Genomic DNA, 72089 nt, shown 5'->3' with positions numbered 1-72089 from the left:
CCTTACCCTTCTCCCTTATTTGAATTTAATTTACCATGTTTTAAGCATTTATGGTTCTTTATCCCTGAAACTGACTTGTCTCTTTGTTTTCTTTTTCCTGTAACTGTCTTTCAATTATTTAAATGCTGTATTTATTTTCCTACATGAAAATACTTGACTACATGTTATTAATTGCTGCATAAATCATATTTTGCATTATATTCCACTTGTGCATATCAAATCCTATAGCAATGCTTTAATGAGTGGTTGCGCTCTTCCTATTTACTACCCTTAAATTCGGAAAGGCTTATTTACGGTAAAACCAATCGATCAGCGGTGCAGTCGACGGTTTCGTGCCTTCCCCTTCGAGTTGTCTGCTTGAGGGTACCAGTCTAAAACCCCATAGAAACCTTACTCTGGTTAAAATTGTGAATGCATCATGGTCAAACCTAGTCGGATCAGTTATGTTTTCCACATAATGATCATTTAAGATAAGCCTTATCTAAAGTCCATCGGGTTTTCCATAATCTCAATGGATGCAACCACATTCTGTGCATTAATTTGGAGAACTAAATGCCAATATGTTGATCATAAATGTATAAATAGTCGAGTCCAGTAGGGGTAAGGTCTAACCCTTTTGTTTTGCAGAAAATGAGGCACGAGATCCCCAGCTTCAGTATTGTTAGTACACCCTTACTCTTGCTAGACTGGTGGTGGAATCTTCTACCAGATGACCAAATAAATGAATGGAAAGAGAGGGCCGCAAAATCTAGCGAAAAGTTGGAATATCTGGAATACAGCCTATTGGAATTGGAAGGAAAAGTGAGGAAGAGATTCACCGACTGCCAAAACACTAAGGGAACGAAGGAGGACATTTAGCAAAGGCATTCTTACTGGTGAACCTACCCGAACTGGAGGATTTGATCAACGAGAACATTCAACCTGAGGAAGGTCCTTCTGAGACCAAATAGATTAGGTTTACTTGCTTTCCAAATGTAATAAGGCCAAGTATCAGTAGTGACTTATCTTATTATTATCTTAGTGTCGTTTTGGGATTCGACTATTTTTATGTTATGAAATGAAGCAGTTATTGGCATTAAAAGTTCTCCAAGTTTATTTGTTGCTAGGCCTACCTCGGGCACAACGAGGTTCCCAATATAGGACATGAGTTTACATTTCGCAATATGTGTTTAAATACTGCCAACGTTTCAGAATCCTCACTAACTTGTTACCTTTTTGTTTTTGCTTATTTTTATTATTATTCTCATCCCCTTAGGTTGGTTCACTCATACTGGCCTCTTCAGCATATCATACTAGATGCCCTCCACCTCCTCCTCCTCCAAGCAACACAAAAGGCAAAGGAAAGACAAAGATGGATGACTTAAGTGGAATCCAAAAGGAAAATATTGAGAATGTAGAGACTTCAGATGGTCGTATTACTCCGGCCCAAATGATCTGGTTTTGAGACTAAAACAAAAGATACTAGAACTGCAAGGAGAACTTGAGCAGGTCCGCAACTTGGCAAACCTATCACTCACCCTCAATGTCCCTAATATCCACCAACAAAACACAAAGAACCCAACACCTCCTCAGAATGCACAAAACCAACAACCACAAAATCCTACTGCACCAAATTAATATGCAACTTCACCCCAAAATATCAATCCGCTGCCAATACAAACTCCACCACAACATCATCATCAACCAATTCCGTACCCACCAACCACTACTTACCACACTCCCCAAAACACACAACCCATTCCCGATCCCCAAAACTCCACAAATGATCATCAATATTCCCAAGTCCTTGACACCCATCAAAGCAATCTCATATACGTGGAAACTATACCTTATTCTACCCAACCAATCTCCTGTGCACCGGAACCTTCCGATAAGGACCTGCTCATTAAGAACATGGTTGAAGAACTCAAGAAGCTAACGAGTCGAGTTCAAGGTGTTGAAGGTGACAGAGGGATAGAAGGTTTAAACTATGAAGATCTGTGCATACAGCCGAATGTCAAACTACCAGAGGGGTACAAACCTCCCAAGTTCTAATGTTCGATGGTACAGGTGATCCCAGGGTTCATCTAAGGACCTACTATGACAAGCTTGTCGGGTTCGGGAAATATGAAAAGATCTGGATGAATCTCTTTATGAGGAGCCTTACTGGGGACGCTTTGTCTTGGTATATAAGCCAGAATCCCAACAAATGGGCTAATTGCGTAAGCATGGCATCGGAGTTCATGGACTGGTTCAGGTTCAACATAGAGAATGCACCAGATATCTTCTATATTCAGAATCTTAAGAAGAAACCTACTGAGACTTTCCGTGAGTACGCTACTCATTGGAGGTCGGAAGCAGCCAAGGTCAGGCCCGCTTTAGACGAAGAACAGATGAATAAATTCTTCGTCAGGGCACAGGATCCACAATATTATGAGAGACTGGTGGTCATCAAAAATCACAAATTCTCTGATATCATCAAGCTCAGGGAAAGGATCGAGGAAGGAATCAAAAGCGGGATGGTAACGAATTTTGAGGCACTGTAGGTCACAAATAAGGCACTACAATCAGGTGACATATCGAAGAAGAGAGATGTTGGGGCAGTAATGGTGGCTCAGGGCCCAAAATCTCCACTTACATATCAAACACCTCCTCCCACAAACCAAACACCTCCACCCACATATCAAACACCCCCACCCATATACCAAGCATCACCGCCTACATATCATCCCTCTTCTCCCAATTATTCCCAGCCAGTCACTGTCCATCACACCTATAGTTCCCAACCATCCCACTTACAATCACCACCAGCTCGCCAAAATTATCCAAGACCAAGACCCAACTTCAACCGCAAGCCACCCAGACAATACACCGCCATTGCTGAGCCCATCGACCAACTGTATGAGAGGTTGAAAGCCTCAGGTTATGTTACTCTTGTTCCCGCTGTGGCACTAGAAAATTCATCCCAATGGGTCAATCTAAACAAAACTTGTGCATACCATTCCGGTATGAAAGGGCACCCCACTGCTGAGTGCCGAACATTGAAGGATAAGATCTAGATGCTCATTGACAACAAGGTCATACAAGCAAAGGAAGTTGCACCTAATGTTCACAACAATCCTCTCCCTGATCACAGAGGTGATGGTGTACATGTGATAGAGACAAATGAAGAATGGGACCCCGAGGGGTCGATCGGGCTCATTCGAAAAGGCGATGACTTTAAGGTTGCAGTCACACTTACTCCTATAGTGGTTCAGACTCAGGCACCAATTGGTGTTGAGGTAATTACCTCAGTTCCATTCGAGGTGAAAGTGGCTCCACCCGTAGCCACCTCCGCTCCATTTGAAGTAGAAGTGGTCACACCTTTTACTGTGACAGTATCAACTATACCCCCATTCAACTCAAAATCAATATCTTGGGATTATGTTGCCGAGGCTCGGTGGAAAGGGAAAGCCAAGGAAGAGGAATCTAATGCTACACAAAGGATGACTAGAACCGGAAGAGTCTCTACACCTGAACACTTGGGAGGTTCGAGTAAGGAGGCCACTACTAGGCAGCCTATCATTGAAGCTGGGCCAGATGACTTGCGGAGGAAAGTGCAAGCAAAGGAATACTCTGTTGTTGACCATCTGAACAAAGTCCCTGTTCAGATATCTATTCTGACACTATTGCAGAATTCAGAGGCACACAAGAACGCCTTGATGAAAGTGCTGAGCGAGGCTTATGTACCCAATAACATCATGTTGATACCCAATTTTCCCCTGTATTTTTTATATGCAAAATGCCTTTCAAATAGCATGTATATGCATATATAGGTATACCATTTTTTTAAAAGATTTTTAAATCAATTTACTGCCATATTTTATCAAAAAAACCCAATAATTATTCCCAAAATTATCGTTTTGGTAATTCATTTATTGGACTCTCATACTTATACTAAAATATTGCTAGTATGATTTTTTCACATTTGTACAAATTTATTTAGTATTTTTAAAGCCAAATTGCATATAATTGCAATATTAGCCTATTTTAAGATTTAATTACGTTTATAATTACAAAATTAAGTCCAGTATTTTTAATTTAATATTTATATATTATTAATTAATTTAGTACCTTTAGATTGTTTCCAGAAATCATTTTACTATTTTTTATAAAATAAATAAGGGAAAAGTGGCTATTTAAATACTAGCCCTACTTATTTCAATTTTAGCCTAAATTCTACCCCAATTGAACCCCAGCCCAATTCCTAAAATTACCCGCCCTTGACCCAAATAAATCCAACCCGTCCGGCTCCCCGTTTAATCCAGGCCGTTGATCAAAATGATCAACTGCCACATTCTCACCTTTCTTTTTTTAATTCACCAACCCCACTAACCGTAAGTCATTTTCACCTACCCGCCGCCTCTGAAACCCTCCCCTCCCTCAAACTCTCTCGAGTCTTCTTAGAACCCTAGCCGCCTCTTACTGCTTCCACCCTGAAAGCCACCGGAATCTATGGCTTCCAGGGCTGGGGGAGTCTTATACCTACCTCTTGTTGCTTTTACACACCTGATATCTGAAAATTCAAGGCCTGACCTTGAAGGTTTGTACCCAGACCTCTGTCGATTCGAGGTTCCACGGCCATCTTCGGCCTTGCTCCGGCGTACCATGGTTGTTTGAGCCTGATCCTGACCTCTTCGACTCAGATCGGTGACTTTTCAAAGTCTTTCTCATTTCTGGGGTTCTTCTGAAACCCTAACCCTTCGAGGTTTTTTCGATTCCCTTAGATCTATTCCAGATCCATGTTTTCCTTAAGGTCTTAAACGTTTTCCTGACTTTTCTTTCAAAAACTACTTTCAAAATCTTTCTTTTCCGATATAGGGTTTTTTGAAAGTATTTAAGTGTTTTCTAACTTTCTTTTTCCTTTTATGTGTATTTGCTTCTACTGGGTTCTTGTATTTTCTTCTATCATGTTGTTACGTGCTTCTTCTACTGTATTTTCCTATACTATGTTTGTATGTTTTTCTACTGTATGATTTCTCTACTGTGTTCTGATATGTTTCTCCTACTATATTTTCTTACTAAGTTCTTAAGTTTCCTTATTAAGTTCCTTTTACTGAGCTCTGTTTAATGTTTCTTCTAAAATTTCTTAGCATGCTTCTTCTACTGTTCTTATCGGTCTTCTCTATTATGTTTCGTATTAGCTTCTTCTACTCTATTTTTCTTTGAATTCTGCTACTATGTTCTGCGTGTTACTTGCTATCATTATTTTCTCATGAGTTTCTGCTGCTGAAAGAAACATGTAAGAGGTTTCATAGAACTGAAACCTCTAAGCCTGTTTCGATTACTTGTCTTCTCATCTCTGTACTTGATTCAAGGTGGAAACCCTAAAATTCGGGTGTTCTGCCAAGTTTGATTATGTGATTTAATTGAACTAGGAATTTTATTTTAGAACCCCTAACTCTTTCAGACCAACTTCAGGTCTCTGAACCGAGTTTGGACATCCGTGTTTGCATATGATTCTGACCTTTGGCTAAACTCTTCTAAAACTCTTTCTTCACTGGATCTTTCTATTGATTTTTACAATGGCACAACATTTTCTTTCAACTCAACATGTTTGTGTGCTCTTTATATGTGATGAATCTTCCTCTAAAAAGGCTTTCAACTCGTGATTGATTCAAATTACTTCTAAATAGGTCTGATTGATTCCCTTTCCATTGTTTGTTGATTTCCCTTAAGTTAAAAACCTTTCCCATCTTTTTGACTCAGTTCATTCATACAAGATCCCTGACCTTTGATTTACTGGTTGTTAATTGATTTTCTTGCCTTGTTTGTGCAACCGCGTATTTCAGAAATTCTATCCTTAAATAACTTTTATGTATTTACCCTTAATTGCATGTTGTGCACAAAGTGCTTATTCATTTTCTTTCCTTAAATTGTTTTTACCCATTTGAATCTGAATCCCTTAATTAAGGGAAGTCTTGTGTAATTCATTGACAATCAGTTCCTTGACTATTTTCTTACCTTATTTCTTCATGATTTTCACTATGAAAGGCACGACCGTTTTTCACAAAGAGGACATCAGAATCCTTATGAACTCATACTCTCTCACAATAACTTTCTCTTTTTGTCTGTATTGTGGCCTGTTTACATGACATACTACTTTTCTTTGTTTGTTTCCTTTGAAACTGGTATGTCCTAGTTTAAGCTTCTGCACCACAACAATGTGTTTATTTACAGTCTTTGTATCCATGTCTACTTTACTACTTTCTGTAGAGTTTAACATTTAAATTAGTATGCTTGTGTATTACTGCCTGTTTTTGCTATGAATCATTGCTCCCTATTTCCCTTTATGTGCTTTGAGTTACAGTTTAAAACATGGAAATATATAAGTTATTGTCTATGGATTGAACTTGATCCCTTAGAGGATCTTAACCTCTAAACAATGTGTTCTAACAGGCTTATGGGTGTGCCACCATTTCCCATTGCTGGGTATGCCCACTAACCTGTCCTTGCCTCCTTACCACCTCCCCATTCCCTATACCCCTATTTGTATTAATGTAAACTGTTTCCCTTCCCTTTTCCCCTTTTCAGAATTCTGCACTTGCACCCTCTCTTAGTCTCTAAGTTCTGCCCCCCTCTTGTGAGCCTTGCCTTGGGACCTTGAGTTCCCTCTAAACTTGGACACTTGAGGGCTGACCCTTCTACACTGCACTATGTCTTCATCTATAATACATTTGGGGTGTGAGCACTGCCCGAAATCTGTATGAGGCTCTTAGGGAACTCTGACACATCCAAATGGGAGAAAGGCTTTGAAATAAGATCTCTTGGAGTTGGTTTACTTCATACTTCAGACAGGAAGTCTGAATCAGGCTCTCCTTGATTGTACTTTTTTCTAATTGTATTTTTTCTTTACTTTACTCTTTTTGGGTTGTAATAACTTTGTAATGAAATTCTCGGGGATGGCTAGTGAAAAGGGAGGGGTAACTATGTATGCAAAAAGGGGTAGATAACCTGCCTATAGGAGTTTATGAATTCCTGCTTTCTCATATAAACACCATGTCTATAGGAATCTTGCATTCTCATATAGATACCATGTCTCTAAGAATTTATGCATTCTCATGTATAGATACCATGTCTATAGGAATCTTGCATTCCCATATAGATACCATGCCTATAAGTTATTTCTGAATTTTTGCATATCATATAGATATCCTGCCTATAGGTATTTCTGAATTTCTGCATATCATATAGATATTCTGCCTATAGGTTCTTTCTGAATCTTGCATATGCATTCCTCATTAGGCAAACATGTTTATAGGTCTTAAATAATCAACCGCAATTAGATATCATGTTCATAGGCTTTAAACGAAATTCAGCATCTAGATGTCATGCCTATAGGATTTTATAAAAGTGTCCAAAATCGACAACACATAGAAAGCATGCCTATAGGAGCTTTAATCGAATCTGAACCGCTTCACTCGCTTATAAGTCTAAAACCAGTAACAATGACGCATGCGCTTTTGCTAAAACTCGCCTTTATTTAATAACAGACGATTTTTCTCAAATCAGTATGTATTCATGTTTACTTCATTGTTTCTGGAATCAGTAGATATCATGCCTATAGGGTCTTCGTCTAACACTTAGGCAAGTCATAGGGTGAAAGTTTATAAACTGAATCAGATTTTATATGTTACAACAAGCAGGCAGGCCGGATTCGGGCTTCTTATCTGAAATATGTAATAAATCAGTTTGCCTCGATCTTTTAAGTTTAATCAGACCCCAAACAGTATGTGTAAGTCATGCTAACTACTTGCTTTTCTCTGCTTAAAGGAGGTCTGTTTGAGCCTTTTCATTTGTTTATATGCTTCCCCATACTTGCCATATATGTTTAGTTTGTCGCCTTAGTATTTTTACCTTTTGAAACAACAAGTAAGCTCAATATCCCTCCACTTTAGGATTAGTAGTCTCAAATGCCTCCGAGACTGATAGGATTGGGGCGGGTAATAGCATGCAATAAGTAAACAAGACCATTCTGTACTTTAATACCTCAATGGGGTGGGAAAGGGTAGATATGGATATGATGACCACGCAGTAAAATCTCGTGTAGCCCCTCATTGAGGAGTGATTACCGGATGTTGTGTGGGGTGATCCATATTATTTACAAACCTAGGGCCCCTTTTCCTTTATTTATTTGTTTCGTTGTTTATTCTCAAATTTCAAACTATTTTCTTAAAAAAATCAACTTTTCTTTTAGTTCTTTTAACTTCACCTATTTTGTATCCATTACGTGAAAATCCCCTCTTGTTTGAAGTTCTTATTTGCCTACGTGTTATTTGTACCTAAAGTCACAACAATGGTTTGGCCGGGAACAACATTAGTGGATCTTGAGGGGTGCCTAACACCTTCCCTTTGGGATAATTTCAAGCCCTTACCCAATCTCTGGTTGCTCAAATCAAACCTTTCTTAGTGTCCTAATGCACTTAAATCATTAGGTGGCGACTCTTCAATTCAAACTCAATTCCCGAAAGGGAACGAGTTGTCCTCCCAAATGTCATAAACTCGATTTCGCGAGAAAAAGGGGGCACGACAGCATGGCGACTCTGCTGGGGATTTCTTATAGGCTTTTACCATTTCAGGCTATTATTGTGACTTTACGCTTCTCTATATGTCTTTATTTGCTTAATGCCTTTAAGTATTTAATTCCCTCTCCTATTACAAAACTAACACGTCTTTTGTTTCTTTCCTTTATTTCTTTTACTTCTTTCCTTTATTATTGCTTTAAATTATGAAGAATTGTTGTAATTACTTCATAACGTGCAAATACATGACAACTTGTTTTAATTATTGCATAAGTATGTTTTCAACATCATATTCCACTCGTGCCAAACAAATACCATAGCAACGCTTATAATGAGTGGTTGCGCTCTTCTGATATTATCACCCTTTAAATCCGGCAAAGACATATTTGCGGTAAAACCAGTCGATCAACGGTGTATTCGACGGTTTTGTGCCTTTCCCTCTTGAGTTGTCCGCTCAAGGGTACCAGTCTAAAACTCCCATAGAAACCTCACTCTGTTTAATTGTGCATGCATCATGGTCAAACCTAGACGAGTCAGTTATGTGGTCCGCATAATGACTCTTTAAGATAGCCTTGTCCAAAGTCCACTGGGTTTTTCCAAAACCCAAACGGACACTACCACGTTTTGTGCATTTATTTGGAGAACTAAATATTTTTATGCCAATTATTGATATTTAATAGTCGAGTCTTGGGGGTAGGGTCTTAACCCTTTTGTTTTGCAGAAAATGAAGAACGAGGTCCCCAACTTTGGTATGGTTAGAATACCCTCACTCTTGCTAGACTTGTGGGGGAGTCTTCCATCAAATGACCAAATCAATGAGTGGAAAGAGAGGGCCGCCAAAGCTAGCGAAAAGTTGGAATATCTGGAATACAGTCTACTGGAATTGGAAGGAAAAGCGAGGAAAAGAGTCACTGACTGCCAGAACGTTGAGGGAAACGAAAGAGAACACCTGGCAAAGGCATGTTTACTGGTGAACCTACGCGAACTGGAGGATCTGATCAACGAGAGCATTCAACCTGAGGAAGATCCTTCTGGGACCAAGTAGATAGGAGTTCATCTTTTTCACTTTATAAATGTAATAAGGCCAATGGCCATTAGTGACTTTTATTTCTTGCTTATTTATTGTCGATTTGGGATTCATCTATTTTTATCAATAAAATGAGGCATTTAGCATTTTAAGTTCTCCAAATCAACTTGTTGCTAGGCCTACCTCGGGCACAAAGAGGTCCCCAAATTAGGACATGATTTACATTATTGGACTATGTGTTTAAATATCGCAACATATTTTCCTTATAATCCTCACTAACTTGTTACCTTTTGTTTTATTTTTCATTTTTATTCCCCTTCCCAAAGGTTAGTTCATGCACTCTGGCATCGTCATCATATTCCACATGATCAAAGGGTCCTTCACCCATTCTCCTCCTAGTCCTATCAGAAGCAGGAACAAAGGAAAGATGGAAGATTTGAACAACACCAGAAAGGAAAACTCAACTGAACGGGTAGAGGTCACTCAGGGTGCTCAGGTCTCCAAAGAAAGTGTGTCCCAACTCGAGCAGAAACTGTTGAAATTTCAGGAGGAACTTGATCAGGTTCGGAATCTGGCAAACTTTTCATTTTCCCTCACCACTCCAGATATCAATTTTCCAAATGCTCAGAACCCCACGCCTCCACAAAACATCCCAAAACCATAAAACCACCCCTCTCCTCACCACCACTGCAATACTTGCCACACATCCAACAATACTCCACTGCTCATCCCTGAACCTTTGAATTCCAAAAATGACCATTTCCACACCCACCATAACACCCCCATCTATGTGGAGACCATGCCACACTCCACCCAACCCATCTCAAGCACACCCGAATCTGATGATAAAGACTCACTCATCAGGAACCTGGCTGCGAAACTCAAGAAATTGACTAGTCAAATTCAGGGTGTCGAAGGAAGTAAGGGGATTGAAGGGTTGAACTATGAAGATCATTGCATACAACCGGATGTCAAACTGCCCGAGGGATACAAACCCCCTAAGTTCGAGATGTTTGATGGTACAAGGGATCTGAGAGTCTACTTGAAAACATACTGCGATAAGCTGGTCGGAGTAGGGAAGGACGAAAGGATTCGCATGAAGCTTTTCATGAGGAGTCTGAGAGGAGATGCTCTGTCTTGGTACATTAGCCAAGACCCAAAGAAATGGTCGAACTGGGTGAGTATGGCATCTGACTTTACGGATAGGTTCAGGTTCAACACAGAAAATGCACCAAATGTGTTCTACATCCAGAATTTAAAGAAGAAGCCCACGGAAACATTCCGCGAGTACGCTACTCATTGGAGATCAGAATCTGCTAAGGTCAGACAGGCTTTAGAAGAAGAACAAATGAACAAGTTTTTCGTCTGGGCTCAAAACCCGCAGTACTATGAAAGGCTGATGTTGATTGAGAGCCAGAAATTTTCCGACAACATCAAGCTAGGGAAAGGATCGAGGAAGGCATCAAAAATGGTATGGTTACAAACTTTGAAGCTTTGTAAGCTACCAATAAGGCTTTACAGTCTGGTGGTACGTCCAAGAAAAGGGACGTAGGTGCTGTAATGGTTGCACAAAGAGCCAAATCCCCCATCAAATACCAAGTCTATTTGATACCTCCACTCACATATCAGCCTACCCCGAATTACCAAGAACCCTCACCCTCTTACCAAACTCCACCACCTACTTACCAATCACCCCCACCTCCTACATATCAACCTAATTCACCCAGATATTCCCAACCCGCACATGTCTACCAAGCCTACAATGCTCAGCCATCCCACTTCAATCACCTCCCACACGTCAAAACTTTCCTAGACCTCGACTAAATTTTGACCGTAGACCCCCCAAACAGTATACCGCCATTGCTGAGCCAATTGACCAGCTGTATGAAAGGCTCAAAGCTGCTGGTTATGTCACCCTTATCCCTGCTATAACCCCTGAAAACCCTTCTCAATGGGTCAATCCAAATAAATCCTGTGCATACCATTCCGGCATGAAAGGGCATACCATTGATGAATGTCGCTCTCTGAAAGACAAGATCCAGACTTTGATTGATAACAAGATCATTGTGGCAAAGGAGCCTACTCTGAATGTCCACAACAACCCTCTATCGGACTATAAGGGTGGAGGTGCTCACATGATTGAAATAGAGAATGATTGGGATTCGAAAGGATCGATCAGTTTAATCACAGAAGGTGACAAACCAAAAAGCCAATAGTCACCCTTAATCCTATTGTAGTCCAGACTCAGCCTTCTGGGGATGCCGAGGTAAACATGTCTGTACCACTTGAGTTTGAAGCACCACCCCCTGCAAAGATGCCAACACCAATTGAGGTCGAGTTTGGGTCTCCAGCAAACGCACCCGCACTGTTTGAAGTTGCGGTTTTACCCTCCAAAATACATGCTCCGTTCGGAGTAATGGTTCCCATTCCAGTCGCAATGTCGGCCATAACACCGTTCCATACAAATGCCATACCTTGGGATTACATAGTCGAGGCGAGAAGGAAAGGGAAAGCCAAGTTCGGGGAAATAGTTACGGCACAGGGTATGACAAGAATCGGCAGGGTTTATACTCCAGAGCATTTATCTGAGTCGAGTAAGCAGGCCTCTGGTCGGCCGACCATCACTGAAACCGGGCTCGATGATCTCTAGAGAAAGATACAAGTCAAGGAATACTCAGTCATTGATCAGCTGAACAAAACACTGGCACAGATTTCTATCCTAGCTTTGCTGCAAAGTTCTGATGCACATAAGAATGCCTTGTTGAAGGTGCTGAGTGAGGCATATGTACCAAGCAACATCACCGGAGGAGAAATGGCAAACATGGTAGGGCAGGTATTGGAAAGTCACAAGATCACTTTTCATGAAGATGAGCTGCCACCAGAAGGGTTGAGTCACAATAAAGCGTTGCACATCACCGTGCAATGCGAAGATTAGTTTATCACTAGGATCCTGATTGATGGAGGGTCCAGCCTCAATATTTGTCCGTTGGTAACACTCAGAACATTGGGAAAGGAGATACATACGATCAAGGATGGGGCTATCAATGTCAAAGCTTTCGACGGTTCCCAAAGGTCCACTATTGGGGAAATTAGTTTGTGCTTGCAAATGGGGCCTACTTGGTTCGATGTCGATTTCCAAGTAATAGATGTGCCGGCATCTTACAACTTGCTGTTGGGACGGCTGTGGATTCATGCCGATGGGGCTGTAGCATCAACACTACATCAGGCAGTGAAGTTTGAGTGGAATCACTAAGAGGTGATCATTCACGGCGACGGTAGCAATCCCATATACAGTCACCAAACCATCCTAGCGATCGGAGGAAGAAGAAAGATAGGCGGGGAAATCTATCACCACATCGAGCGAGTCAACGTTTGACAAAAACAAATGGTGGGACAACAAAATTGAAAGCATATTGAATTGGAGCGGATATGAACCTGGCAAGGGACTTGGAAAGAACCTCCAAGGAATTGCCAAGCCTATCAAACTGAAGAAACATGGCACCACTTTCGGTCTGGGATACGAGTATACTTGGGAGGAATTCAACAACTGGTCGACACCATGGAGCAGTCCATACTACCCACTGGAGCAGCCAATACCACATTTGGATCAGACTTTCCAGCCGGCCGATGTTATCTATGGGTTGGAAGAAGAGGAAGCACTGGCAGCATAGAGGAATTTGTTTCAAGAAGATGATGACATGGATTGTTGCGTCATCTTCGAGGAGGAGGGGGAGGAAGGCCCTTCCATACAGGCCGTAAGCCGAGGAGCATGCCTCAACAATTGGAGCATCAGAACCACCAGAGCCCGGAAAGCCTCGGGGTAGCAAGGCTGAACAAAGCATCATGCAAATTTTTACTAGTTGATTTTCCTTTCGCATTTTGAATTTTTGCAATAAGATCTTCCAATGTTCAAAACAGTTATGAAATTATCAAAGCATTTTGGTTTCCTTACAAATCTTACCCTTATTATTTTCTCTCATTACTTTATTTATAAAGCATTACTATTACTTATATTGATGAACCAATGGTTGTGACATGCAACGAGACAACGCAACAAACGGACATATATTCAGAGGAAGATGATATACCAGAAGAGATTGTTAAAGTAGTTGAGAACTTTGAGAACAGGCCGAAGTCCAACCTGGACGAGACTGAGATTGTTAACCTGGGAGATGTAGAAAATGTCAAAGAAACACGAATCAGCATTCACTTATCACCGTCAGAAAAGGAAGAGTACACAGAATTTCTAAGAGAATACGAGGACATATTCGCCAGGTCATATGATAACATGACTGGTCTGAGCACATCTATTGTGGCCCACAAACTACCAAATGATCCGACATGTCCACCGTTAAAACAGAAGCTCAAAGAGTTCAAGCCTGATATGAGTCTGAAGATCAAAGAAGAAGTCACTAAGAAGGTCAAAGCTAAGGTTCTCATGGTAATAGAATATCCGACATGGTTAGCCAATATTGTGCCGGTGTCGAAGAAGGATGGGAAGGTCAGAGTCTGTGTCGACTACCGGGATCTCAATCGGGCCAGTCCAAAGGACGACTTCCCCTTACCGAACATACACATCCTGATCGACAATTGCGCCAAGCATGAGTTGCAATCATTTGGAGATTGTTTCACTGGATATCATTAGATCTAGATGGACGAAGAAGATGCTGAGAAAACGGCTTTCATTACTCTGTGGGGGATGTACTGCTACAAGATGATGCCATTCGGGTTAAAGAATGCATTGGCCACCTATATGAGGGCCATGACTATTATTTTCCATGATATGATACACAAGGAGATTGAGGTGTATGTAGATGATGTCATCGTAAAGTCCACGAAAGCCACTGATCACATGGAAGATTTGAGAAAGTTCTTCAATAGACAGAGAAGGTACAACCTGAAACTGAATCCCGCGAAATGTGCATTTGGGGTTCCTGCCAGAAAACTACTTGGGTTTATTGTGAGTTGCCGAGGGATAGAACTGGATCCATCAAAGGTCAAAGCTATTCAAGAACTACCACCGCCAAAGAACAAAAAGGACGTAATGAGCTTCTTGGGGAGACTCAACTACATCAGTCGGTTCATAGTACAATCTACTGTCATCTGTGAGCCAATCTTTAAGATGTTAAAAAAGGACGCCGCTACCAAATGGATTGATGACTGCCAAAAAGCCTTCGACAGAATCAAGAAGTACTTGTAAACACCACCAGTTTTGGTCCCGCCCGATCCAGGTAAACCTCTATTACTCTATCTCGCAGTATTGGATGGAGCGTTCGGTTGAGTTCTGGGTCTGCATGATGAAACAGGGAGGAAGGAGTAGGCCATCTATTACCTCAGTAAGAATTTCACCCCGCACGAGGCTCGGTATTCTCTGTTAGAGCGCACCTATTGTGCTTTGACTTGGGTAGCTCAGAAGTTGAGGCACTACTTCTGTGATTATACTACATAGCTCATATCAAGGATGGATCCCTTAAAGTACATCTTTCAGAAGCCCATGCCCACTGGCAAACTGGCCAAGTGGCAAATCCTGTTGAGTGAATTTGACATTATCTACGTGACTCAAAAAGCAATTAAAGGATAGGCACTAGCAGATCACCTTGCTGAAAATCCTATGGACGGAGAATACGAACCCCTGAAAACATATTTTCCTGATGAAGAGGTATCATTCATAGGAGAAGATATTGCAGAATCCTATGATGGTTGGAGAATATTTTTCGATGGAGCAGCAAATTTCAAAGGAGTTAGCATAGGAGCGGTTTTCTCGCATCAAGATGAAGACAAAAGGAAATTCTCTCCCAACTGGCAGGGTCCGTACATAGTTCACCGGGTTCTAACAGGAGGAGCCCACATACTTGCAGAAATGGACGGGGATGTTTGGCCAAAGCCGATCAATTCAGACGCAGTTAAGCAATACTATGTGTAACCTTTATGCTTTCTTTTATGATGTAATTTGATCTACGCCTGACCTGATTCTCGTTTAAGAGGGGATACATAGGCAGCCCTATGGATTCGATCATAATTCAATAAAATTTTCATTTCCCCCGCTATTGGAAACTGGGGCAGAATTTTGAGGAGGACCCTCAAAATTCCGAAGTCAATTCCAGCCATTTATCATTAACAGCCATCAAAAGCAGCAGCCCAGTAAACTGGGGCAGAATTGTGAGAAGGACTATCAAAATTCCGGAGCAAGAAAAGTTGCAATGTCTAGAACCACGTCGCAGTCGTCGGTTCATCTAAAGAAAACTATTCTTAATTATGTACTTATGTTATGTTTTTACTAAATCATGCATCTTTATTACTAAAATTGCCTTGTTTAGCAACACTACCCCAGTGATATATACAGTATTGCCGGATCAAAGCCGAGCAGGTCAAGCAAAGCCAGCGGGGATACGAACTAACCTTTTCCCCTTTACAAACTCACAATTTTTTCTTTGGATGCAAGCACTTGAGTTGCAAAATCATCAAATATACTATACGCTCACTCACAAAGTTCAGGAATACAACTCTCTGAACCGTTGCACTTGCTCGCAACTGCTATCCGCACACAACAATGTCCCCAGCAGGCACAATATCCCCAGCAATCACGATACCGCAATCCGCTATCAGCTAAGAAAACTCTATTGCCATTTGCCATTTTTACTTCCTGCATAAGGCTACCATTCTGCCTTCTAAGGTTAAGCTCTACCTCCCTCTGCATTTCCTGCATTGCATAAGGCTACTATTCTGCCTTCAGAGACTAAGCTCTATCTCCATCTGCATTCTCTGCATTGCATAAGGCTACCATTCTGCCTTCCGAGACTAAGCTCTGTCTCCACCTACATTCTCTGCATTGCATAAGGCTACCATTCTGCCTTCCGAGACTAAGCTTTGTCTCCATCTGTATTCTCGGCATTGCATAAGGCTACCATTCTGCCTTCCGAGGTTAAGCTCTACCTCTATCTGCATGGCTGAAAGATTGCCACTTTATTTACATTCTGCATGGCTGAAAGAACGACACTTCATTTACATCTTGCATCGGCTGAAAGATCGCCACTTCATATACATATTGCATGTCTGAAATATCGCCACTTCATTTATATCTTGCATCGGCTGAAAGATCGCCACTTCATTTACATCTTGCATGGCTGAAAAATTGTCACTTTATTTACATCTTGAATCGGCTGAAAGATCGCCACTTCATTTACATCTTGCATCGGCTGAAAGATCGCCACCTTCTGCATCTCATGGGTTGAAAGATAACCAATATATCCAAAGGCGTCATTGTTCGGAGGCACCATCTTCATAGCCCGAACGCCATGCCATGGCCTGAGGACCCTTTTTATCTTTTGCATATCATCATTCCAAGGCATCATAGTTCGGAGGCATCATTCTCATAGCCCGAGAGCATTATTTCATGGCCTGCGAATCCTTTATATACGCTTCATGGCCCAGGTCATCCTCATCATCCGATGACAACTCTCATGGTCCAACGGGAATTTGCATTATGTTTAATTTTTACGCACAATATATGCTTATATCACTTACTTGCAGGTAAACCAGCGAGCAACAAACATCTCAGCAGGAGCGATCCCGCTCCAGTTCCCGCAGCCCTTGCAGGTTTCAAGCCATTCACCCCAACCTGAATATTGCATACGTTCTTGAAAGTCTCCATCGGCCTACTCCGCCGACGGGTCCTGAACTACATATGGCCTGATTCCTGTAAGCCAAGGATATGTAGGCAACTCAGGAGCCAGAGCTCGGTCAAATTCTTCAAACCATTCTGTTTGGTCAAATTGGTCATCATATCTTTATCCGATAACTCTTTCATCCTTCTCGGGTAAAGAGGGGCAGTTGTTGATACCCAATTTTTCTCTGTATTTTTTATACGCAAAATGCCTTTCAAATAGCATGTATATGCATATATAAGTATACCATTTTTTTAAAAGATTTTTTAAATCAATTTACTGCCCTATTTTATCAAGAAAAACCCAATAATTATCCCCAAAATTATTATTTTGGTAATTCATTTATTGGACTCTCATATTTATACTAAAATATAGCTAGTATGATTTTTGCACATTTTTACAAATTTATTTAGTATTTTTAAAACCATATTGCGTATAATTGCAATAGCCTATTTTAAGATTTAATTACATTTATAATTAAAAAATTGAGTCCAGTATTTTTAATTTAATATTTATATATTATTAATTAATTTATTACCTTTAATTTATTTTCAGAAATCATTTTACTATTTTTTATAAAATAAATAAGGGAAAAGTGGCTATTTAAATACTAGCCTTACTTATTTCAATTTTAGCCTAAATTCTACCCCAATTAAACCCAATTGAACCCCAGCCCAATTCCTAAAATTACCCGCCCCTGGCCCAATTAAATCCAACCCGCCCGGCTACCTGTTTAATCCAAGTCGTTGATCAAAATGATCAACGGCCATATTCTCTCCTTTCCTTTTTTAATTCACCAACCCCACTAACCCTAAGTCATTTTCACCTACCCGCTGCCTCTGAAACCCTCCACTCTCTCAAACTCATTCGAGTCTTCTCAGAACCCTAGCCGCCTCTTACCGCTTCCACCCTGAAAGCCATCGGAATCCATGGTTTCCAGGGCTATGGGAGTCTTATACCTACCTCCCGTTGCTCTTACACACCTGATCTCTGAAGATTCAAGGCCTGACCTTGAAGTACCCAGACCTCTGTCGATTCGAGGTTCCACGGCCATCTCCGGCCTTGCTCCGGCGTACCATGGTTCTTTGAGCATGATCCTGACCTCTCCGACTCAGATCGGTGACTTTTCAAAGCCTTTCTTATTTCTAGGGTTCTTCTGAAACCCTAACCCTTCGAGGCTTTTCCGATTCCCTTAAATCTGTTCCAGATCCATGCTTTCCTTAAGGTCTTAAACGTTTTCCTGACTTTTCTTTCAAAAAACTACTTTCGAAATCTTTCTTTTCCGATCTAGGATTTTCTGAAAGTATTTAAGTGTTTTATAACTTTCTTTTTCCTTTTATGTGTATTTGCTTCTACTGGGTTCTTGTATTTTCTTCTGCCATGTTCTTATGTGCTTCTTCTGCTGTATTTTCCTATACTATGTTTGTATGCTTTTCTACTGTATGATTTCTCTACTGTGTTCTGATATGTTTCTCCTACTATATTTTCTTACTAAGTTCTTAAGTTTCCTTATTAAGTTCCTTTTACTGAGCTCTGTTTAATGTTTCTTCTAAAATTTCTTAGCATGCTTCTTCTACTGTTCTTATCGGTCTTCTCTATTATGTTTCGTATTAGCTTCTTCTACTCTATTTTTCTTTGAATTCTGCTACTATGTTCTGCGTGTTACTTGCTATCATTGTTTTCTCATGAGTTTCGGTTGCTGAAAGAAACATGCAAGAGGTTTCATAGAACTGAAACCTCTGAGCCTATTTCGATTACTTGCCTTCTCATCTCTGTACTTGATTCAAGGTGGAAACCCTAGAATTCAGGGGTTCTGCCAAGTTTGATTATGTGATTTAATTGAACTAGGTTTTTTATTTTAGAACCCCTAACTCTTTCAGACCAACTTCGAGTCTCTGAACCGAGTTTGGACATCTGTGTTTGCATATGATTCTGACCTTTGGCTAAACTCTTCTAAAACTCTTTCTTCACTGGATCTTTCTATTGATTTTTGCAATGGCACAACATTTTCTTTCAACTCAACGTGTTTGTGTGCTCTTTATATGTGATGAATCTTCCTCTAAAAAGGCTTTCGACTCGTGGTTGATTCAAATTCCTTCTAAATAGTTCTGATTAATTCCCTTTCCATTGTTTGCTGATTTCCCTTAAGTTAAAAACCTTTTCCATCTTTTTGACTCAGTTCATTCATACAAGATCCCTGACCTTTGATTTACTGGCTGTTAATTGATTTTCTTGCCTTGTTTGTGCAACCGCGTATTTCATAAATTCTGTCCTTAAATAACTTTTATGTATTTACCCTTAATTGCATGTTGTGCACAAAGTGCTTATTCATTTTTCTTTCCTTAAATTGTTTTTACCCGTTTGAATCTGAATCCCTTAATTAAGGGAAGTCTTAAGTAATTGATTGACAATCAGTTCCTTGACTATTTTCTTACCTTATTTCTTCATGATTTTCACACTATAAAAGGCACGACCATTTTTCACAAAGAGGACATCAGAATCCTTCTGAACTCATACTCTCTCACAATAATTTTCTCTTCTTGTTTGCATTGTGGCATGTTTACAAGACCTACTACTTTTCTTTGTTTGTTTCCTTTGAAACTGGTATGTCATGATTTAAGCTTCAGCACCACAACAATGTGTTTATTTACAGTCTTTTTATCCATGTCTACTTTACAACTTTCTGTAGAGTTCAACATTTAAATTAGTATGCTTATGTCTTACTGCTTGTTTTTGCTATGAATCATCGCTCTCTATTTCCCTTTATGTGCTTTAAGTTATAGTTTAAAACATGGCAATATGCAAGTTATTGTCTATGGATTGAACTTGATCCCTTAGAGGATCCTAACCTCTAAACAATGTGTTCTAATAGGCTTATGGGTGTGCCAGCATTTCCCATTGTTGGGTATGCCCACTAGCCTATCCTTGCCTCCTTACCACCTCCCCATTCCCTATACCCCTATATGTATTAATGTAAACTGTTTCCCTTCCCCTTTCCCCTTCTCAGAATTCTGCACTTGCACTCTCTCTTAGTCTCTAAGTTCTGCCCCCCTCTTGTGAGCCTTGCCTTGGGACCTTGAGTTCCCTCTGAACTTGGACACTTGAGGGCTGGCCCTTCCACACTGCACTATGTCTTCATCTATAATGCATTTGGGGTGTGAGCACTGCCCGAAGTCCATATGAGGCTCTTAGGGAACTCTGACACATCCAAATGGGAGAAAGGATTTGAAATAAGATCTCTTGGAGTTGGTTTACTTCATACTTCAGACAGGAAGTCTGAATCAGGCTCTCCTTGGTTGTACTTTTTCCGATTGTATTTTTTATTTACTTTACTCTTTTTGGATTGTAATAACTTTGTAATAAAACTCTCGGGGATGGCTAGTGAAAAGGGAGAGGTAACTATGTATGCAAAAAGGGGTAGATAACCTGCCTATAGGAGTTTATGAATTCCTGCATTCTCATATAAACACCATGTCTATAGGAATCTTGCATTCTCATATAGATACCATGTCTCTAAGAATTTTTGCATTCTCATGTATAGATACCATGTCTATAGGAATCTTGCATTCCCATATAGATACCATGCCTATAGGTTTTTCTGAATTTCTGCATATCATATAGATATCCTGCCTATAGGAATTTCTGAATTTTTACATATCATATAGATATCCTGCCTATAGGTTCTTTCTGAATCTTGCATATGCATTCCTCATTAGGAAAACATGTTTATAGGTCTTAAATAATCAACCGTAATTAGATATCATGTTCATAGACTTTAAACGAAATTCAGCATCTAGATGTCATGCCTATAGGATTTCTGCATTTTTTACTATGTTTATAAAAGTGTCCAAAATCGACAACACATAGAAAGCATGCATATAGGAGCTTTAATCGAATCTGAACCGCTTCACTCGCTTATAAGTCTAAAACCAGTAACAATGACGCAGGCTCTTTTGCTAAAACTCGCCTTTCTTTAATAACAGATGATTTTTCTTAAATCAGTATGTATTCATGTTTACTTCATTATTTCTGGAATCAGTAGATATCATGCCTATAGAGTCTTCGTCTAACACTTAGGCAAACCATAGGGTGAAAGTTTATAAACTGAATCAGATTTTATATGCTACAACCAGCAGGCAGGCCAGATTCGGGCTTCTTATCTGAACTATGTAATAAATCAGTGTGCCTCGATCCTTTAAGTTTAATCAGACCCCAAACAGTATGTGTAAGTCATGCTAACTACTTGTTTTTCTCTGCTTAAAGGAGGTCTGTTTGAGCCTTTTCATTTGTTTATATGCTTCCCCATACTTGCCATATATGTTCTGTTTGTCGCCTTAGTAGTTTTACCTTTTGAAACAACAAGTAAGCCCAATATCCCTCCCCTTTAGGATTAGTAGTCCCAAATGCCTCCGGGACTGATAGGATTGGGGCGGGTAATAGCATGCAATAAGTAAACGATACCATTCCGCGCTTTAATACCTCAACGGGGTGGGAAAGGGTAGATATGGATATGATGACCACGCAATAACATCTCGTGTAGCCCTCATTGAGGAGTGATTACCGGATGTTGTGTGGGGTGATCCATATTATTTACAAACCTAGGACCCATTTTCCTTTATTTATTTGTTTCGTTGTTTATTCTCAAATTTCAAACTATTTTCTTAAAAAAAATCAACTTTTCTTTTAGTTCTTTTAACTTCACCTATTTTGTAACCATTACGTGAAAATCTCCTCTTGTTTGAAGTTCTTATTTGCCTACGTGTTATTTGTACCTAAAGTCACAACAATGGTTTGGTCGGGAACCACACTAGTGGATCTTGAGAGGTGCCTAACACCTTCCCTTTGGGATAATTTCAATCCCTTACCCAATCTCTCGTTGTTCAAATCAAACCTTTCTTAGTGTCCTAATGCACTTAAATCATTAGGTGGTGACTCTTCAATTCAAACTCAATTCCCGAAAGGGAACGAGTTGTCCTCCCAAATGTCATAAACCCGATTTCGCGAGAAAAAGGGGCGCAACACATCACTGGTGGAGAAATGGCCAACATGGTCGGTCAAGTGTTGGAGAGCCATAAGATTATCTTCCACGAAGATGAGCTACCGCCCTAAGGATTGAATCACAATCGAGCACTGCATATCATGGTACAATTAGAAGACAAGTTCATTGCCAGGGTCTTGGTTGATGGAGGTTCGAGCCTAAATATTTGTCCATTGGACACCCTGAAAAGGTTGGACAAAGGTGGTCCATTGGACCTATTTGATTCAACTGTTTATTTGTAATGGACTAATTTGTAAATATAAGTTCAGCCGGGACCCACAGTTGTGGACCAAGAGGGGTGCCTAACACCTTCCCCTCAAGGTTATTTCGAGCTTATACCCTAAATCTCTGGTAATGCAAACCAATCTATGAGTTAATTACTCTAGGTGCCCTAATTCACCATAACTCGTTTGGTGGCGACTCTTCAAATACCCAATTCCCAAAAGGAAATGAGTTATCACACCCCATGGAATGTCGAAACCCGGACCTCTCTCCACGGAGGAAAAAAAGGAGACGCGACAATGAGTCATATGAAGGAGGCAAGTGAAGATAATGTCTCATCCTCTTCTACTTCTCAAGAGGATCCTGGTACCCCAATTGCTACCACTAAAGCTGAAGAAAGAGTTGGAGATGCAGCATTAGGAACTCCTGATGCAGAACAAAATAGTGGAAGTCATGATTCTGTTGATGTCAATGATGATTCACATATGGAAGAACCTAATCCTTCAATTTTGAAGTTCAAAACATCAAAGAAGCATTGAAAAAATGCTAACTGGATAGTTGTTATGCAAGAAGAACTCCATCAGTTGATAGGAATCAAATGTGTCCTTTGGTCCCTAGGCCTTCATACAGAATAGTGATTGGAACCTAGCCCAAAACACTCTCACTTGAAGGGTGCCAAGGGAAGTTAGAGGTATCATAAGGGAACGAAGGACCTGGTCCCCATCTAGTGTTCAGGAGATTCTTTTGATTTGGTTGGATATGTTGATTCTGATTATGTTGAATATCTGGGTGATAGAAAAAGCACTTCTGGAACGGCACATTTTCCAGGGTCATACTTGATCTCATGGGGTACAAATAAACAAATTGTGTGGCTCCTTCTACTGCTGAAGCTGAATATGTGGTTGTTGCTTCTTGTTGTGCTCAAATAGTACAAATCAGGCAACATCTTGAAGACTTTGGTGTATTTACAACTTGAACCCAATACAGCACAAGAGGACAAAGCACATTGATATCAGACACCATCTTCTCAGGGGCAATGTTGAAAAGGTTCTAATTTGTATAAAATTCTGGAAAATGAAGGATCAGGTAGTAGACATCTTCACCAAGGCGCTGAGTAGGGAACTTTTTGAAAGAAATCGTCTGGAGTTGGGGTTGATCAAGCTCAACTGAGGACCTAGTCCCTTGATGATTGGCTATGTTAAGAAGGAAAGGTACAATGCTAAAAAGTATTTTTCGGCGACATCTAACTCAAATCTATACTGTTACAGGTATACACATATGGCAGTCTCACGACAAAACAAGTAAGAGTGACATTGCACTTCTAGGAGTCTTTGCTCAAAATTTTCAAAAACCATCAAGGAACCTGGCTCCTGTGACTCAGGTTAGTAGTCTCTCCAATACTTATATACCTTTTTAAGCTACTGAAGTGTCATGTCATTAATTTATTTCTGCCTTTCTCCTGCCTCTCCTCCTAACTTTTGAAGTCCAAAATGTTAAACCTTTTCTAAACTGACCTGTTTCCCCAAAAAGGCACTTCTCCATCTTACACCTAAATAAAATCGATTCTTTTCTTCAAAGCCAAAAATCAACCTTATCTCAAAATAATCCTTCTTTCCAAATATGCCAGAACTGATGTAAGCCCAACTCTCTCACTTTCCAAAAACCTAACTCCATCAGAATCAAAACCTCAAGAATTCTTTGGTAGATTTTGATGGAAGTTTAACCAAAATGGAACAGGGCAGATCTAACATTCTAGAGCGTGAGGCTGAAATTGTTGCTGGATTTGTTGAAGCCTTGAAGGATGGAGAAATTGGTAAATATGTGGACTAAATGAGGGACCTGATCCCTCAAGTACTTCTCATGAAGTTAATTTTAATGATGATCTTTTTCTCTTTAAGTTCTGTGTATAAATAAACTTTCGATCCAGTAAAAAGGATTGATGAAAAGTAGGCTGAGTGATGATGAAGTGGTGTGACCTGCTGATGTTATTGTGGAAGAGTGAATGAAATGAAATCTTTACCTGTGAGAAAGAATTAAAAAAAGGAAAAAAGAGGGTTGGCTGAGAAAGATGCAGCAGATGATAAGGGTAAACAGATTGAGAAGAAGAAGAGGGAGACATGGCTGCTCAGGGATAGAAAGAGTAGTGTAAGTGAGGAACCCGGTTCCTTACAGAAGCAAAAGGTTGAGCCATTAGGTTTGGAGGGATTAGACTTTGAAGTCTCAAAAAGTGATGTAAGGCAGAGTGTTGACTCTAATATTACTGAAAAAATGGAGGAACTTCTTGACATTGTTGAGCTCCAAAAATAGAATCACCTCTTTGTTCCTCCAAGTCCCAATGCTTCTGGAAAAAAAAAAGTAAAAACTTCTATGTTTTATGTGATACTATGATGCTATATGTACATGGGACTCAGTTTGTTCTTGATAAGAAGAAGCTTGGGGAGATTCCTGGTGATCTGATTGATGGTTCAGCCTACTCAAATAGGTTGAGCACCAGGTCCTCGAAGACCCTCGGCAGAATAGAATGCTAAGTTGAAGGGTGAGAATGAAAGATTGAGGAAACGGGTGGAGGAACTGAGAGAGCAGATGATCATTGATCAAAGGAAAGTAAATGAACGAATGGACGAGCTCATCAAGTCCTTAGCCCCTTAGTTTTCCTACTGCCCAGTGATCCATGTCTTTCACTCCTTCCAAATTCCCTTGAATTCTTATCCTCTTTTGATCCCTATATTTGATGACATTGGTACTTTAATTGTTTAAATTATCATATTATGTATTGTTGAAGCTATTGTGTTTTTATTATCATTACTTCACTATGGGCAATCACTCTATGTTGTGCACTGACATTCACTTGTTGTTCTTGTTATTGTTTATGCTGTGTTGCCCAAGTGGCCTGAGTTAATGTTGCTGAACTTCTTTTTGGTAGTACTTCTTCTGTTATTCTTTCGATGATGCCAAAAGGGGAAAGCTATATAGGTGTCAACATGGGAGGAACAGAATCGAATGATGTGCATGAAAGATAGATCTGCTTCGCCGGGGGAACGTTGCTGATAATGCAGGGAAACATATGAGGAACCTGGTTCTCTAGTTCTCAAGAGATAGCTTTGCTTCGCAGGGGGAAGGTTGCTGATAATATGTTGATTATAGGTCTGATCCGTAGGAAACATATGCGGAATCTGATCCGTAGGCTGTTTTGTCATCATCAAAAAGGGAGAAATTGATAAGTTATGGAACTTTGAGTTTTGATGATTTGCCAAACAGTCTTTAGGAACCAGTTGTGATTGGATCCTTAGGTTCGGTTTTCAAGGGGAATATGGCTGATTCATAGGGGGGACAATATGGAGATCTGGTTTTCAGGTAGAATATCAATTCTAAGTTTGTTGTCATCAAAAAAGGGGAAATTGATAGGTTACAAGCACCTTGGGCACAAGTACTTTGCTTTATGTTTTGATGATCTAACAAACTTACCATTCAGAACCAGATAAGGAACCTGTTAGACATCTACAAGACCTTAAGATCACAAAGGTGAATGTTATTACTGAATCAAATACCTGTAGGAGCTGACCATAGAAGATCTGGTTGGAAATCTGAAGACCTACGAGATGAAGAGGAAGATAGACAGTGAAAGAAGAGAACCAAAGAAAGAAAAAAAACCTGGTACTCAAAGCAATAATGACTCAAGTGAGGAAGAGTAGAAGGAACAGCTTAGGGAATAGGTCCCTATCAATTTTCGAGGAGACTGTATGAAGTCAACTCTCCAGCAGGAAAGTTGCTGCCTGCACACGCTATTGTACAGGAATAGTGCAATAGTCAACTTTCTGTGAAAGGATTTTTACCTACCTTGCTTACATCACTGTAAGTGATGTCACACACGTATCAATACAATCAAGGAAGGTAAAATGACTTACTTTATAAGAGAACCAGATAAAGGACCTGAAGCATGTCTAGTACAATCATTCAAGTTAATCAACTCAAGATAATCTGGGCAGTGTGCTTTAGATTCACAGGAACCAGATTAGGGACCTGATACCTTGGTGTTCCCCTGATAGAAGTATAAGTCAACTGTACAGCTGGAAAGCAACTGCAGAATGTGACTGCCTGCAACAGTGCAGTAGACAGTGCAGCAATCACTTCCCATTGAGATTGGGCATCACTAAGATAATGTCTTTTGTAGTATAAACCTTACGCAAGGTACAAGATTCAGGTTCCAACACTTGAAGAATCAGAAACGAAAATACTCTCCCAAGTGCTTGCAACAACCTCTCTCAAGAACAAAGTTACTGCAACCTCAAGGACCGAATCCAAGATTGAAGATATCTTAAATTCTTAGGTTTGTTGAGTCTTTGTTATTTGTTCTTCAATTGTAACTCCTATCTTGCTTTCTTAGAAGTTATGTTTTAGGAAACCCAAAATCACAAACCCTCCAAGTTTGTGTCTTGGCTAGAGTTAGTCGAGTTGTAAAGCCTTTATAATAGAGTTATTACAAATTGGCTTGTAATAGGGTTATTACAAGTTAGAGTGTTTAAGTCTTTGTCACTAGAGAGTGACAAAGTGGCTTGTGGTAAGAGTATCACAAGTTAGTCAAAGTCTTTGTAACTAGAGAGTCACAAAGTGGCTTGTCGTGAGAGTGCCACAAGTTAGTTGAGTTGAATCCTTTGTAATAGAGGTATTACAAAGTGGCTTGTAATAGGTGTTTACAAGTTAGTGAAGTTGAAAGCCTACAAGTGTAGGTCGTGGTTTTTGTCCCCTTGAGTTGGGATTTTTCCACTTAAAAATCCTCTGTGTTCTTTACTTTCTGTCGAGCTACTGTGGTAACAATTAGAGAACCTGATTCTCTGTACTGATTGGTTGCACAGTCTGTTACTCACAGTAGGAACTGCTAGAGAATCTGGTTCTCTATACAGTGGGAACTTATCATGTGTCTCATCTACATACTGGTTCCGCAGCTAGCACTGTACCAAACTGATGATAGGACCAGATCGCTATACAGTTTGGTTCCTCAGTATTTTCAGTGGAAACTCATAGAGAACCTGATTCTCCATACAGTTTGGTAGACACTTAGTTTCTAACAGAAAGAGTATCCACAAACCAACTCACGCACACTACACCCTTGTGGATAGAGTGTCCAATAGATCATTTTCCCTTTTCGTATGTGATTACATATATCAAATTTGAGTTGAATCTAAATAAATGCAAGAAAAATATAACAACAATCAAACTAAACAAGAGATTCAATTGCTTCTAATATTTTGTGCTAGTTGAGTTATCGTGCAAGAAATTTTTTGTAAGACAATATGTATCATTAACTAATGATAGATTCATAGCATTTAAACAATCAACGGTTTTCAAACGGCCATCTAAATATTTTCGCTTAAAGAATTAAAGCATCTTCTTAATTATAAAGAATAAAAATAAAAAATAAAAAATCTTACTAAGCATTTTCTTGTCAGTCCCTTGACTTAGGGAAATTATAAACTCAACTTACCTCCAATTAAATGTTCAAGTTTCCCCTTTAATAATTCTCGCAACTATGTTCCAAAATTTACATTTAAGGTTATACAAATCGTTAATCCTCATCCATCTTCAATAATTCAAAATTTGAAAATGTTCTTAGGCCATAATTATCACAATTCCAAATTTAATTAGATTCCTGATATCGGAACTGAGTTCTATACCCATGTTAATTTGTTATTGTCCCATAAGATCATTTAGAACAATCTGTATCATCTATTTTATTCAATCTTATCAAATCAACCTTCTTCCATAAAGCTTCAAACAAGCCTTTAATGGTTTTTTACTATTTCACCATTAAGTTTATTAATACTCGTAGTCAATACTCTTTATACATTCCTACAATAGTAATATACTAAGATAGAGTATCGAAAATTACCTTTGGAGTGATTCAACCCTAGTTCTTTAGGGTTTATGACGGGTTCTCTTTATTCCTACCAAACTTTATGATCTTGATATTAGATTGTGTTAAGGTATGCCAAGTCCTCAATCTTGATCATAAAAATTCACCTTTATGGTTAGAGGGGTCAAAAAAGTCTATAGGAGTTGTGCCCTAGGTTTAGAAGATGAGAAAATCTGGTCTTTTATAGACTGAGCTATTGTTGCCTATAAAAATCTCTACGAGCAGCCCTCTTGCCTTTTTGTGTTAAAGCACGAATATTGTTGTTAATGAAAATCTATACATGCAACCTCGTGCCTTTTCCACCACCAAGCCTTTCTTAATGCGCACCGTAACCTTGTTACCATACTACAATCTTGTGTAGGTTTTACACATACCAAAAGTTTCTAAACACATCATTAAGCATGTACTTAGCTGAAAATAAAATTGTAAAATTTATGGGGCTTTACAAAGAGTTTTTCTGAACTCTCATCGTCAGAAAATACATAAAAGTCAATTTTTTATTGGTACATATTTATATATATTAGCGACGTTATTGGTTCCAAAAATTTATTTTGCATTAGAGAAGTGATTAGAAACGCCATAGTCAAGATAGGAAATGTTGAGCTGTATCTCCCAAGTAAACGTGTAAATAATACGAAAATTAAGAACTCTTAGATAGTAACATCCAACCACGAGCTCCTCTTTCTCATCTTTTTTGCTAATTCTTTGTAAACCATGACAGCGAGCCCCTAGTAATAATCCTACTTATGATAATGAATAATAGGGAATTCAGAAACTTATAAATTAGAACTGCTCGATAAAAATAAAGAACTCGTTTCGTAAACCTCCTGTGACTCTTTCTTTTCAATTATAAACAATGAAATCGACCACATAAAGAATAGTAACAAATTTGAACAGGTTGTAAGAACTGAAATGTAGACGCAAGGTAAAATATTCACCAGAGATCATGAATTAGTGGGAGATGTTCGGTATATGACTGATTGCAGTAAAACCATTGGTGGTTTTGGCAAAGGAGCAATTTGAGCATCTCCAAGGACAGAAAGTGAAGATGCAGAATCTCCTATGCAAATCTTTTTTTGGTGATAATCTCGAACAAAACATTAATTGATAGGTGACTGACTACTTGGGAACTGCTCTTTCTACTCAGAAAAATAGTACTGAAAACATGGGACAAGCATGAAGCGAGCGATTAACAATACATTCTCAGATAGTACATTGATACTGGGAATGACTAGCTACTGAAGTTCAACATTAGATGGAAGGAACAAAATCTTCAGTAGAGCATAGCAAATGAAGCTACAATAAAAGCTGAAAGTATGTAGTAGTTACAGGGATTCATGAGATTCTCTGCAATTGTACAATTTGCTAGACCACAGAGCTGAATAACGAAGCATCTTTTTCTTTGCGCAGCGCATAGCATAGGATACTAACAGGAGAAGACCATACTTCCACGTGCCATCGAGGGTCTACATGCAATTCTTGCTACCCAAAAAGATAAAATGCTCAAATGTATATTTCTACTGAGGAATGAAAAGGCAACTACACCTCTGTATTTGTGGCAATTTTGCACAGCGCATATGCATTCATCTGGCCCGTCTTCTCTCCCTGGATTTCTCTCTATCATGATCATCTCTCTCCCTGCTTCCACTCTTCCTTTCCCTCTCACGGCGCTTTTCCCTATCACTATCACGGTCTCTGCTGGAAGATTTCCACTGAGGGCTTCCACTTCTGCTGCGGCTCCGTTGGCGCTTCCTTGAAGCTTCTCGAGAATCGTCTCTTTTCTCTCTCCGCTCCAAAGATGACCTACCTGCTGTTTGTTATGAAAGAAGAAGTATGAGACAATTTGTTCACAGCCATAAAAACAATTACATAATAAAGCAATAAGTGACAATAATTCTTTTCCTTTGATAGATTACGTGACAAAAGTGTTCCACGAAACATTTCTTACCCCTGAAAAGAGAGATGACAATGTATAGAAGGGAGGCAGTCAAGTGGCCTTTCTATGCGCAGTATTTACAGCTAATAAAAGCTTCCCTGTCCAGTATCCTGCTCAACCAGATACCTAATCTTCTCTTCTTTTTCTTTTAATTTTTTTCCGATAACTGAGCAATCTCCGAGAATCAGCTAGCGCTTGGTTCAAATTACTCCTCTACCGCTCTCCACTTAAACACCAAGCTTTAGTCTGTGGCAGAGCATGAGCTCATTATATGTGCCTAATCCATGCCTCAAGCTATGCTCTTACCACCGAACCAAAACCCTAGGGGCACCAGATACCTAATCTTCTCGTAAATATGAAGATAACCAACTTTATCCAGCAAAGAGTGATACATCTCATAGATGCCAAGAAAAAGTATTATCAAAAGGTTATTGCATCTACAACAGATTACTGAAATAGCTAAATTCTCACTTAAGTGCTAACATGTCTGATGTGTCATTTGCCTCATTCCACTACAATTTCTTGAACTAACAGACACAGTTTAGGAAAAATACAGTCTCCTAAGCAGCAGCTCAGTAACAGTAATCCAGAGAATGTCTGATAGCGCTGTTGAAAACAGTAAATACAATTTGAGCAATTAAACCACCGTCCTGCTTCAGCTATTGTTTACCATAAAGTTCAGATATATATCAACCCCAAAGCATCCGAGAACTGGTCAAAGGGAGGACAGGGGCATAAGGCAAAAAAAAATTGGGAAAAGATAGTTGTCAACAAAAAATATAAGATTAAAGGAGTATGATACTGCAAGTATAGACATAAGATCTGAACCTGCACACGCAATTAAATACAGAGACATCTCAAACTACTGACAGATTTAGAGCTTTACCTTTTTTGGAATTATCTTCACTGAAATTCAATAAACCATATTCAGATTGTAGACGTTGCCGATGTATTTCAACTTTCCTCTCAATTTCATCTGGACTTTTTATTCCTCGCTCTTCTAGAGATTCACGATATTCAATCAATGCAACCTCTAGACGCCTCAGCTTTTGTCTGATAAATTAGTTATGGACCATATCAAAATCCGCGCAGAAGAAAAATGGAGGACTGTGAGTAATAAATCCACAACCATATCAAAATTCAACATACAAGAGAAATTTGACGATTGGCTATATCAAATCCACAAGCAAATTGAAAGAAACAAATTTGACGTTTGAGGTATAGAACCCCACAAAAAGTTGAAAAGGAAAGAGAATTTGCCTCCAAATATTAGGAAAATAGGATAGTAGCCTCAGCTTACAAAACTCCGCATATTAACATCCCTGCTATTAAGAATATTGTGAAAGTTAACATGCACAAACTTTCACTTCTTAGATTTTCACCCTCTTATCTTTCCATAGAAAAACTAGTAAAATCAAAATGAAGAAACCAGACATCTATTTGCTGGCCTCGAGAGGGTGCTAGAGTAGTTTCTTGCCTTTTAAAACTTTTCCTTCAATGATTTGAGATACAAAAGTTAGCAAGTAAATTATAGTAATTTTCATTAAGTTAATAATCCCTTAAGCAAAGGAAGCTTAATCTGAGAGCAATTTCACACCAAAGTTTGTTCATATCTTCCTGAGCTAGGAAAGTATTGAAAGTCAAAAAGGATGTCATCACAAAAAAATAACACCAATCTCGGAAATAATTCCACTAGGAATGTTCAACTGCATATACCTCAATTCTTCGTTCATTCCACTTTCCGGGTATGCTGAACTGCTTGTGTCTGTTGTAAGCTCTGTATCCTTGATCTTGCTAAGGCCGTCACCTGCGTTCTCACTTCCAGATGATGAATATGTCAACCCCAGGTCCCTCGAACTTCTCTTTTGTTCATCATCACTTTCGTCATCCTCCCTGGCCCATTTAGATGTAGGCAAAATTGTGTCATTTTTGCCCTCACTGGAGAAGTCTATTGAACTATGCTGTAGAACAGAAATTGTTGGGGGTGAAGATACAGAGTCTCTTTGTTTGAGCTGCACGTCATAATCCACTTGACTATTCCATGCAGAAGGAGCACTTCTATCCAACTCAAGGTTGCTATCTTTCCGGCTGCTTGGGAACCTAACAGAACTTGAATGGCCCACAAATTTCAAATCTTCATCTAGTTCATGACCTCTCAGCTTTTCAGCCTCTTCCAGATAAAGTAATCGAGCAACCATCATTTCCCTACCGCCTACAATAGACAAACCATTGTGCCTGCATCGTCTTTCTAGCTCAGTAAGGGGAAGGCTCAACAGTTCCTTCGTTGCAGCTCCTTTCCCAATTGCCAAAGCACCATCTGGGTTAATCTTACCGCCATCACCTGCATCATCAGAACTGGTCTTTTGTTCTACTTCAGGTGCATCACCACACAGAGAATGAAATGGGATCACACCAGAGTTCCCGGTTCGAAGAAAGGTTGCTCGTAAACCATTAACATAGGCATCAGAAAACAAAAACCAATCAGCCCACACTTGAAGCACTTTCAGGACTCTTTCCTGCAACAGGAACGGAAAAACTTACCACACATCAAGGTAGAGCAACAAAAAGAAAAGGTACGAAAAATGCAGCAAGGCAAAGCAAATGTAGTTGACTGGAACAGCTTACTTTAAGTGCCTCGGCAGTTATTCGTCCTGTTATACTTCGGTATAGATCATTGAAGCTTTCCATTATGTCTGGTAAAGAGGCTTCAAATTTGGTGCGATAAGCAGATGCATTCTTCACAGGAGCACTACTATTATGAAGAATATCAGAGACAAGCATGAGCCTAGAAACTTTTGTTGGTATTGGAGTTTCCTTGAGGGTCAAAGACTCTGTCAAAACTTCAACCACCTGCAAAATATCATCAGCAGGCAACCGCATTAGAATATGTTCAAGAACCAGAACTATCCAAAGCGTATGTGTAACAGACTATGGCAAATTCTCATTTTAAAGCTAAAACACGAAAAATCAGCCGAAACAGATGCAAGTGCAAGTTGTGCAACAAGAAGCATTATGAACATTGACACAACAAAAAGTGAATCAGCAGCTTTGCCTCTGAGAGGTTAAATATGAAAGAAAAGCTCCACGCGCAAGTGAGCTCTTTAACTGCTGCATGAAACCATCTTAAAGGTTACCTCTCCAGCAGCATCAGCATTGTCCAAAGCAAAACCCATCGCTTCTTTTATTTGACTTCTTTCTAGTGTCAATGACCGGAGCATATCCTCAAATTCATCCCTCTGAGCATCAGTCAATGTCCTTTCAACCTCCACACGCTGAACAAGGTATAGAAACAAACATCAATTGCAAAGAAATTTATTTAAGTTTCAGAGTCAACATGCAAACTCTTAAATTCCTTGGAATGGAAAGCTAGCAAAAGGGCATACCCTGCTTCTTCCAGCAGCAAATGTGCTCCCAGCTTCTTTTTCATGCTCAGCTCCTTTAGGTGTTGGTAGAGGCGGTGGTATCCACCTGCACATGTCAATTAGTTATATTTGAAGAAAGAGCACAATTTTCAGAACTTTTTGTATGCGGTGAATTCGGGGGCCCGATTTCCCTGTCATTAGGTCGTCTCGCGGTCATGCTCCTCGAGGCTCAAAACCAAGGTCGAGACCCACCCTTGGGGGTCGTCAGGTACCGGCCCCGGGGGGCATTACGTACTAACAGCTATAGTATGCGAGAGGGGAATTCCCAAAGCACACGGCTAAATCTGACAAAACTGACCTATCCGGGGTCTGTCTCAAGGTGTCACGTCCAGCCGTCCCGTCTCCATGCCTTTACAGTTAATGCATTTTGTACTATAATGGATTCCCTTTTTATATAAAGGGGATCCCCATCACTTTGTAACCCTCGGCTGTTGCTCCAACTACTTTACACAAGATCAATAACAACTTTCTCTTCTTTCTCTCTAAATACACACGCTCGAGACTACTTCTTCCATTTACTGCCTTCATACTTGTTCTTTATTTATTGCTTGGTATTGGCCATAAAGAGCCTTCTTTAATTATATCCTAATTGTTATTCCCTTCCCGGTACCCCCGATAGCTCGAGCTCGAGCCCAGGCATCGACCTCGAGGCCTTTCATCGATCAGTCCGAGGCCCGGGTAGCAAGCCCCTCGGTTTGATTACTGCCCCGTTTTATCTTGTATTTCGTCGATTAATCCTCACATACCTAGCATCCACCGCTCTAACAACTAGCATAAAAATAGATCACGTATTTGTAGAGTCTCATTTACAAATTTAATTGTTATTACCATTTTCACAGTAAACACTTTTCAAAAGGTTGCAGGACTTCATCAAAGCCTTGCAGAACGCTGCAACCTTTGCAAAAACTGAATGATTAGTTCTATTTACATGATTTCATTCTTCCACAGCAAGCATATGCTGCTGGAGAATATTGGTAAAAGTATCCTACGAAACAGTGGTGACTTAAAAGAGTGATGCATTCAGGAATATGCACATGCATCAAGCCATCAACTATCTGATTCTTCAGCAAAAGGAAAGGTGCATATGAAATGTGTAACAAAAGATTACATAAGTTAGAACAATGCCTTACCTCCCACTACCAGTTATCATGATGAAAGGCACTGTACGCCAACGTTGAAGAGTATCTCCCTGTTTTTTATAAATAAGAAAGAAAAATATTTTAGGGAGAGAATAATATAAAAGGACAAGATGTCCTGCAAAGGGATGACATCAGATAAACAAGTCTTTCCAATCTACTGATTGATTATGTTATAAGTACCATTAGTCATATTGTTTTACATGACATGGAAAGAGATAAAAGTGGACAAGAACCAAATTCTCTTGAGCTACAATTGCATGAAACTATTGGCTTTCCGCCATTGAAGCATAATTTGAAGTATCCTCATGGATTCTAAAAGTGATCCATGAAGTTCTGTCAGAAGTATTACTAGTTCCATTTAACAAGAAAAACATAATTTTAATAATACTTCATTCAGATTTTAGAGCTGCAGCAAGTTACCTGAGCAAAAGAATAAAGCCTCCAAACGTAGTAAGTGTGCTCCTTTGAGCCAAGCTCAAACAAGAAACTGAAGAGAGGATTTCCACGGCCTCGCTCCATTATGGCTTGTTCAAAAGCACAACCTCCATCAAGAACATACAAAGCCATTGTATCAATAACGTGGCGAAGGTGATCATCCTCAGGTGGAACCACCATAATATCAGGTACATTTGGAGTGAGAACCTGCAGAACCAAAAAAGGTATCAGATAATCATAAATAGGATAAAAGGTGCTTAATACACATCTTCTTTACAGATTGGATATACTCAGGGTGTAGTAAATGTGCACAAAAGGACACATCAGAAGACAGGTTGATCGTTCTATCGATCAAGTTTATGTGGCTAACTTAAGGCCCTACAATTTATCCCACTATTGATTGAGAGTAGCACGTACCATCCCAGCATATTACCTGTGTCTCTTACACACTCTTTTTCGGGAGAAGGTAAAAATAGAACTAAAATAGTACAAAGAAACATGTACAAAGCACTATCACAGTATCTCATTTGCTTTATGCAGATGATACTCTGATCTTCTGTGGGGCTGACAGATCCCAAGTCCTATAACTTAACCTAACTTTGAATCTGTTTGAAGCTATTTCAGGTTTGGACATTAACATGGCAAAAAGCACTATATACCTGTAAATGAAGTCAACAATATGGAGGAACTAGCTGGAATTCTATGTTGTGGTACTGCTACATTACCTACTACATACCTTGGTCTACCTCTTGGAGCAAAACATAACTCAACTGAGGTGTGGAATGGAGTCATTGAGAAATTTGAAAAGAAGCTAGCTTCATGGCAAAGACAGTATCTTTCAATGGGGGGAAGGCAGACACTTATCAACAGTGTGCTAGATAGATCCCAACATACCCGATGTCCCTCATACCAATCCCCAACAAAATTGTAAGGAGCTTGACAAGATCAGGAGAACATTTCTATGGGAAGGAGGCAGCAAAGCTCATAAATTTCATCTAGCCAAGTGGTCAAAGGTCTGCTTTCCTGAGCCGAGGGTCTATTGGAAACAGCCTCTCTATCCTCTCAAGGTAGAGGTAAGGTCTATGTACACACAATCCTCCCCAGAACCCACGGTGTGGGATAAGACTGGGTATGTTGTTGTTGTTGTTGAAGTGGTCAAAGGTCACCATGCCAAAGTATTTGGGTGGCCTAGGCATCAGAGATCTTTCCATCCACAACAAATGTATGCTGATGAAATGGCTTTGGAGATACAATCAAGAGGAGAATTTAGTATGGAAAGAGTTGATCAGGGCCAAGCATGGGTCCGAGAATCATTGGTGTACTAAGCTGTCCAGAAGTCCATATGGGGTCGGTCCATGGAAGAACATTAGGAAGCTCTGGAGTGAATTTTCCTGGAACTCCTATTTTAAATTGGGCAATGGCAATCACATAAAGTTCTGGAAAGATAAATGGTTTGAAGGATCCATCCTGATGTTTGACTTTCCTAGCCTCTATCGGATAGCTCAGAATCAAGATTCCACTATTTCTCAAAATTGGCAAGACAATTGTTGGCACATTCTTTTCAGGAGCGATATGCAGGACTGGGAGCTTCCACAACTTCTAAATCTGCTGGCAAAATTGGAAGGCCTCTCAGTCAAGGAAAATACTTTTGACAGTATAAGGTGGGGAAGTTCCAAGGATGGCCTTTACACTGTGAAAGCAGGCTACACTCACTTTTGCTCCACCAATGAAATCATTGATAGATGGCCTTGGAAATACATCTGGAAGACCAAGCTACCTACAAAAATCTCTTGTTTCAGTTGGATAGCCCTAAATGAAGCATGCCTAACCCAGGACAATCTCAGCAGAAGAAGTTTTCATTTGGACAATAGATGTTATATGTCAGCAGCCAGAATCCAACAGGCATCTCTTTCTTCACTGCCCAGGTGCAGCAGATATCTGGTGTATGTTCTTTGCCATCTTTGGTTTAAGCTGGGTCATGCCTCAGAACATTAAAGATGCCTATGAAAGCTGGTCTTCATGGAAAGTTGGATAACTCCATCAGTAAAGTCTGGCAGATGATCCCTTCTTGTATTTTGTGGTGTGTTTGGACAGAAAGGAAACGTAGATGTTTGGATGGGATATCAATTCCAACATACGCACTTAAGGCTAGATGTCTTTTATGGTTATATAGTTGGCAGAACTTAGCTCTTGTCAATCGTCCTATTAATCTTTTGGACTTCGTCAGCTCCTTAGCTTTAGCCTAGTTTTTGTCTGTAGAGCTGACTATGTCTTTATGTATCTCTCTCTTTTGTACTTCTTGCATCTTCTTGATGCCTTTAATGCAATTCTCTTACTTCATCAAAAAAAGAATTATGTACATCAGTAATCAGTTCCAAAAGAAAAGCTGAATGTGTATCCCTATCCTATTCTTGTAGGGCATCTATAAGATCTAAGACCATGTACACTGTGTCTCTTACAAACTCTTATGCATGTTTCCATATTTTGAACGTAAAAATTCTATCACCTTAGTTGGACTTAGTTATCCATACCACATAAATAGACACTTTTGTTGAAATATACTGATCTTCTTTTCATGTCCTGGGAATTTTAACTATCCATACCACATAGTAAGAAAACTTCCTGCCAATATTTTTCTTTTTAAAATGTAACAAAAGTTTTATTAAAGGATAGCACCCAGAGAGTGCAATGAATGAGTAGCACAACCATATGCATCTCAGTACACCTAGTTACATGTGAAAAGAACTAAGGACATTAACCATCCTGTATATTTTCATTCTTACACCAAAAGGCTAAGAGAGCTAAACTTCTGTGCTTTAAGTTATAAATTTTCGTTTTCACCATCAGATTATCTCTGATTTCTTTCCTTCCACAGGATCCAACATATAGCTGCAGAAATAGTGCTCCACAACTTTTTGTAGTCCTCTTCTGTTCCAACAATGTAGCATGCCATGTTGCACGATACAGGTTTGGGCACCCAACACAGGTGCGGATCTAGAAGTTGGATTCATCATCACCGGGTTTTTTTGTGCTCATCATTTCCCAGATTTCTGTATACTTTTGTACTTATCAGTACAAAATGTTGCATCGTTCACTCACTCAACAGTATGGTACACTCTCCTCGATGTTACTTGCCAAACAAGGAAAAGAGTATTGGGCCTCTTTGAGGTAATAAGTGCCAAGCTTCCTCTTGTCTCCTTTTTATTCCAATAACAACCCATAACAATTAAAATGCCTATTCTATAGATCAAGTATAAGGCAAAAAATCCAATTTAAAAACGAAGCTGACAAAACCCTTTCAATCTACTCCAATAGATTATAGACCTAAGCTCTCTGTACATTTTGCTTCACTCAATCATGATATCTTTCAATAACACCGTAAATAAGAGCTATAGAGATCAGATAGTTATCCCAAAAGACAAAAAAGAACAAGGAAATGTACAAAGATCAACTAATTATCATACCAACTCAGAGTTCTGGCCTGAAACAGTAGTAACCGGAGGACCTGATGGACCAGATAAGATAACAGTTGCACCCTGAAAACAACAGAAGATAATATCTAGAATAAGTATATGTGCACAAGCTGATATCATTAAGAGAAACAGACGTGACAATAGAATGCGCCTCTAGCTTACTGAACTGCAGTTTAAACAGAAAGCTATTACATGGGAAACATTTCCGAGGTTGAGATACACCACTACAGGATGTCTATACATATCAAAACAACAAATAAGCATGTAATACACGCAACTTAGTTCAACATGAACACCTATGCTTCATCCATTGTCTTTGTTTGTAACATGTTTTCAACTGATCATGCAATATTTTGACATGATATAACTCATTAAATCGTACACTATCACATATTGATTATTAAAAGACAAACCCCTCGACCTGACATTTGTCAAATTAATAACATGTATATAACAGGGCATTGTACTCTAAAGAATAGACAAACCTCCTTACTCCTGATAGCCATATGTCCTGGAGGGGGAGCAGGAAGCGCTTGAGAAGGCAGAGAGACAGATTTACCCCACCCAATCTTCAACTCATATTCATAAACAATAACTCCTGGATAAGAATAACATGGTTTTACATATCAGAAATCCATTGCTTAAAATCATATTTACTTCGGATATTACATAAGATACAGAATATTAAGCAATAAAACGAGTACACAAGGAATTAGAGCACGTGCTAGATCCCCATGCAAGACTATGACTTTTTAATGACTTTAGTCCAGCTTGAGATGTTCTCCTGGCATGCTAGCATCCCCATGCAAGACCGTATGACTATTTAATTTCCTTCAAAAAGACACACTTCTGGAATGAATACATATCTGAAACTAGAGGAAGCACCACCTAAGAAGCAAAGCTATTAAAGGCTCGCTTGAGGCGTTTAAGCCTGAAGCTCAGTTAAGGCCAGCTTACGTACTTTTCCATGCTTAGGTAGCGTTTTAGTCTCAACGCTAACGTGCTAAGGCACGCACAGTTGTTAAAATAACATCACGAATAAATTTTAGTGATCAGCAATGAGAGATTAGAAATTTGGTATAAGAAAACTAGCCCAAATAAACATTAAACTACATTTCCATCTAAATGAGAAATTCAAAATGGTTTTAAAACATCATGGACATGATTTTTACTTCATATATTTCGCTTAATTATAGGTTTTTCAATTCTTTGTCCAAATAATTGTTGTTCGTGTTTGTAGATCGTTTTCCTTGCATTACATATATATTTCTAGTTTTTTCTTCATTAGCTCCTCTTTGCTAAGCCCATGCTCTTGTTCTGCTTAGCGCTTAAACCCCAATGATGTTTCGTTGACTACTCTGCGATGAAGAAGATTGACAAAACAAAGGATAATAACTGATCGAAAACCTTGTTCCTTGTGAATATCCTTCTGCTACCAATATATATCTCAAGCGAAACAAGAATCAGAATAGACACAGCAAACAAGGAGAGGAAACCCAAGAAAAGGATAAGGTGGTGGGGGTCAACTGAAACCAATAACTAAATAAGCAAATAAGATCACGAAGCAACAATTGATTGCTTGTGTTAGTACAAAATATAACAGCCTATCAGAAGTTTTTTCCTTTTCTCCTCTTCATATGTTTATGGATTGTAAACTCCACATGTATGTTTTTCTTTTCTGTTTTCCTATAAACCGAGAAATCCCCAAAGGCCAGTGGCACACAGTTCAAAATTTGGTGGATAATGGGCCCTCTCATCTACCCTTTCCACTTAAATACCAGGTTTTTGTTTGCCGCAGGGTTCCAAACTCGTGACATGAGCCTACTCCACACATCACACATTACGCTCTTACCACTAGACCAAAGACTTTGGGGCAACTCCAAATGTATGTTTTTAAACAGAAATATATCCTATTTATCTACTTTCTTTCTGATTGAGGCTACTGATCCCTAGTCGTTGAGGATCCTATAACTCCGTACATAAATAGAAACTTAAAGTTAACTTGGTTTAGCACTAAGAACCTATTGAACAATTCCTAGGTATCTTGAGGGGGGAAGGGAGTGGGGGAATAGAAGTGCTCTACAGAGAGCAACACAAATCACAATTATCAAACAAAAAAGACTAGATAAAGAGATTAGAATCCATTCAAATGAAGAAGCTGAAGCTAACCTTCCATCTCATCTTTTGCAGCCTGAGCATCAGCTCTATTCATGAAAGCTACAAAACCACAATTCCTCTGTCGCCTTCTTTCTTCTTCTGTCCTTGGCCACATTATCTTTACACTTGCAATGGGGCCAAATCTCCCAAATGTGCGCAAGAGAAAATTCTCATCAACCTGTAAGTAAATAAAACAAATGGGAACCACACAGAGGACGCCTAAAGCAACAAACAACTAATTCAAAATTAAGCGCAAAAACCTTACTTGAGGTGATAGGTTTCCTACATAGAGATTTGTTGTTTGTGGATCGCCATCATCAAATGATCCAGGCCTTCCACTAGGATCAAAGTCATCAGGCAGCTCATCAAACCGACTAGATGGCTGAGGAAAGAGTAAGATTTAAAGATTTACAAATATCATTATAAAACAAAACAAGATGCCAAATCAAACCTCCATTTGGTTAGGCATAGAATATTTGCAATCACTATTTTTCCACGTCAATGTTTGACGAATGTATCACTTCCAGAAACATTTTCAGGTGTAATCCAGATGCATATATTGGAGGCATGTTCAGGTGGTAGAGGGTTTGGGATAGGACATTGGGGTAGTGTTTGGTGATCCAATGAGTAGCAAAGACTGAGAAGGAGTCTTATATTTTGTGAACGAAAATGATACAGTTAAAGGATCATTAAGGATGCAATCGTTTTTCTCCGTTCGATATGTAACATATCCATAAAGAAAAATTAAACTTAACGTGACCAGATTGAAGACAGGAAAATGGATCATAGATGCAAATAGCATGACAATCTGTAATCACCTGATAATATCAGAAATTCATAGCTATTAAACTGTTGCTCTATTTCAGAGAAAAATGATAATCCGTACTCATAGCACATCAGCAATTACAACAAGATGTGTACATGTAAGATTCTGTGCAAATTGTGTGTCTAATCCAGATGAGGTAAAAGTAATCTACTAAGTAATATAAATAACTTCTCCAGTTCATACAAAAGATTCAGATCCAGATATGATTGAGAGATGCAACTTTTCCTAGTGCAGCCAAAACTCTTAAGTTTTGACATGTTCATTCTGAATAGAAGCTATTACATCACAAGTTATCTTCATTTTTGTCAAATCCCCTCAGATCTGATACATGAATTCAAGAATAAAAACATAAGATTAAAACCAACAATCTGGACAGTTTCTGTTTGCCGATTGTAAATCCACTTACAGTAGAATTTTCAGTATGACGATCACGCCACTGTTCACGGTCTTGGTTACGCCTTTCCCTCATTTCTTGTTCATGCTTCAATTCCTCCATGAAATTGTCGATGTTCCTAGACTTGCCCTTCTCTTTTTCCCTCGGCTTATCCTCCTTCTGCAATAGAAGTAACCAACATATTTAGATATCTACTAGTAACAAGTTTACTACTCTTGCACCAAAGAACTTCCAAACACCCACTGACCTTCTTCTCATAATCTCTGCCCTTTGTTGCCATAGGAGGCGGCAAGAAAGAAGGCACATACCTGCAGTACACAAGATACACTCCAGAATCTGTGCTACCAATAACCTTATTCTTGAATAGTGACAGGATCAATAATTTAAAAGGAGAAGATGGTAAAAGATAAAGGATCAATGAGACGTGATATAAGATGAATTATACATACATACAAATAGATCATAAGTAGCAAAACATGGATACCACCCATGAGTAAGTATTAGTATTGTCGTACAGAGCAGCAATAAAGATGAGTATATATTGATTTGCACCTATATAAACAATTAAAGAAGGAAGAAGCCGGTGATCCGCACATTTAATAACAAGCAAAACCACTTGATTTTAATCAATTCACTGTGTTTCCTCTAATGGGCACAGACACTTTATTGCTTTTAACCTGTTCTTACTACTGGTTCTTTGACGTAGTGTCTTCCCAAATCTCTCATAAATATTCGAAATTATTGACCAAGTATACCTCTATTTAGAAGATAGCCTAACCTACCACCGGATCCTATAATTTGCCTGGTCTCTTTTCAAATGCACACACAAGAATTTGAAGAGGCAAAAAATGGCATAATAAGGACAACATGGATCTATCTCCAGCTTTTGGAGTCAGCTAGCCTCCTCAGACGAAATGACCCAGCGAATGCTCTACTATGAACCAAATACACTAACGGACCATTTTGTAGCCAAACAAGGGACCAAATCGTGTGACCTATAAGTCACGGGTTCGAGCAGTGGAATCAGCCACGGGCTGCCCTTTTTTTACAAGGGACCAAATCGTAGCCAAATGAACTCAAAATTGGACTAGATTTCAGATGTTAATTTGCTCATTTTTAAATTAGTTGTAGAAAATGGGGCGACAATCCAAGGTGTGGATTAAGTCTTAAGAGACCATAATGTTTCTCCTGCAGATATAGAAATAGGTGCACACATGGGTGTGGCCTAGTGGTCGTGGGTGCAAATCTTTGAGACAACGATTTAAATTGCAGCAAAGACAAAAACACTAGGTGATTTCCCCCATCTGCCTAAGCGTTGGTCCGCAGAGTTATCCACTACCCATGCTAGTGGGAAGTAGCAAGCACCCGCAGAATAGCTGAGGTGCACCCAAGTTGACCCGGATACTGTTTTCAAAAAAAATTGGAAGCAGGCAAGCCCTAGTCCATTCTTCCTTCTTTGTCCTTTCTTTTGCAACACAACACTAGCCTGCTTTTTTCTTTCTTCTTTGTCCTCTCTTTCTTCATTCCTTTTTTTGGGATAAGGTTAGATATTTTCATTAAATGAAGTACCAAGGAGGTAGTACAAAATACAATAAGATACCAGCAGTTGCATTGTACATCATTTGCCCATATCTTCCAGAAAGTCAAAAAGACAATCAAGCCCTCTATGTAACTATTCTTACACCAATAATATAAACTTTGTAAGCATCTATCTTTTACAGAATATTATGTTGCTTTCTTTCTTCAAAGCATCTGTTATTTCGTTCCAACCAAACAGTCCACATGATGCACAATATAACAGTTGGCCAAATCTGTTTTCTTCTCCTTCCAATTTCCTGGCCGTGCCAACTTAACAGCGAACTCCTCACATTTGAAACCCACTGGAAACATTCAACAAGAGCATCCAAATCTGCCAGACATAATAACAGTTCCATAAGAGATAGTTGTTGATTCCTTGGAGAGTTGGAAAACCCATCAAAAAGACATGGTTAATGGTACCTGCCTCAATCTTTTGGTGTATATGGAATGAACGAAATCGTAGGTGTTTCGATGGGATCTCAACTTCAAATCATGCTCTTAAAGCTAAATGTTTAGTGGATTTATTTAGCTGGCTTAACCAATCTCCTGTATCTAGCCGTGACCAACTTTTGGAAGGTGTATGCTCTCTAGTTATAGATTAATCTTCGTATCTGAGCAATCACCTTTTTCCCTCTTGTAAAACTTTGTCTGCATCTTCTTGATGCCTTTAATGAAAACTTATTACTTCATCAAAAAAAGAGATAGTTGTTGATTCCTAGGATCTCTCACACAAAAGACATATGATGCATAAGGAGAAACCCCTTAATTGCAAAGCATCTTGCATAAGACATACATTGTGAATAGCCAACCATCCAAAACATGTAGCTCTTGATTTCCATAGTATTTTCCAAGGACATTCAACATCCCTTTCCCCTGATTGTTTCAGTAATGGAGAAAAGTAACTCTTTACTAACAAAATTGCATACTTGCTAGTAGCCAGATCTGTGAGTCCATTTTTCCTTTCATCAGGAATTGTTGGTTCTAAGATATTTAAAGTAGAAGCTGACAAAAACCCCAATTTCCCAATGGCTAATATTTCTTTGAAATCGCACCAGCCACCCTGATTTAGAATAGCATCAGCAACCAAACAATCGTTATCTGTAGTCGGTCCGTACAAAGTAGGAAATGTACCCTTCAACCCACCACCATCTAACCATATATCAGTCCAAAATCTAAAAAGAAAAACCATTTCCAACTCTTAGAATGATAAATAGCTGAATTCATTCCATAATCTGCATATTTGCTTCCAAACAGATCAATCGTTAGGTAGTAACATATGATTGGGGCACCCAATACTATATTTTCCATATCAATGTTAACAACCTCCTTTCACGGTTCTCTGCCCTTATCATTTAACCTCTATAACCATTTGAAAAGCAAGCTCTAGTATGTCGCTTTAGATTTTTGTGCCCCAGTTCTCTACTTCTTTTATCCAACATTACTATTTGTCATTTCACCATATGAAACTTTCTCCTTTCAGCACTTCCTTCCCGTAAAAAGTTGCTCCTTAAAGAGTTTATCCTCTTTTCAACTTTATTGGAAATCACCATATAAGTTGAGATCCCATACGAAATGTTATTCACCGGTGTAAGAAAGAAACTGTTTAGGGACCAGCTTCCTAACACATTCATCAATCACACCCTGCCACACCTTATTTTTATATTTGGCACTTACAGCCTGTTTGGCCAAGCTTCTAAAATTAGCTTATTTTGAGAAGTGCTTTTCTCAAAAGTACTTTTTAAAAAAAGTGTTTTTGGTTGAGAAGCAATTTGTGTTTGGCTAATTAATTTGAAAAGCACTTTTGTTTGGCCAAGCTTTTGAAAACTGCTTCTAATAGCCTGATTGGCCAAGCTTCTTTTTGGCCAAAAGTGCTTTTTTTTGCCAAAAGCACTTTTGGCCAAAAAATTGAGGTGTTTGGCCAAGCTTTTGGAATGAAAAAAAAGTGCTTTTGAGGAGAAGCAGAAGTAGTTTTGAAGAAGCAGAAAAAAGTAGCTTCTCTCCGAAAGCACTTTTTTGAGAAGCATTTTTGAGAAAAATACACTTAGAAGCAGTTTTTAAAGCTTGGCCAAACACTAATTGCTGCTCAGAAGTGCTTTTCAAACTGATTAGCCAAACACAAACTGCTTCTCACCAAAAGTACTTTTGGAAAAAGCGCTTTTGAAAAAAAGCACTTCTCAAAATAAGCTGATTTTTGCAGCTTGGCCAAACGGGCTATAAGTGTATTTTTCTCAAAAGTGATTCTCAGAAAAGTACTTTTGGAGAGAAGCTACTTTTTTCTGTTTCTCAAAAATTACTTCTGCTTCTCAAAAGCACTTTTTTTCCTTCCAAAAGCTTAGTCAAACACCTCAAATTTTGGCCAAAAGCACTTTTGGCCCAAAAAAACACTTGGCCAAACAGGCTATTAGAGTAAGCCCCAAATAAACACTGAGAAAAATATCAATTTTACAACCCATAATACTTCAAAAGCAATGTTATACAGTTACTGGCATTGACAGAAAAAATATTGCTTTTTCCATGTTAATTTGTAAACCAACAACTGCTTAAAAAGCAAGGAGTATTACTCTTAATGCAAAAACTGCAACTTGTCAGTCTCACATAACAATAGTGTGTCATACCCATTACAAATCCTTCCAAGGTTTTCAGCTTTTTTGAGCATCAAACCTAAAACCTCCATCACAATGACAAACGAATAAGGAGACAAAGGATCCTGTTGTTTCTTAAACAAACCCTCAGGGTTCACATTAATCAAAATTGAGAGTTTAACCGTAGAGATGCAGAAGGAGATCCATTGAAGCTATTTCCCCAAAGTTCGTTTTCTTCAACACATCCAGGAGAAAAAAACAACTCTCATGATCATAGACCTTCTCCAAGTCCAATTTGTTTGCTGCACAAGTTATCCCCTTTCTTAAATGATGATCAATGCACTCAATTGCTACCAAAGAAGCATCAATAACCTATCATCTACCCTTAATAAAAGCATTATGAAATCAGCTTGTTAATTATAGTCTTGAGCCTTTATGTTAAAAGCTTTGCAATTATTCTGTATATACTGCCCAGCAAACTAATAGGTTAGTAGTCTTTAATTCCTATCGTCCTACTGCACCCATCTTCTTAGTGACTAAAGCTATAAAAGTAGTATCAAATTGTTCAACCGTTCTCATAATATCTCTTTTAGTACATGCCAGCATCTTTTGAAAAATAACATGTTGAAACTATCAGGGCCCGGAGCTTTATCACCATCAAAGGGTTTCACAGTAGCTTCAACTTCTTCCTCTCTAAATGGCCTTTGAAGCCAAATCTTTTCCTGTTCAGTAATTCTTGCCAGATTATTATCCCTCCATTTAGGTCCCCACATTTCTTTTTCAGTAAACAAACTTCATAGAAGTCCAATATATGCTTTCTGATTAATCTTTTATCTTCCACCGATTTCCCACCAATTTTCAATCCATCAATAGTACATGGGCATTTGCAAGCTTGTGAAAAACTGTGTTTTATCACCCTGCTTAATAGTTAATGGCTTAATAAAAATCTTGATTTTGCTTCCAACTTATTTCCTCTGCTTTGTCTATGTCCTCCAGTTCACCGGTGAGAAGTTCTTATTTCTTTCAGCTTCATATCATATTGACATGATCCTGCAGTATGATCAAACTTCTGTATTATTCCGGCATTTCTTTCTTTCTTTCTTCAAGCCTTTCATACACGTCATTGTTCCATTTTTTTAATGTCAGCCTTCAACGCCTTAGTTTTTAGAGCAGCACCAAGCTTGTCCTTCTCCTCATAAGACAGCCACCATTTTTCTGTCTTCTCTTTCTACCACAACATCAACTTGTTACCCCCCTCCCATAAACCCCTCCATTGACCGCTTGTATAACCAACCTCCGAAAATTGCAGCTCCCAAGAGTAGGTTTATTCCAGGCTCCGTAATCTACGTCAGTGACTTCGACCTGCAATTTATCGCATTGCTATGTCACTCCTACCATGCAACATAATTTTTCCCTCCCTTGCCCCACAACATCCCATCCGTCCTAATAACAGTCTTATATTTTGTTAAGTCTACATGGATCCCCAGAAATTGTAGGTCCTTCGAGCCAACTTCCTTTTATGTAAGTTTAGGTCTACCTCGTCCTTTTTTAACACTTCACTCACCATGGTTCCACACCTACAGACTGGTGCTTCTGGAGGTTGATGCAGGACATGAATAAACCATCAAAAGCGGCATTCTTTTATTTTACTCTCGATGTGTGTTACTTAAACCTTCTCGCGAATGTGATTATTTCTGATCTTGTCTAATTTTGTACGATCACATATACATCTTAACATCTGCATCTCTGCAATATTCTTCTTGTGTATGTGTTAAACTTTAGCAACCCAACATTCAATCTTATATAGCATTGTTGGTCTTATAACAGTCGATGGAACTTACTTTCACTTTGGGAGGAATCCTTCTATCACATAACACTCATGTAGAACTTCTCTATTTCGGCCATCCGATTTTGATTCTATGTGTAACATCTTCAACTATCATTTCATTCTCCTAGAACGAGCGTAAATACCTCAATTGTCTGCATTTAGGCATTACAATCCCATCTATTTCACTCTTCTTATGTTGACTAAACTTGCAGCGCATATATCCAATCTTCCTTTTACTCGGCCTAAAACCCTATTCTTTAGAATGCTTCTCCATTGTTCCAACTTTTGGGTTGACACCCTCATTGTTTTCGTCAACTAGCACATCTTCTTTAATTCTAATTATATGTAATTTTTGAAATGGAATGGATTTTAATTATATGCTTTAAATTCAAATTATATGTATTAGACTGTTAGCAACATTATTTAAGGCGTGCTAACCCTTAATCTAGGTGCATCACAAGCTGGAGCTTGACCTCACTTAGATCGCACCTTTTAGTGCAAGCGCCAAGTTGATAGGTGTGCACCTCAACACCAATAGGCTCTGCCCCAAAGATGGGCACAATAAACAACAAATATAGATGACAACTACAACTATTATTGTGCTTCAATTCCAAGCTAGATAGGGTCGGCTATATGAATGCTCACTATCCATTTTGCTCCATTTGAATTCATTCATCACAATATTCAATAAATTGCGATTCTCCGATACTAGAAGTTCTCCACGGTTTATACAAATGCTTGAATGGATACGACGAATCCAAACAAACATAAATGACAAGGTGACACAAATATTTTCAAGACTGATAAAGCAATATAATAAATGTAAAAGAAACCTCATTCATGAATATGCTAGTAATGGAAGATTGTCCCACCCTGCATTTGGTGGATAATTTGGAATGAGAGAAATCAGCTTTTGGTATAAACAAGAATACTTTTAAGAAGCTGAGTCTATTTTTGAGATCTTATATTATATATGAGATAGTTAAGGATAGGAACTCAATTTGTGCTCTCCTTGTAACTATGAAGGACTACACTGCTTTGTGTAGTTCCTGTTTAAATATATCCTTCTAAAAAAATCAAAAAAAAAATGCTAGTAATTAGTAGTTAGAAATTAGCACAATAAAGTTACACAGTAAATCCAAAATTAGAAACTTGAAATTGCAGTTGTTTTTTCAATAAGAAATACAAATTTACTTTTTAACTTGATTGACATGATTTTTACTTCATACATTTCTTAATTACAAGTTTTTCAAAGATTGAACATCAACATTGATTGGAGTTTTTCAAATCCTCTCCCGTATAATTGTTGTTTCTTTTGGAATTTGTTTTTATTGAATTATACTTGTTTTTCTTCATTAGAGTCCTAATCGCTAAAGGGTAAAGACCGAGTGCACTTCACTTGTGCTATGCTCTTGAACACCTAATTTTTTATTTCCTTCGACAAAACTTGCATATTATATTTTCTAAAAGAATAATTAAGTAATCAAACTCCTAATGCAATAGTCAAAGGTAGATTTAATAACACAGAATCTATAATTGACTTTTTTCATAAGAAATTGTCATATATGGTAGTAGATAAAGGAGGCACCAAGCTCTCTCTCCATAATACACATTTAGCAACATAGTTATCATTTGAAGGTAAGTCAAAGCAAGACTGAATTTGCAAAATTCAAATTTTTAAGAAGACTAGCTAACACAAATCAATCTGGAAACAAGGAAACATATAAAAGCCTAATAAGAACAGTGATATCGTCATGAAAAACTTGGTATTCAGTATCCTAAATTACAATAACATTGTAACATGGTCAATCAAAAGTATTAGTTTACCTACTCCCCTTCTTTAAACCTGAACCCTCATCTTTAGAATTTCCACCTGCCATCCTCGAATGAATAGAAAAGGTCCATATGTTTAATAATTTGTTCGTGAAAGAGAAAAATCATTTTATTTGTAAGAATTAATAGAAAAAGACTTTTAGGTAATCAAAGAAAGAAGGATAGAGAAACACAATATAGATTCTTGCAACTGACCTTCAGAATCAGTCTTCAATTTATCATTCGGATTGATAGTTCCCCCTCTAACAAATGCCTTGGAACCTGGCGCATTGTCCACTGAAAACGACTCCACAAATTCTTGATACAAACGAGCTGTTTCATCCTCTGCCCTCTGCCAAAAGAAGGCATGCATAGTTAGCAAAAAGGACAATCACCCTTTCAATTTCCACTAGAAATCAAACCTGCTACACTCATACCTTTTTCTTTGCCTCTTCCTCTTCCCTATGCTTCTGGAAAGGTGTCTTCTTACGAGCACTCATCTTCTTACCAGATATTTCAACTTGAAACAAAATTATTTGGTAAACATCCTTAGTCAAAAAAAACATTATCAACAAAATTATATTCCAACAACTAACTTGGAAAACACATTTATTCCCCCTTCTGCTCTTTGAAAGTTTGTACTAGCATAATGCCCACAAGGGCACTTAATTATGCTACCGTACTAGAGCCATCCAAACACTACTTGATATGCTCATGGAATTTTGTTATAGACACCAACAACTAAGAGTCAACAGAAAGCTCTGAATTTCATTCTAAACTAAAAATTGCCAATGAGGCCTTAGTTTAGTGATTAGCGGGTTAAGCTGAACGTGCTAAGACCAGAACATCCCGCGTTAAACTGCAAGGCAGAAGTAACTAAATCCAACTCCCAGTATCATTGATTTGTACTACTGACTTGACCATTTAAATGAATGAAACAACAAAAGATGCTTGCTTTTAGCGAAGATTCGACCAAGAAAGTACACTTTTCAAACTTAATCAGCAGTACCAACGAAACCCAGAAAACAACCCATAAAATAACATAGAAAACAGTCAAATTCACAATGCGAAAAAACAGCATAAAAAAACACTCAAACAACAAACTGTTCCAAGAATAAAAAATGGAGAAATTGAAGAGAAAATTTGGGGGATTACTTTGGAGCTCAGAGAATTGAATTCAGGCTCGCCGGAAAGAATCCACTCACTTTAAACTCTTCTGAAGTGAAAGATGTTGGCAGTCACGTCGGTCATTAGCTTTCCGATTAGCCCTGCGGCTTTTCCTCTTTCTCCTGTCTGCTGCCTGACGAATCAGGAATGGGCTCCCAAGTAGTGGGCTGCTCTAAGTTTGGGCTAGTCTTTTTTGGGCTTACGAACGGGTTATCTCTAAGAGCCCAATGTTCTTCATTCAGAGAGGTCCTATCCAGTACATTATTACACAAAATTACAAATAGCCGATCAGATTTACTATTTACTTATTTTAGCCGCTATACATATATTACTCTGATTATACAGTCAAACTTCTTTATAACAACATCGTTTATTCTGATATTTTTTGGTTGCTATAGTGAGGTGTTGTTATAAAGAACGTATATTCTAACATAATATAAAAATCGGTTCCGAAAAAAATTGATTTTTATTGTGAATGGTTAGATGTTGTTATAGAGAAGTCTAACTGACACACACACACATATTATATATATATATATATATATATATATATATATATATATATATATATATATATATATATATTAAAGCCTCGATTATTTTAAGTTTAAGTGGTTGAGTGGACGATTATTTAGGTTAATTTTTTTAAGTCCTCTTTTTGTATCTGCTTGTAGTAGTAGTAGTAGTAGTATGACAAAGCTTAATCTTTTTTTCCTTAAGATGGCGTGAGCGAAATCCTTAGTTGGTTGTAATTATAAGAGAAATTTTCATAAAGCACTATCTTTTAGTAGTAATTAGTCATTTATAGATACAATTTGTTATATTACAGATTATAGATACTTTTTTGTGGTTATTTGATGTATTTAAGCTATTGCATTCATGAATAAAGTAGCAAAAATAGGTGTGAATCGGGAAAGTCCAGCTAATCAGTTGTTGTATTCGAATGTATTCGACTGTATTCATGGCGTGAAGTATGAGATTACAGCTAGACAGATTATTGTACTCGACTGTATTCACGGCGTGAAACAGGGGATTACACTGTTTTTAAACGGAAAGTGTATCAATTAACATAATAGGCTCCTAATATAACTCAACAAACTCAATTATAACATATAAAATTTGCATTTCCGATTATAAAAAAGATTCTCAACTGGAAAAAACTCCAAAAACATAGCAATATTCAGAGAAATTATATAATACATCTGAATACATAAATTATATTAACTAAAAAAATATATGAATACATAGAATACAGCGGGATAGATTGAAATACAATTAAAAAAAGATAGTGAATACAATGAAATACACGAAATACAGCGAGATACATTAAATTATAATTAAAAAAAAGACAATGAATACAATGAAATACATGAAAATACAGCGTGATACGTTGAAAATACATTGAAATATATTAACAGAAAATCAAGTTGCTCAGCCCCAAACTCTGTCGTCTTTGCTCAAGAACAAACCCTAATTTCCGTCTTGTAGCCAAATAGTCCTTCCATCTTCGAAGATCTTGCACGCTCAAACCTGGAGGAAGTGACTGCTTCAACTTGTCGGCCTTCTCAAAGTCGGACACACAGAGTGTGTAGAGGTACTTGGAGCATCAAACCTTGAATTTGACTATATCCTTATTCTTCTTGATCTTGACATATCGTGCATCCTTCCTTCTTGTTGTGAGAAGGAAATCCTTGATTTCGTGGATTTGCTTTGGCATGATTGGGTCTTCGGGTTAGGGTTTGTTGTTGATGTGCTGTTGGTCGCTGGATTTTGAAGGATTGATTAAAGTGAATCAAAGAGAAGATACCGTTAAAAGGAGGGGGAGAGCGGAAATTTTAATGAGATGGGGGAAGAGAATGTGATGTATCAAAGTAGAGAGAGAAAAAGAAAATAGTGCAACTAAATAGCTTATTTAGTGGCTTAGGGGTAGGAGGTAACCAAAATTAGATATTTTGCTATAAACATTAAAAGGTAACTATAGAATATAATTTTTTTAAATGGTATTTATTTAAAATAAATAAGGTGTTAACCTTTTCTAAGCCACAAATCATAACCCTCGTATCGTCATCAAAGAATAAAAATGGAATTATTATATATATTACCCTTCTTACTCAAGTTTTATTATAATTACATATTATATACCTAATTATCATTTATGTACATTTTAAGGGAATTAATGATAATAATTAGTGTCCTAAAATCACTCTAACGTATCTTCCACTCCCCTCACGTTTCTCTCTTCACATCCCACCCCCTCTCCCACGTATCTTGCACTCACCCACGATTTTCTCTTCACAAAATTCAGAATCCCTCCATTAACGTTTATTTCCTCTTTTCTTCCATAAGCATTCAAAATTTTTACTCTCTTATTCAAAAAATCACCTCCATTAACGTCAGTGCTTAGCTTGATTATCAATGAAGAAGAAAATAGCTTCAAAGAACAACTCTAAAAAAGGCGAAGGAGCCGATATTCCTACATTTGATTTGGGTATTTTCTTAGGGAATTCACCCAAAAAAATATTATTTGTTTGAATTGGGTGTTGTTGCACAGAATTGAAAATTCTCTCTACGTTTCTCTCAATCTCTCAGTCCCTAATTTTAGTAATGTAAAGCAAAGAAAAAGAGAGCAACAATTCACCATTGACAGACATTAAAAAGTTTTGAAACTTTGATTTCGAATTTGGGTTTTGAAAAATCATTATCTATTTGGATTGGGTGTTGTTGCAAACAATTGGAAATATGGTTTGTGTTGGGTTTTTTAAGCATTAAATTTCTTAAAAGAGGGTGAATGGGAAATGGAGAAAAATGAAATTTTTGAGTGAAATTTTAAGTTTTCCCCCTTTGACAAAGGGACATTGTCCCATATTGGAAGAGGAAGAGGTTTTTGATGGGTATATAAGCAATTGCTCTTCTTCTAGCTCTTAAAGAGTTGAGAAGAAGGCAAGTCTCGCGCCGTCATCGTCGTCGCTCGGCTCGGTTTCTGCTTCGGTCAAATGATCGATTGAACCAAATTTATTTGTTAATAGTAAATATTAACAAAATGTTATTAAATATCCCCATTATCCGTTTTTCAATTGTGTAACTGAAAATTAACCTCCCTCTTCAATTCCAGGTTTATTATTGCATAAATTAGCCATTTAAGTTATGACATTTATGATATGGCTGTTTTGCATAAACAGTCATTCTGAAGAGTTGCACCTCTTCAGTTTTCAGCCCAACTTTGGCTATAAATACAAGTCCATTCTCTCAGAATTTCCATACGATTTTCTGAGTTCCTCCTTTCTTCTGTATACTTTTAACTTCAAAGAAAGCAACAGTAAGTATGATTTGCTACCGAACTTTGTGTTCGCTGAAACACTGGAGTTTGAAATACCACTACACCAGTGTGTAATTCGTTCTATCCTAGGAGGAAATAATCCATAACCTTTGGTACTAGGAGGGGATTAAATTCCTTAAGGAAACACTGTGAATTCAATGGGCTCGGATTAACTTTTGTTTCATTTACATTTTCTGTTTATATATTTTTTTATCTTTTCCAGAATTAGTTTATAAATACAATTTACTAATAGTTTAGAGTTTATATCTCAATTTTAAGGGTGTTTTAGTGAAGATTAGACTTGATTTTGGCTAAATTTCATATTGAACTAGAAGAAGAAGAAGAAGACGACATAATATCCATTATATTTACGAAATTGTAGTAAAATTGAAGAACAATTGTAAAAAAAATTGAATTATGTTGTTTCCACAAAGTTGAGTTGGCCATCCAGATCTAGCTGTTTTAATACATTTAGAGGTTGGCGGTAGTCCGCACGACCAGTAAAGTTTCGAAATATACGAGAATTTTATTATAGCTTTAATGACTGTATGGAAAGATCTATCCTTTTACCCAAGCAAGGGGTCTATCTAGGTCTAATACATACTCTTATTGAGCCCGTGTGTCTAGCAGTTCTAATTGTGAAAGAGAACGCCCTTTTAACAACTTCAACGGGCTTTAGTGTCACAGCTGGCTAGACGGAGCCACTAAGGCAAAGCCAATAAGAGTAGTACAAGAGTCGACTGTACCACCATTTTGGAACCAATCCAAGAAACTATATTAAAATACCTTTATATTTTGATAGAGTCTGGATCTTTCATGGTTAATATATAAAAGAAGTTAGATCTTCAACATAGATATGAATTTGTTTAGCCGGACATAGTCACGGCTGGGGAGAGAAACGAAGTAATTAAAATACTATAAAATAAAATAAACGAATACCTTTAAGGCCGGGACGCAAGGCCTGAAGATGATGAACTAAAAATCTTTATTCACTTCAAAAGAATACTTACAATAGAGCCCACGTGTCTATGTGTCTAATACATACTCTTATTGAGCCCATGTGTCTAGTAGTTCTAACTATGAAAGAGAACCGCCTTTTAACAAATCAAGGTTTTGAGGTATATTTACCTCTTCAAGTCTAGTACTCTTAGTACTTGTTTCTCCCAAATTCATCCCAAAAGCTTCATATCTATGTTGAATAGTTCATATATATATAAACATTGTATAAAAATTATATTTAAGTTTTACAATATTGTAATTGTATATAATTGAGTAGAAATAATGTATGAAAATTGTAGATAAGTTATAGATAAGTTGTATAATATATAATTAGTTGTATGAAATTTATTTTTACTATATATAAATCAGATACAAAATATACAAAAGACATATTGTATAAAATTTGTATAAAAATTATATGTTATTATAGTTGTATTTAACTGGATAGAAATAATGTGTGAAAGTTGTAGATAATTTCTAGATAAAGTTGTAGATAAATTATATAATATATAATTAGTTGTATAAAATTTATTTTTACTATGTATAAAATATATACAAAAGACATATTGTATAAAATTTGTATAAAATTTGTATTTAAGTGGTATGACATTGTAGTTGTATATAACTGGATAGAAATAATGTGTGAAAAAATATTGGAAAACCCAACAGAACCATGAATATTCTCGGAAAACCCAAGTTCACTGTTAGTTTCATTCTTCTTGAATATCTTATATTTCTGATCCCATATTTATTTAGAGAAAGTCATACACCACTCTGATTATAGTGATGTTAAATTTCTCATACCCATATACTCTTCTGAGCTCCTTTCTTACTTTTTTGTTTTGATTATTTTGATTTTTTCTAAATTGTTTTTCTATTCTTTTTTACTCAATTACACACATATAAGAGCCATGTGATCCGATCTTTGAAAAGAACAAACCATGATGCGGACCGTACAATAGCCTTAAGCTTCTAGGGATCAATTTTGGTTCCTGATGGCCCCCTTCTATTTTATTTTTTTTTCTATTAATAGATTCGTTTTATCTTTGGATATTTTATATTTGAGTTACTCTCACATTTGAGGTAGAGGGAATGAGTAATGATCGGTAAAGAAGGATGGAGTGGAAAAGGATGCGATTATGGGAAGTTATTGGAGTGGGAGGTGTCTAGAAGATATAGTTATATTTAGTTTTTCAATTTTGCTACTTCTTAATTTGTTCCAAATCAGCATGGACGATTGAAGGCACGGCCGATGATTGGAGAAAACTAAGGAAAGAGAAAAAGAGAGAGAAAAAAAAGGAAAATGGTGTAACTAAATCCCTTGATTGAAAACACAAATAATGGATTTGAGAGCCTTTTAAGGTGAATTGTATATATTTTGTAAGCAAAACTTGTTTATGCCAGGTAATTATTAGCTAAACATGGATCTTAAGGGTAATAAAGTTTCAAATAATGTATAGGAATGAAAAAATCCCCATATTACTCACCAATCAAAAATCAGTATTATTATGTATGTTACTTGAAAATCTAATACCAGAACAGTCATCGATAAACTAAATTTAAATGGTTTGTTAGTTACGTTCATTTTTACCTATTCATATTTATCCGGCCTTGTAATTCTTATCTTCAAGTAATAGTTAAATATATTCTTCGATAGCATCCGTGTGTCCTTTGTGGATACTGGACGCTGCAATTGCCCTTGCTAATAAACTACTTATAAATTTTAAATTTAGACAAAATCTTAGTATCGTTCTAAGATTTGTTCTTTTACCCTTTAATCTTGATCGATATATCACTTAACATGTCTTGTAAATTATCACTTAGCATGTCTTGTATTTAATTTGCACATTAGAAGCCATGTCTGACCTTGTTGTGCAATGTACCAATGGATGATCAATTAATCACTTTCATGGCAATCTTCGGCTATTCTTTCCAACTTCAGATTAACGGGTGATATTGCTAAAAACAAATATTATCTTGTAATTAAGGAGTACGTATTGTATATTTGTATTGTATCTTGTATTAATTAAAACATAGTCTTATTTAAAAGTCATCAAAGGATAGCGAATTTTATCTATATTTATCTATCTATACTATATTAAAAGCACGAAGGCCCTTAGCGAAATATCGTTCGTCTTTTTTATCCTTTAAAATTAGTCTTTATATTTGACAAAATTGTAATAGTAATTTAAGTATTTACCTAATATTTGAGATTTTAAAGTAAGAAAAATCTATTTATTAAATCTTTCATAATTTAAGCTATCTAGAAACTCCTAATATTTAGGAATCTAAATTGAGTAAAATTTTACTTATAAATATTTTTTCCTTATTTAAATCGTGTAGCTGCTTTCCTCAAATTCGATCCTTTCATGCTTACATGTTTTAAACACGTTTGGAATAATAACGAATTTTGTAAAGTTTTGTCTTCGTTTTGATTTTCTAGGATTGATTACGAATCATTAATATATTTTCAAAATCTTTTTTTTATTGATGATCTTTTTGGATCATGTGAGTAGTGTTAATCCAAATTTTTTATATGTGCACAAAGAGTTTAATCTGATTTATAATTTGCTATTTTTTAATATAAATCATTCAATCATTCATTCATGATAGATAACACGTAAATTATATTTTATGTTAGATAATAGTTATTACCATTTAATTATATTTCTAATATTAGAACTTCAAAATTAACTAAAATTTTGCTATTAAACTTTAATTATTTGAATTATTCGTAGGAAGTTTTAGTATTTAGGAATTCAAAATTGAATAAAATTTTAATTATATAGATTATTTTCTTATTAATATTGCATAAAAAATAAATTTTTATTCAAATTCATATCCAAAGAAGAAAATCAAAATTTTAAATTCAATTCATATTAATCAAGATCTAATAACAATCGTGAATATTGAATATCACCGAACTAAGTTGCACACATTTTAATAATTTTTCTTTGAATCAAAAAATGATTGAGAATATTAAGATATATTGTCTTCTACTTTGGTTGAAAAATTCAATCAAAATTATTATATCATCAGTTCAAATGAGATAAATGAATTTGGATATAATGACGAACAAGAAATTCAAAAACAACAAAGTCAACAAAGAATAAGTAAGAACTTATTGTGCGTGTGTGTGTCTGTAAGCACGTGATTTTTGCCAAAATGAGAATTACTCCCCAAAATTCAAAAATAAAATGATTTTTCTTTGGTGTGCAATTTTGTGATATTTTGAATAATTATTTGTAGTTGTCTGTGCGTGTTTATTTGCTAAATTAATAAAAAATACAAAAATATGTCGCATTTTGCATGTAGGATTTAATTCTATAATTGATAATAATTAAATTTGTTTTACAAAAATAAAAAAATTACAAAAATAGTCATCGTTTGCATTTTTAGCATTTAATGTCCAAATATACAATTTTATGCTTAATTAATACTTAATTGTGCGTTAATTGTTATTGGGAGTTAATTTGCGCTTTTATAACTTAATTTAGTTCTTAATAATAGTTTAAGTATTTTTATAATTTAGTTTTAGATAAATAAAAGAAGAAAAAACAGCGAAAATATAAAGAAAGTCGGAATTGGGCCTTTTCTTCAATTTCAAGCCACAGGCCCAAAAAATGGCCCAATCTTCCCTACGACCCAGTCCATTTCGAACTGGGTCAACCCGGTCCATAACCCAACACCCTATTATCTTGCATTTCAAAAAAAATAAAACAAAGAAAAACAAAAAAAAATAGTAAGAAAACCCTAAAAACCTAAACTAGCCCGCCCCCCCTTTCTATCTTTCTTCTTCTTCTTCTTCCTTAAGCAAAGCTCCATCAATGGCTACTTCACCATCTCCACTACAACCACCCCTTCACCACATAACCATGGCTGCCTTCAAGCTTCACCATTGTCGTTTTTGTTTTTGCGCCATGGCTGCCCGCGTTTGCTTTCATCTTCTTCGTCGAGCTCAAGCTTAAGCTCGACATCCATGGACGACCACTGTTTCTCTAGCAGCCATGGCTGCGTTCCTCGTCATCGAACCCCAGCCATCGCGACCATAGTCACGAGCTCCGACCACAGTCGCGAGCACCAACGGCGAACAAACAACCTGCCTGCGCCACGCCGCTACTATCGCGGCTTCTTCTTCAACTCCTTTTGCTCGCCGCAGCTGCTTCCTCATCGCGCCACTGCTGCCCGTTTCCACCACTGCTGCTGCGTTCCGGCTTGTTATTGTTTCTCGCCGCGTCCAGTTCCCCAGCGTTGCTGTTTCACGGCAGCTTTCTCCATTTGAATCAACGTGAGCAGCTCCGCGTCCAGCTTCTTCAGGAACAAACATTGAATCAATGGTTGCCGTAGCTGCTGCTCCATTTGTTGCTGCTGCGTTGTTCTTCTTCGTCTCCATCGCGGCCAAGATCACGCAGCAACTGCTGCTGCTCACGTTTCCGCCATGAACGAGCAAGCTTTGATGCTGCCATGGCCATCTGCGGACTGCTGCTCCTTCCTCTCCATCTTCTTCGTTTATTCGTCGTTGTTTCGAATCGGTTAGTTGGTTTATGTTTTCAAAATTCGCCCATATTTTTTGTTGTTCGTTGTTTTTCGGATTCAAAATCGATAAATGATTCAATGTTTGTTTTGTTTGTCCGTAGTTGAAATAATTTTAGTTTATTCATATGTTTCGTTAAATTAATTTTCAGATTTAAAAATAGAAGTTTAATTAGTTGCTTTCATGTTTATTTCATGTTTGTATTATTGTTTAAGTAAGTATTTGTTAGTTTGATGTTTGTTAGATTCAAATTAAAATTTAATCAACTATTTCTTCAATTTGTTTCATGCGTTTATGTATTGTTAGAAATTGTTAATATTGTTAAGTTCAAGTTTAAGTTCATAATTGTTTCTTCGTCAATCTTGTTATTTGTTTAAAGAATTTAGTTGTATTAAAGGAATATATTGTTTTAATCGTTTAATCCGTCATGTTTGTTGTTTAAAATAGTTCATCCATGTTCATACTTTGTTTGATTGTTCTTGAATCCGAATTTTGTATAGTTTGATTTCTTGTTTACCATTTATGATTATTGTTTGAATTGTTCTCATAATCTTGTTTAAAGTTTAATATAAGAATTGTTTGTTGTAATGTTGTTAGAGTTGATTTTAAGTTCAATATGATTGAATTTAGAAATCTTCATACTTTGTTTGTTGTTGGTGTTGAATCCGAAAATGGGATTGTTTATTGCTAAAATATTGTTCAATCAAATTTTAATTGTTCTTTGTTGTTCAATTTGTGTTCATGTGATTTGTTGTTGAAATGTTGTTAAAATCATGTTCATGTGATATTATTGTTATGATGTTCATTCGTGTTCATATTGTTGTTTGAACATTGTTGGAAATTGATCATATTGTCTATATTTTGGTTAAGTTTGATTAATTGATGTGTTATAGCTGATGGGTAGTTTGGTAAATATGTAATACGTTCAGGGGTAGTTTGATAATTTCAGTAAGGTCGGAAGGGGTAGTTTAGGAATTGTACATTTTGTAATTGTTTATTTGAAGCATGGGGGACAAAATGAAATGGGGTGGTTTGTGATATTATTATTTAATATAAAGGGGGGACAAGATTTAATTTAAAGGGGAATCTTGCATTATTTTAAAAGAAGCATGGGGGACAAAATGAAATGGGGTGGTGTGATATGTTTATTTAATGTAATGGGGATGAGTGAGAAGATAATGGGTTTGGTAGAGAAAAGGATTGATTTTAATTGATTAAAGGGTGGAGATTATATATAGAGAGGTCTGAAAAATGAAAGAGGGGAAGAAATACAGACAGAAAAAAAAAGAGAGATTGAAAAAAAAGCTGAACATTTATTCCGAAAAAAAAACATTGAAACTCTCAAGAAAAGAAAAACATACAAAGAAAAAAAAAGTTGAAAATTAGAAGAGAAAGTAGTACACACCTGATAAATATTCTGGTATACAGGTGTAGAAATTAAGGGTTGAAGATTAACTAGCCTTTCAAAAATCTGAAAATTTCCCTTGGTTTCTGTCCATTATTTTCGGCATTCCTGGATTTTATTTTGAATTTTTCAAAGCTGTCACTGGGATTTTCGTTGACTGGTTATTGCTGGTTATTGTTGTTGTTGTTGTGTTACGTATTACGTTGCTGACTTTCTTCTTCTTATATTGACAATATCAGGTACACAACTGTAATTTTGGCATTTTGTAAGCTGAAATGAAGAATGGAGTGTTAAATTTTAATTTAGTTTAATTTAATTTTTTGTATTGTATTTAGGTTATTCATGTATTATTATTCTGTAAATCACTGTCATCGGCATAACTAGGCATATTATAGCGACATATTAAATAACGCCTTTACCAGATTATTAGGAAATATATTTAAGCCTGATTATTAATTAAAACTGTTTAAATAAAAAAAAATAGAAGAAATAACGTAAAAATGGCGTTATTGAATCAGTTTGGCAAAAATTAACTAAGTTCCTTATTCATAAGGTTTTTCGTCAACGATAAGTTAATCCGAATCATGTAGTCAATTTCAGTTATAACATGAATTAGTTTGCGAACAAGTATTAGGACATGATGAATTAAAACAAAGTTAGTTAATGTTAAATTGTTTAAATTTTTTAGAAATATGATTTAGTACTCAAGTTTTTATTTATTTTTTATTTCTTTCAATTTTCAGTATTTGTAAATAATTAGTTTCAATAAGCTTAAGTCTTACTAACAATTTGAATTTTAATCCAACTATGGGATAATTAGTTTTTTTTATTTTTATTTTTTTCGATAATTCCATGTTGTATTTATGATTATATTACTTTCTGTTAATATTTATTTTTCTCTTCTATTTAATATGTCATTTTCAAGAATGTAGATATTGATTTTATATTTATAAAAAACTTAGTAATAATAAAAGGGTAGTCATTAAAGGATATTCTTAAATGATATCGCTAAAAAATAAATAGATGTAAATAATACAAATTTACAGGATTCTCCAATCTCATTTATTTATTTAATTATAAAAAAAAATTACTTAGAATTTGGGATGGATTGTTTAGTGAATTTCACTTCCTTCCCCAAAGATAATGACGCGCTAGACTCTTTAGGCGCGATTTAATTAATTTTACCTTCTTAAACTCGGATGCGCATTTCATGCGACCCAAATCTAAATCCTAAAACATCAAATAAAATATGTTTCGTATTGTGGGTGCATTTCATGTGACACAATCCAAAGATATGTTTTAAGCGATGTTCACATTCCTAAAAAATAATAATTATAATAATAAAGCGGTAAAAGATAAAATTTGCACATGGTTCACAATTGTATTAAAAATCAGATAAATAAGCCGAATATAACAGTTGAGCGACCGTGCTAGAACCACGGAACTCGGGAATGCCTAACACCTTCTCCCGGGTTAACAGAATTCCTTATCCGGATTTCTGGTACGCAGACTGTAATATAGAGTCATTCTTTTCCTCGATTCAGGGATTAAAATTGGTGACTTGGGACACCCTAAATCTCCCAAGTGGCGACTCTGAAATAAATAAACCAATCCCGTTTCGATTGTCCTTTAATTGGAAAAACTCCCTTGCACCCTCGCGGGGGCGGAAAAAGGAGGTGTGACAGCTCTGGCGACTCCGCTGGAGATTTTTCCCAGAACCAGTGGTTCAGGGTTAGAAATTCGAGCTCATATAAATTGTTATATTTGGTTTTATCTGATTTTTACATGTTTGAGCCTAATGTGCTAAATGCTGCTTTTACCGCTTTGATATTACATGAACTGTGTATAAACTGTGCCGAAACCCATCTCCTCTCTGAGTCTTCTAAATCATGAAGAAGGGTGTACTTCGTACGACTTCTTTTCTGTATAGTGTAAAATCCCAATTTAGAACGAGGTTCGGACAAGTTGCTAAGCCGGTGAAGCTTCTGTATTCCCGGTACGCTACCCCCCCTCGGCTCGAGCTGTCCGCTCGGGTAAGCCAGGTCTAGAACAAACACTCAGGTTCTGAACCTAGTATAACAAAACCACATGTCGGATCCCTAGTAGGAACGTTTGTTTGCATCACGTGCATCTGACTTTGGAGGCTCAACACAGGGGTTGGGTCTGTCTAGGACAGGTGCACCAAAAATGAAAATGACCATCCTGATGCATCTTATTTGTTTTATGTGCATTTATTTGTTCGGTCTTGCATGTTGACCGGCTTTTGAGTCTCGGGAGTGTAAAAAATAAAATAAAATAAAAATAGCAAGTGGAAAGTTATTTGATTAATTTAGAAAAATCAGTGTCCAAGTACTGTCGAAATGCTGCCGAATTTTTTTTAAAAAAAAACATATATATTTTTACTTTTAGAATTGTTGGTTTGCCTAGAAAGCAGAAAGTGTGTAGGAATAAGTCTTTTATTTTAATTTTCTTTATTTAAAAAAAAAATGAAAAAGGAAAATAGTTTTTTTTGATATAAAAGAAAAAGGAAAAGTTTGTTTGTTTTAAAAAAAAAAATTAGTTAGTTTATAGCCTGAACTACGCGGGTATGATTCTCACCGGATGTGAGATCAGAGGCAAACCTCTTTGGTTTCGGCTCACCATATTCAAAAAAAAATCCAAAAATATTTAACATTACTCACTTCTTTAGAAAGTTTTTCTTTTAGACCTCAAATTTTTTTTAAAAAAAATATATATATTTCCTTTTAATCTCAAAATCCCAATTATTTGTTTAAAAGATATTCAAAATAAAATTCAAAAATATTTTTTCTGTAGTATTTCTTTCATAAATTCAGAATATTGGTTCAAAAATATTTCCTTTCTCCTTAAGAGTTTTTTTTCAAGAAAAAAAAAATTAAAATCCAAAAAATATTTCTTTAGAATATAGATAGTTTTTAAGTCAAATAAAAGTTTTTCCTTCTTTAATCACTATAATAAATGTGCAGGATGAGCACAAGTCAAAATGAACCATTCTCAGTGTGTAGCGAGGTCCCTTCGCAACTCCACATGTGGTGGAATGATATGAGAAAGGATAGTATAAAGATAGTGGAAAGAGTTTTGGGAGGTTTTGTCGATCTGTTGAGTATCAAGCCAAGGACAGATATCATCGAGGCTCTAATACCGTTCTGGGACCCAACACGCAACGTGTTTCGTTTTGCTGACTTTGAACTTTCACCTACACTAGAGGAAGTCGCCGGATATGCGGGGTTGAATGGGAAACTAAGAGGGCAGTATTTACTTTCACCAAGACCAGTATCTCCGCACGCGTTCTTGGATTTGCTAAGCATTAGTCGGAAGGTACAGAATGATGATTTGTCGAAGGGATGTTGTACTCTCCAATTCTTGTATCAACGGTACGGAATTCCTCAGGGTTGGGAAGAACCAAACCTCGGATTAATTCACACTGGGAACAGAATCAAGTGGGAAGCAAGACGTACTTTGGCATTTATCACAGCATTTCTGGGAGTTGTGGTCTGTCCCCGCAAAGATAAAAAAATAGAGATAGGCCTTGTAGGGATGGCCGATGTTGCAATCAAAAGAACCGACAGTACTGTGGTTCCTTTGATTTTGTCCGAAATCTACCGAGCTTTAACTATATGCCGAGAAGGAGGCAAGTTCTTTCAGGGATGCAATCTGTTACTCCAGCTGTGGATGCAAGAACACCTCCATCACCGAGTGGGATACATGAACCACAGGTTGACTGAGAGAAACTGCATTAGCGGCTTTGAGAAACGAATGACAGGCGTCATATTTCCCGAAGGCGTCGAAGCATGGCTTGCACAATTGAGGTCAACAACATCCGACCAAGTTGAATGGGCATTTGGGTGGTTGAATGATACTGAGGTAATATACATGGCGGCCGAGGAATGTCATGTTCTTTTGATGGGACTTCGTAGCATCCAACCATATGCTCCTCATCGGGTACTGCGCCAACTAGGAAGATTTCAGGTAATTCCCACTGATGAGGATCTAAGCAAGCACGCCATTGAGTTGAGTCCAGGAGTCGTGTTCCCCGAAGGAAAAATTAGAAAGTTGTGGCACGAATGTAGATTCCTTGAACCCAAGACTATGGTTCGAGAGCTGGCTAAGGGTGAGGTAGACCCAAAATACGATGTTTGGTTCGGGAAAAGGTTCCAGATTCGTCAGAGGCCTGCCAAAAGAGCTCACGTCCAACAATTTACGGATGATTCGCAGGAACAGTGGGGCTGGTTAGTGAGAGAGGAAGGCTACCGGGTTGAAATCGGGAAGCTGAAGCGACAAATTGAAAGGCTTATGTTTGAAAACAACGTTCAAGTAGCCTCAGAGCAGGGTGAGAAGAACAAATTAGCCAAAGAAAACCAGGCACTGAAAGCCCGAATTCGCCAAGTCAGTAAGAGTGATAGCGACCGACAGAAACGTCGATCTGATGAAAGGTTGATAGCGGAATTGAGAAATCAAGTCAGCCAAAGCCGAGAAGACTTGGAGAGATCCCAGGCTTGTATAACAAGAATGCGGGTCAGGTGGGCTACAGTTACAACATCACGGAGAGAGCACCTATGGCAAGTAAAAAGGGACTACGAAATGAGTGTTGCGACATTGAGAGAGATAAACTCCATTCTCAATAATCGGGTCCTCAAACAAGCCCAGAATGCTAGAACATATAGAGAACACTGCCATGAGTCGATAGCCCGGATGGAAGAACAAATGGAGAGGTTCCAAGAGCAGCTCATTGACAATACTCGAATATTGGGACTAAAGAATCAACGGATAGAACAGCTGTGCATAGAGAGGGATAGAATCAGGGGTAGGATCAATGATATAGGGCGATATATCACCACAAAGTGCCTAACATGTGAAGAGATGCCTCGTGATGTCCTATTTGCCTCAATCATGGGTTATGTCCATCAGATCATGGAGGAACTAAAAAGCTTGCAAAGAAGCCTGGCCCCCAAGCCCGCGGAAAGGCCGAATGATGCCTCGCGGGCACCAAAATTCAAAGCTTTAATGTATCCCTAGTTCAATCTTGCACTTGTTTGTTTTTCGAGTCTGTTGTCTACCCATATGTTTTTTTTTCTTCAAACATTCTCAAAAAAAAAAATATATATATATATATAAAAAGTGTTGAGTTTGTTATAGTTTGTTTTAGAAATGAAAATTGAAAATTTCAAAAAAATATCCACCCTTTATTATTGCATTTATTTTCATGAACTACGCTTGGTCTGATTCGTGCAGGGTCACGATACGTAGGCAATCTCTATAGGATTCGACCGTAATTAAAAAAAAAAAAAAGAGGAAGAATATATATTTGTCAGAGCAAAAATAAGCCGGGATGATGCATGCGGTCAGAGCAAAAGCATGTTAGAAATGATTAACTGCCTAGGAGCATTGCATCCCCCTAACGTGCAATTACAATATCTGTTAAGACTCTAACACTGACAAGTTTGTTGTTTTTCCAATCAATATCAGTTAGTTGTTAGAGCGTACTGGCACCGTACCATTATCAGACAAGATCAAAAGGTCCTATACCAGAAAGCATGACTGGGTCAGACAACAGCGTTGAGTCAGAAAAAACGGCCAATCAGATGCTGAAGGAAGCCCTGGAGAAAATGGAAAAAATGAGGCTAGAAATGAATGAAATGCAGATAGCCTTAGCTAGAGCCCAGAAGGGGCAAGAACTACCCGTTACTCCTACCCTCCAACCAACACACACGCCGGAATACCCCTCTCCCGGTCCTTCAACAAGTTTCCCAAGCCATCACTATTATCAGGGAAGAGAGGCTTATGATTCCCAAGCTCCACCACCCACTCAAAACCCTCCTCCACCAAATGTTCCCGTCTTTGTGGCACCTCCCCCAGCCCCATTGCACAGATCATCTAGTGAGCCACTGTTTCAGGCTCACGATACACAATATTACCCCCTGAACTCACATTCAAAGCACCCGAGCCACATACCTATAATCCCCACTTTGAGGTCCCGGCGGAGATTGAAAAGCCGGCTAAGAGCCCAGAGCAGGACGAGGTGATGCGGAAATTTAAAAGCCTGGAGCAATCCTTCAGGAACATACACGGGTTAGGTAACCAGGTCAGCATGGCTTACAAGGATCTATGCCCTTTCCCTGACGTTCAATTACCAGTAGGGTTCAAGATGCCCAAGTTCGATTTATACGAAGGACATGGTGATCCTATGGCACATCTACGGGGTTTTTGTAGCAAAATAAGGGGAGCAGGGGGCAAAGATGAGCTATTGATAGCTTACTTTGGCCAGAGTTTGAGCGGGTCGGCATTAGAGTGGTATACAAGACAAGATCCGAGCAGGTGGTACACCTGGGATGACTTGGCACAGGCTTTCGCAGGACATTTCCAATATAACCTTGAGATAGTCCCAGACCGTCTCACATTGCTAAAGCTCGAGAAGAAACCCGGAGAGAGCTTCCAAGAATTTGGGTTCCGATGGAGAGAACAGGCAGCCAGAGTTGATCCCCCAATGAGAGAAGGAGAAATGGTGGATTACTTTCTTACAAACTCTCGAGCCAACTTACTTTGGTCACTTGGTGACGTCAGTTGGCAAATCATTTAATGAAGTTGTGAAAATGGGAGGTATGATAGAAGAGGGACTTAAGTCCAATAAGATCCTGAGTTATTCGGCAATTAAGGCAACAACTCAGGCCATTCAGAGCGGCACGGGAGGTGCGCTAGGGAAGAAAAGGAGAGAGGAGGTCACGACATTAGAGGCCGACAATTGGTCCAGATCTAGAGGTCCTTCCCCTCATTACCAACCCAGACCCCATCGTCTAAACTACCCACACATTCCAAATTACCCTCCACAACCCTACTACCAACCACAAGAACAACATTTCACCGTCCATCAAGCCCAGACATACACCCAACCTCCGGTTCGCCCATAATGGCGCGCGTCGGTTCCCCACAATACATACCCACCTCCACATAACACATACTCACCACCACAAAACACCTATCCACCACCAAGAGCCTATAGGAACCCTCCAGGGATGGGTTTCAGGGGAAATCCGGCCGCCAGAAATGAAAGATTGCAGAGGCAAAGAACTTTTACTGAGTTGGGGGAAACTTATATTGCCTTGTTCCACAAATTGAGGCAGTTGGGTTTATTAAATCCTGTTGAGCCTAGATTACCAAATCCCTTACCCCAAAATATGGATCACTCGGTAAGATGTGAATATTGTTCGGGAGCTCCCGGACATGATACCGAGAAATGTTGGAGGCTGAAACATGAAATACAAGATCTTATTGATACCAACAAGATCGAGGTACAGGCACCGGAGGCACCCAACATTAACCAGAACCCATTGCCAAAGCACCCTGAAGCCCACATGATCGAGCTTGTGCACGAAGGAGGGGAGCCGAAGAAACCCCCACAGACAGTGATGATGATCCGTGCCACTCCGAAAGAAAAATCGATCAATGAGGAAGCAGGGGTACAGTTGAAGGGGGAAGATGTCAAGCCAGTGGTGATATTGGGGAAGAATCCATCTGCCGCTACAAGGAAACCAGAACCAGCCAAGTTGGTAATAACGGGAGCATCATCTGCACCCGTGGTTGTTGTGAAAGGGGTCTGCAGAGAACCGGTCATCATAAAATCAGTAGTCCAAACACCAGTGATTGATAGTAAGGCTGTGCCTTGGAAGTATGAGAAGGCAGTGGTGATGTACAAGGGACAACAAATGGAGGAGAATAGTTGTGAGGCACAGGGACTGACTCGATCAAGACGGTGTTTTGCTCCGGCGGAGTTGAGAAGACCCAATCCAGCTGCAATAAAGAAACCTGTGTCAGAAGAAGAAGCTGAGGATTTCTTAAAGAAGATGAAAGTGCAGGATTACTCCATGGTCGAACAGTTGAAGAAAACACCGGCCCAGATCTCACTGCTATCATTATTAATCCATTCGGATGAACATCGTCGGGCCCTGATGAAGATACTGAATGAAGCTCATGTGCCCAATGAGATTTCTGTAAATCACCTGGAAATGATTGCCAATAAAATTTTCGAGGTGAACAGGGTAACATTTTCAGATGATGATATGCCAGTGGAGGGCATGGAGCATAATAAAGCTCTCTACCTAACTGTCAAATGTGAAGATTCGGCAGTTACTCGGGCATTAGTGGATAACGGCTCAAGTGCCAATATTTGTCCATTATCCACCCTGAACCAATTGAAGATCGACCACGGAAGAATCCACAAGAATAGCATTTGCGTCCGAGGATTTGACGGAAATGGAACAGCCACCGTGGGGGATATTGTACTTGAGTTGACCATCGGTCCAGTCCAGTTTACCATGGAATTCCAGGTATTAGATGCTACGGTATCTTATAACTTTCTGTTGGGACGACCGTGGATCCATGCAGCCAAAGCAGTGCCATCCACCTTGCATCAGATGGTCAAGTTCGAGTGGGATAGACAAGAGGTCGTGTTGCACGGCGAGGACACTGTGTGCACCGTAGGAGGCGCCATTGTACCCTTCATAGAGACCAATGATGACAAAGGTCCCTGGGTCTACCAGATTTTTGATGCAGTGTCGGCAAACAAGATCCCCGAGGGTGAAATCATTCAGCATCCTAGGATAGCTTCCGCAACGGTTATGATGGTTTCAGAAATGCTGGGTAATGGGTTTATGCCAGGAAAAGGCTTGGGAGCTGAACTTCAGGGAATTGTTCAACCTGTTTCCTTGCCCAAGAATTTGGAGACCTTTGGTTTGGGGTTCAAACCGACTGCGGCAGATGTAAAACGAGCTCGGAAAATGAAGAAGAAAGTTTGGTTTCTTCCCAAACCTGTGCCACGTCTCTCAAGATCTTTTGTTAGAGCAAGCGCCAAGGGGTCACCAGTCCCGAAAGTTCTCGGGCCATTGATTGGGATTGACGGGGATCTGAATCAGAGCTTCGAAAGATTGTTCACTAATGTCAATATGGTAGAAGTCGGAGAGGGTTCCAGCGGAACAGACATACAGTTTATGGGGCCTGAGGCCAAAACCAACAATTGGACGGTTACTCCTCTTCCTACTCGGGGAGAGTCCTGGTAGTAGGCTTTGATTTTTGCTTTCTTATTTTTCGGATTATTCAGGGTGTAATCCAAATCTTATTTTATCTTGTAAAAGTGTGAACCCTGTTATCCCGCATTTTAATAAAATTCTTTTCTTGTCTCATTTTAATTTTGTTTTATTCTTTTCTCTTTCTGAACAGTTCTCTTTTTACTGGTTCTAATGACATGGCATGCACGACGGATCTTCGACCTAGTCTAATAAATCAATCTGACTCTGATTTAATGATACAAGAGATCGATTATGACGATGAGTCTGAATATGATGAGGATAAAGCCTTCGAAGAAATAAACCGAGAACTATGCCAATTTGAAGAGAAACCCAAGCCTAATCTGAATGACACCGAGGCTGTAAATCTAGGGGATGCGGATAATGTCCGAGAAACCAAAATCAGCATCCACATTGAGCCTGGCATCAGGGAAGAATTAATCAAAGCACTCATTGAGTTTAAAGATATTTTTGCATGGTCGTATGACGACATGCCGGGTTTAAGCACCAAGCTAGTGGTTCACAAATTGCCCATTGACCCGGCATGCCTTCCCGTCAAGCAGAAACTAAGGAAGTTCAAGACAGATATGAGTGTGAAGATTAAAGAAGAAGTAACCAAGCAGCTGCAAGCAAAGGTTATTTGGGTCTCTCGATATCCTGATTGGTTGGCTAATGTAGTGTCAGTACCAAAGAAAGATGGGAAGATCAGGGTATGCGTCGACTACCGTAATCTGAACAGGGCAAGCCCAAAGGATAACTTTCCATTGCCCAATATCCATATCTTGATCGACAATTGTGCCGGGCGAGAAATCGGCTCCTTTGTGGATTACTACGCTGGGTATCATCAGATTTTGATGGATGAAGAAGATGCAGAGAAAACAGCTTTCATTACGCCATGGGGGACTTATTGTTATCGGGTAATGCCATTCGGTTTGAAGAACGCTGGGGCAACGTACATGAGAGCAATGACTACTGTGTTCCATGATATGATACACAAAGAGATCGAAGTGTACGTAGATGATGTGATCATCAAATCCAAGCGTCAGGAAGACCACGTAGCAGACCTTAGGAAGTTTTTCCAAAGACTTCGAAGGTACGACATTAAGCTCAACCCAGCCAAATGTGCATTTGGTGTTCCATCTGGAAAGCTGTTAGGATTTATCGTCAGTCGGCGAGGCATTGAGTTGGATCCGTCAAAGATCAAATCCATCCAGGAATTGCCGCCACCAAGGAACAAAACAGAAGTAATGAGTCTGTTGGGAAGATTGAACTATATCAGCAGATTCATCGCTCAGCTCACAACAACTTGTGAACCCATCTTTCGATTGCTGAGGAAAGATGCCGCGATAGAATGGACGACAGAATGTCAGGAGGCATTTGACCAGATCAAAGGTTATTTATCCAATCCACCTGTATTGGTTCCACCTGAGTCGGGGAGGCCATTAATCCTTTATCTAACGGTCCTGGATCATTCGTTTGGTTGCGTGTTGGGTCAACACGACATCACAGGAAGAAAAGAGCAAGCCATCTATTATCTCAGCAAGAAGTTTACAGTCTATGAGAATAAGTACACTCAACTTGAGAAGACATGTTGTGCTCTAACTTGGGTA

General features: G+C 38.1%; 1 protein-coding gene and 1 non-coding gene across 6 annotated transcripts; one reads left to right on the top strand and one right to left on the bottom strand.

Moving 5' to 3' along the window:
- Positions 1 to 29524: 29524 nt before the first annotated feature.
- Positions 29525 to 51300, bottom strand: LOC107786092 (protein RRC1-like). 5 transcript variants are annotated; one of them, XM_075251128.1, is made up of 18 exons: positions 51140 to 51300; positions 50422 to 50504; positions 50201 to 50336; positions 50000 to 50045; positions 42432 to 42492; positions 42197 to 42343; positions 41230 to 41346; positions 40977 to 41142; positions 39293 to 39405; positions 38799 to 38870; positions 35320 to 35541; positions 34891 to 34949; positions 33722 to 33806; positions 33473 to 33610; positions 32964 to 33188; positions 32055 to 32854; positions 31225 to 31391; positions 29525 to 30212 (listed from the first exon to the last, which is right to left on the bottom strand). In XM_075251128.1, the coding sequence occupies exons 2-18, from the start codon at positions 50482 to 50484 to the stop codon at positions 29986 to 29988; spliced, it is 2844 nt and encodes a 947-aa protein (XP_075107229.1). In that variant the 5' UTR covers positions 50485 to 50504; positions 51140 to 51300; the 3' UTR covers positions 29525 to 29985. The 5 variants fall into 5 exon arrangements, with proteins under 5 accessions (XP_075107229.1, XP_075107232.1, XP_075107231.1 ...); XM_075251131.1 differs by having other exon boundaries at positions 29525 to 30209; XM_075251130.1 differs by having other exon boundaries at positions 50422 to 50532; positions 51140 to 51278.
- Positions 51301 to 56204: 4904 nt separating this feature from the next.
- LOC142165295 (small nucleolar RNA Z221/R21b) lies at positions 56205 to 56290 on the top strand. Its single transcript, XR_012696145.1, has one exon. It is a non-coding gene; the product is annotated as a small nucleolar RNA Z221/R21b (small nucleolar RNA).
- Positions 56291 to 72089: the final 15799 nt, after the last annotated feature.

The sequence above is a fragment of the Nicotiana tabacum genome, chromosome 1 (assembly GCF_000715075.1).
Source record: "Nicotiana tabacum cultivar K326 chromosome 1, ASM71507v2, whole genome shotgun sequence".
Lineage (NCBI taxonomy): Eukaryota > Viridiplantae > Streptophyta > Magnoliopsida > Solanales > Solanaceae > Nicotiana > Nicotiana tabacum.
Note: the sequence above shows the minus strand (reverse complement) of the source record. Positions and strands in the feature narration are given on the sequence as shown.

What these genes read in the sequence shown, in the direction of transcription:
- LOC107786092 (XM_075251128.1), bottom strand. Translation starts at nt 50,484, where the DNA reads ATGAGTGCTCGTAAGAAGACACCTTTCCAGAAGCATAGGGAAGAGGAA. An exon ending in GTCATACTGAAAATTCTACT is followed by an intron (nt 41,347 to 42,196) that starts GTAAGTGGATTT and finishes CTCTTTCCTCAG; the next exon opens with CCATCTAGTCGGTTTGATGA. An exon ending in ATGCTGATGCTGCTGGAGAG is followed by an intron (nt 33,189 to 33,472) that starts GTAACCTTTAAG and finishes GATATTTTGCAG; the next exon opens with GTGGTTGAAGTTTTGACAGA.